This window comes from Dendropsophus ebraccatus, chromosome 7 (assembly GCF_027789765.1).
Source record: "Dendropsophus ebraccatus isolate aDenEbr1 chromosome 7, aDenEbr1.pat, whole genome shotgun sequence".
Classification (NCBI taxonomy): Eukaryota; Metazoa; Chordata; class Amphibia; order Anura; family Hylidae; genus Dendropsophus; species Dendropsophus ebraccatus.
This window is the reverse complement of record NC_091460.1, coordinates 32,653,622-32,716,175: the sequence shown is the minus strand read 5'-3', so window position 1 is coordinate 32,716,175 and position 62,554 is coordinate 32,653,622. Positions and strand designations below refer to the sequence as shown.

At 43.7% G+C, this 62,554-nt stretch overlaps 3 protein-coding genes across 4 annotated transcripts; 1 reads left to right on the top strand and 2 right to left on the bottom strand.

The window, feature by feature from the left end:
- Positions 1–3,748: 3,748 nt before the first annotated feature.
- LOC138796721 (fatty acid-binding protein 1, liver-like) lies at positions 3,749–6,167 on the bottom strand. The gene is made up of 4 exons (XM_069976366.1): positions 6,034–6,167; positions 5,762–5,934; positions 4,037–4,126; positions 3,749–3,862 (listed from the first exon to the last, which is right to left on the bottom strand). Exons 1-4 carry the CDS (start codon positions 6,098–6,100, stop codon positions 3,809–3,811), a joined length of 384 nt encoding a protein of 127 aa, XP_069832467.1. The 5' UTR covers positions 6,101–6,167; the 3' UTR covers positions 3,749–3,808.
- Positions 6,168–11,089: 4,922 nt separating this feature from the next.
- On the bottom strand, positions 11,090–14,418 carry LOC138796720 (fatty acid-binding protein 1, liver-like). Its single transcript, XM_069976365.1, has 4 exons — positions 14,328–14,418; positions 13,218–13,390; positions 12,908–12,997; positions 11,090–11,240 (listed from the first exon to the last, which is right to left on the bottom strand). The coding sequence occupies exons 1-4, from the start codon at positions 14,392–14,394 to the stop codon at positions 11,187–11,189; spliced, it is 384 nt and encodes a 127-aa protein (XP_069832466.1). The 5' UTR covers positions 14,395–14,418; the 3' UTR covers positions 11,090–11,186.
- A 6,331-nt stretch (positions 14,419–20,749) lies between these two features.
- On the top strand, positions 20,750–34,511 carry THNSL2 (threonine synthase like 2). Of its 2 annotated transcripts, none has more exons than XM_069976363.1 (9): positions 20,750–20,985; positions 27,103–27,333; positions 27,552–27,746; positions 28,204–28,356; positions 29,761–29,991; positions 30,178–30,323; positions 32,099–32,224; positions 32,594–32,745; positions 34,065–34,511. In XM_069976363.1, exons 1-9 carry the CDS (start codon positions 20,979–20,981, stop codon positions 34,261–34,263), a joined length of 1,440 nt encoding a protein of 479 aa, XP_069832464.1. In that variant the 5' UTR covers positions 20,750–20,978; the 3' UTR covers positions 34,264–34,511. The 2 variants fall into 2 exon arrangements, with proteins under 2 accessions (XP_069832464.1, XP_069832465.1); XM_069976364.1 differs by lacking the exon at positions 20,750–20,985 and adding an exon at positions 23,632–23,836.
- Positions 34,512–62,554: the final 28,043 nt, after the last annotated feature.

Below are 62,554 nucleotides of genomic sequence, written 5' to 3'. Positions count from 1 at the left end.
ACTTTTATATGTTCTGTCCCCCCTCACTTTTTTTTGTATTGCCTTGGTCCAGCACTTCTCCTACACCCAGGTGTTTATAATCAGTAGGTCTATGAAGAGTTTGTACTAGAGATGAGCGAACCAGGTTCGGGTTCGAGTCGATCCGAACCCGAACGTTCGGTATTTGATTAGCTGGGGCTGCTGAACTTGGATAAAGCTCTAAGGTTGTCTAGAAAACATGGATACAGCCAATGACTATATCCATGTTTTCCACATAGCCTTAGGGCTATATCCAACTTCAGCAGCCGCCACTAATCAAATGCCGAAAGTTCGGGTTCGGATCGACTCGAGCATGCTCCAGGTTCTCTCATCTCTATATATAACATATACTATATACTAACATATATATATATATATATATATATATACAGTGGTACCTTGGTTTAAGAGTAACTTGGTTTAAGAGCGTTTTGGTTTAAGAGCTCACAGTTTTTCAAAATTGTGACTTGGTTTAAGAGCATTGCTTTGGTTTAAGAGCTCCATGTTCTGGGTGGGAGCGCGAGTGGAGGAGGGGCATGGTCTGCATAGCGGGGTCTACAGCCCTGTACTCTGACCCAGGAAGTCTCCCTCACCTTCCAAATCATAGCAGATCCATTTCAGGCTGGGGCTCACATCAGGGGACAGGGCTGTGGAGGTAATCTCTCCATAGCTGTAACCCCTCTCTCCCCAGATAGAGAGTGCTGCATGTATGTGCCCACATCTGCCCTGCTCATTCCTTCCTGCTCCCTGCAGTCTCTGTCAGCCTTTGTGTTTCCCATCCTCTCCATTACTGTACAGTAAATTATAATATCACATATTCTGCTGTTTCTTAATCTTTGTTTCATCTGTTTTACATGTTATTCAGAAAAATAAATCATTATTTTTGGGGTGTGGAACCAATTGTCTGCACTTCTATGATTTCTTATGGGAAAATTTGCTTTGGTTTAAGAGCAGATTTGGATTACAAGCACGGCCCCGGAACGAATTATGCTCGTAATCCAAGGCACCACTGTATATATATTTTTAGGAATTTTTGGTAATGTTTTTATTCTCTATTATGTCTGTGGAAATAAGAGGAGGCTGCTGTATAATCAGGGCCGGCGTCAGCACCCGGCATACTCGGGCAAGTGCCGGGGCCCACAGCCGCCCAAGGGGCCCCCGACACTTGCCCGAGCAGTGAGCCAGACGCCCGCCGCATCACCGACCCCGGGGGGGGGGGGGGGGGTGCGGTGCTGCCGACCCCAAGTCCGGGGGAGGGCTGGAGGGGCTGGGGAAGGACCTGCCATGTTTGCTGCATTGGGGAAGGACCTGTGGTGACGTCATAAGGGGGCGGGGCTAAGAACGGGAGAGGATGCAGGTGGATGAAGGACCTGTGATCATTGTCATGTGACATGAGGGGCTCACTTATACCTTCCCTCTGTATGCTGTGGGTTTTAGTCCTCCTCTTATATCTCCTTTTGTAATGTCCTCGGATCTCCCATAACAGGCTGTCCATGCTGGGAGTTGTAGTACCCCTCTTAAATCTCCTCCTGTGATGTCCTCTGATCTCCCATAATAACAGGCTGGATATGCTGGGAGTTGTAGTACTCCTCTTAAATCTCCTCCTGTAATGTCCTTTGATCTCCCATAATAACAGGATGGACATGCTGGGAGTTGTAGTTCTTTTATATCTCCTCCTCTAATGTCCTCTGATCTCCCATAATAACAGGCGGGACACACTGGGAGTTGTAGTCCTATTATATCTCCTCCTGTAATGTCCTCTGATCTCCCATAATAACAGGCTGAACACGCTGGGAGTTGTAGTTCCCCCTGGTATACCTCATGTAATGCCTCCTGATTGTAACTCCATTCTAGCCGGCTCTATGGTGAACAAGCTAGAATACAGACTCCAGGGGGACGACCTCCTTCTAGCAACTCCATTCTAGTCTCAACCCTGGGGATCCGATCTCACCAACAGGTGCAGAGCGATGACGTCATCACGCCTGCTGGTGGATCCACAAGGGAGAAGAGAACCCGTCCCCCGCCCGGATTAGTGAGTATGGTTTTATTTTTTTATTTTCTTGTGCTGAGGGAGAGCAGGGGGCATTTTATGGGGACAGAGGGCATTAGTACTATATGGAGGGCACAGCATGGGGACATTATTACTATATGGGGGGCACAGCACGGGACCCACAAACCTCCTTACTTTACTGCACATGACACCAAACAGTGAAGTTACTACTGTATGAAAGCCTATGGGTGGGAAAAAGGGAAGGAAGTTGCTGGAAATGTGCGGAGCCTAATGGCCCTATTCCACGAGTCGTTTGTAGGAGCAAACGAGCGCTATTAGCGCTCGTTTGCTCCTCGTTCCCCGCTCGCTGACGCCGCTATTCAACGCGGCGTCAGCGAGCGGGTGAGTGCGGGAGGGGCGGCGGGGAGCTGCTGGGGGGGCTGCCCGGGGGATCGCTGATCGTCCGGGCAGCCCATAGAATATAGCAGCGTCTGCTGCCGATGCTCCTATTCAACGGAGCGACGGCAGCAGATCGCTGCTATATCAGTCGCTTGTTTTTCAACATGTTGAAAAACAAGCGACTGCAACGATCAGCCGACATGAACGATGTCGGCTGATCGTTGCACTCTATTCCACGGGACGAATATCGTTCGTAGCGGCCGTTATCGGCCGAATACGAACGATATTGCTCCTCTAAACGACCCGTGGAATAGGGCCTTTACATGTTTGTCTGACAGGTTCTGAAGAGATGAATTGTATCTTGAAGAAATCATCATGGAGGTCTGGGCCAGATGGAGAGGAAACGGAGAGCGATCGCCTCAGATCAAAGAAGAAGTCACCTGTGAGTTACTGAATTACGTTTTTTTTCGGTATTTTGTCAAACTTTATTTGGTAGGTGTGCCCCGAGGTGTGCTATACAAAGGGGCCCGCTGAGGCTCTCTCGCCCAAGGGCCCACAAAAACCTGGAGCCGGCCCTGTGTATAATGAACTGTACAGCATGTCACACCAGTATATAGATAGCACCTGTATAAGACAATAGCAGTTTTCTGTGGAATTACCTCTTCAAAGGTTACAGAGCGCACCCTGTAATGTTTCACAACTCAAGGTGACAGACTGTCTATTGTCCTCTATGTCCATTATTCTTGCTGTAAAGCATGTCACTAAATGCTGTTAAAAACATATCAGGCAAGATGGCAGCCCCCATTATAATGTACAAAAAAAAAAATAGAAACAGATTAATACTCCCCAACAAAACAAACAACTTTTAGTATTTGACTCTAACCAGTGAAGGAAAATATAGGTGACAAGTTAAACTACATGAAAGGCAAAATGATACATGTCCTGACTCACAGCACCCACACTAGGTTAGATACACTGTAGCGATTGTACTGCCACACTACAGTTTCCTCCAGTAGCAGAACAGGTACTAGGACACTGCACTTGTAGAAGAAGATAACTACTATCATTCTACCCTTAGGCTTCGTTCCCACTGAGAAAAACTAGCGGAATTGTCCGCTGCGGAATGCCGTTAGCCTCCCTCTCATAATGGGAGTCTATGGGAGGCGCGCGCTCCTGCTCTGTCCACACTGAAGAATGAACATGACAATTCCGCTAGTTTTCCTCAGTGGGAACGAAGCCTTACAAATATGTTTTTCTCCTTTACTTCTATATTTATAAAGCATTGTTACCAGCAATGTGCATTTCCTTTATGTTATATTATTAGGTAAAGATGAGACAATGTTTTTTCTTTTCATATTACAAGTTTATTTTACACAGTAAAAGTAATAAGAGCTTTGCCATCTATGCCACCCTCTTGCTCACTCTCTTGTAGACGAGGTCTTTCAGGGTCATAACCTGAGAGGTAAAACAGAAAGATCATTGTTAGACACGTAGCCATGTGATAAGTAGGTAATTGCACTTACTATATAAGTATATCATGTTTCATATCATATATGTGATTTATCGTTTTTTTTATATCATGGTTATTCATCTTTGATCATATTTAACTTCAGAAAAAAATCAGCCTACATTGGTGAGGATGTCTCCTGAAATCTCTGTGACGGAGGTGACGGCTTTCAGTTGCACAACCAGTTTACCATCCACGATATTAACTGTACTCTAGAAGAAAAACAATAGTGTTAGCCAGTAGTGACAGAATATACAGAATTCAGAGCGCCCCCACCTGTTCACAGGTTGTGTGTGGTATTGCAGCCCTGTACTATTTACCTCCATTGAGCTGCTATACCAGATATAATACATGAACAGGTGTGGTGCAGGTTCTACACCAAGGCAGCCATGTTTTTATAACTGGACAAGCCCTTTAAAACATGATTTTTTTTCCCCTGGGGACTAGAATTTCCATCAAACCCGGCTCATACCATCACATTGGGGAATACAAGTGAACACTTTTCCATGTAACCAGACCGGGCATTTGCCTTAGCCACCAGCATCACATAAGAATTAATAAAATAATGACATACATGCAATAGTTAAAGGGGTTGTTCACCCCAATTTTTTCAGAATGTGCCAGAGATTTGTAATTTACTTCTATTAAAAAAAAACCTTAAAGGACAACTCCCGCGGGACCCCAAAAAAAAAAAAAAACACAGACACACACAGACACCATACTCACCATCTCTCCGGTGACGATCGCCACTCGATTCGCCCGCCGTCCGCCTCTCCGTCGCCGCCGTCCGCCATCCAGCGATGTCTCCAACTTCCGGGTCCAGGGGATGGAAAAGGCTGCCAGTGCGCTTGCGCACCGGCAGCCTTTTCATTGGCTGGAGCGCATCACATGGCTTCCAGCAAGCTCAGCCAATCAGGGCTGAGCAAGCTGGAAGCCATGTGATGCGCTCCAGCCAATGAAAAGGCTGCTGGTGCGCATGTGCACCAGCAGCCTTTTCATCCCCATTCACTTTGCATGAAGACGCCGAGGAGGAAGAAGACCCGGACCGCCCCTCGGCTCTGACGTCGTCGTCACCAGATGCCGCCCCGGAGAAGAGGACCGTGACGATCGTAATAGGTAATGTATACATTCCTTAACTTCCGGGGTGGGGGGTCGGGGGTCCGAAAGTGGGGGAAGGGGGCCAGGCCGGGTATTTAACCACATTACAAAGTTATATAACTTTGTAATGTGTGTTAAATGAGCAAAAAAAAATTTTTGTGGGAGTTGTCCTTTAATTCTTCTAGTACTTATCAGCTGCTGTATGTACTGAAGGAAGTGGTGTATTTTTTCCAGTCTGACACAGTGCTCTCTGCTGCCACCTCTGTCCAAGTCAGGAACTGTCCAGAGCAGCAGCAAATCCACATAAAAAACCTCTCCTGCTCTCCAGACATGAAATAATACCACTTCCTGCAGGGCACACAGCAGCTGATAAGTACTTGAATACTTGAGATTTTTTTTATAGAAGTAAATTACAAATCTCTCACACTTTCTGACACATGTCAATTTGAAAGAGAAAAATTTTGGTGAACAACCCATTTAATATTCAGCACAGTCCTTTTCTGAAAAGAAGATATAGCTGAAATAGCAGTCCTTTGTTCTCTGTTACCAGCCATTTCAGGCCGGTTAAAGGGTTCATTTTCAGTAACAATAATTCTAAAAGCTTCCTGCCCCATGATGATTATTTATGTATAATTTCCAGTGCTGAGGACCTCAGTATCATCTTAAAAGGTTCAAATTTAAAGGGATCGACACGTTTTTCCTCTAATCCTAAACAACCAAGCCTCCCTTTAAAACGTTTATATCCTTACCTTAATTTTCTCTTCTGTAAGTGTATGAAGTTCTGTCTCTTCCCCGATGTTGAATTCATTGTGTAGGACCTTGGGGCCTGTGGTCACCGTCACCTTAAAGTGATTTCCATTCTGCTCAATCTTGGTTACACTCTTGATGTCTTTTCCCTTCTGAATAGTTTCGTCAGGAAGACCTGAAACCAAGAACATTGAAAATCAATTTAGAGGTTCCACAAGGTCCTAGAAACCCTTTAAGGTATTGCTGGACTTCATCCAGAGTCATTGCCACTTACCAATGGCTTTCATGAAAGGCTCAAAATTTTCCTGGGTCTGCAGCTCATAGGTTCCAGCGAAAGACATTCTGGGGAGAGGGCTTCAGCTACGAAGAGAGGGAAAGGGAGCGCTGAAATGAATGAGATCCTCCGCAGAGCCGCAGCTTAAATTCATTCATTTATCAGGGAAGGTGATGTAATCGCCGGCTTTATAGCTCCGATCAAACATTAACATTTGTCATGCAGAGCAATGGTCATGCTGACCACAATGTAATAATTCCTGGTGATAAGGAGCACTACAAAGCTAATGCCTACAGATAAAGAAATATTCTGCTCCTAATGGGACATAGGAGCAAAGGCCGGAGTCTTACAAGACGTCTTCTTCAGCAGAGTCTTTGACACAGTTCCCCATAAAGAGCTAATAGAGAAATGACTGAAAATTGGACTCTTAAAGACACAACTAATCGAGCAGCCAGGCTGCATGAACGATCCCTGTACCATTTGTGCGGCCATTAAAATACATGGCTATTGGCTGCCCGTGCCTTGTTTGCACACGATGAACAAGGTTTTAAAGGGCTGCACAAAAGATCCAATGAGCCCGCTTCAATAACATGGGCCAGTTATTGTCCAAATGGACGTTCCTAGCAACACTCCTGGCTAGAGGAGCCCTTGCTCCCTGGATAGTTCAGTGGATTTGTGGTTGACTGAAGGATAGATATCAGAGGGTTGTTGTTAATGGTGTATATTTTCCGAGCAGAGACTGGTTACATGTGGTGTGCCACAAGGGTCTGTTCTGGGTCCTATTCTGTTTAATATGTTTGTAAGTGACATAGGAGAAGGTTTGGTAGGTAAGGATAGTGACATAGGAGAAGGTTTGGTAGGTAAGGATAGTGACATAGGAGGAGGTTTGGTAGGTAAGGATAGTGACATAGGAGAAGGTTTGGTAGGTAAGGATAGTGACACAGGAGAAGGTTTGGTAGGTAAGGATAGTGACATAGGAGAAGGTTTGGTAGGTAAGGATAGTGACATAGGAGAAGGTTTGGTAGGTAAGGATAGTGATATAGGAGAAGGTTTGGTAGGTAAGGATAGTGACATAGGAGAAGGTTTGGTAGGTAAGGTTAGTGACATAGGAAAAGGTTTGGTAGGTAAGGATAGTGACATAGGAGAAGGTTTGGTAGGTAAGGATAGTGACACAGGAGAAGGTTTGGTAGGTAAGGATAGTGACATAGGAGAAGGTTTGGTAGGTAAGGATAGTGACATAGGAGAAGGTTTGGTGGGTAAGGATAGTGACATAGGAGAAGGTTTGGTAGGTAATGTTAGTGACATAGGAGAAGGTTTGGTAGGTAAGGATAGTGACATAGGAGAAGGTTTGGTAGGTAAGGATAGTGACACAGGAGAAGGTTTGGTAGGTAAGGATAGTGACATAGGAGAAGGTTTGGTAGGTAAGGATAGTGACATAGGAGAAGGTTTGGTGGGTAAGGATAGTGACATAGGAGAAGGTTTGGTAGGTAATGTTAGTGACATAGGAGAAGGTTTGGTAGGTAAGGATAGTGATATGGGAGGAGGTTTGGTAGGTAAGGATAGTGATATAGGAGAAGGTTTGGTAGGTAAGGATAGTGATATAGGAGAAGGTTTGGTAGGTAAGGATAGTGACATAGGAGAAGGTTCGGTAGGTAAGGATAGTGATATAGGAGAAGGTTTGATAGGTAAGGATAGTGACATAGGAGAAGGTTTGGTAGGTAAGGATAGTGACATAGGAGAAGGTTTGATAGGTGAGGATAGTGACATAGGAGAAGGTTTGGTAGGTAAGGATAGTGACATAGGAGAAGGTTTGGTAGGTAAGGTTAGTGACATAGGAGAAGGTTTGGTAGGTAAGGTTAGTGACATAGGAGAAGGTTTGGTAGGTAAGGTTAGTGACATAGGAGAAGGTTTGGTAGGTAAGGATAGTGATATAGGAGAAGGTTTGGTAGGTAAGGATAGTGATATAGGAGAAGGTTTGGTAGGTAAGGATAGTGACATAGAGGAAGGTTTGGTAGGTAAGGATAGTGATATAGGAGAAGGTTTAGTAGGTAAGGATAGTGATATAGGAGAAGGTTTAGTAGGTAAGGATAGTGATATAGGAGAAGGTTTAGTAGGTAAGGATAGTGATATAGGAGAAGGTTTGGTAGGTAAGGATAGTGACATAGAGGAAGGTTTGGTAGGTAAGGATAGTGATATAGGAGAAGGTTTAGTAGGTAAGGATAGTGATATAGGAGAAGGTTTAGTAGGTAAGGATAGTGATATAGGAGAAGGTTTGGTAGGTAAGGATAGTGACATAGAAGAAGGTTTGGTAAGGTAAGGTTTGTCTGTTTGCTGATGACACAAAGTGTGCAACAGGGTTGATATTCCTGGAGGTGTCGGTAATATGGAAAATGATTTAGCTTTACTATAGAAGTGGTCCAAACAATGGAAACTGCAGTTCAATGTTCCCAAATGTAAAATAATGCTCTTCGGGAGAAGGAATACTCTATTTGAGTATCATATCAGCAGTTCTGTGTTAGCAAAGACTTCAGAAGAGAAGGATTTGGGGTAGTGATTTCTGACAGCCTTAATATGAGTCACCAGTCGCCAGCCAGGCAGTGGGGAAAGCTAATAGTATGCTGGGCTGTATATATAATGGTATGCTGGGCTGTATATATAATGGTATGCTGGGCTTTATAGCAAGAGGTATAACCAGTAGGAAGAGGTGGATTGTGATCCCGCTGTATAGAGCTCTGGTGACATCACATCTGGAATACTGTGTCCAGTTCTGGAGACCAACAACCAAACCCACAGGCACAAGTACAAGAGGCCTTATTGTGAACTCATCACATTAAAGTATAACTTTTATTTATATTTATTAAAATAAATGGGATTAAAATGGTTAAAACCACAAACACCCAGTGCCAACTGGGTATTCTAGAGACATCAGCTATAATAAGTTATTGATAAAATAGAACAGTTACAAAGTGGGGCTACAAAAATTGGGGACTGTTTTTTTTTTTACTTCCACTTGCCTCTGCTTTTTAAAACAGCATTTAGTGACTCTGTCCCCTTGAGATGAATGTGAAACATTACTTAGCGTGCTCTGTGACCTTTGAAGAGGTCATTCCTACCGCGTTTCCCCGGAAAATAAGGCATCCTCCTTAAATAATCTACCAAGTAGCCCAAAGTAAGGCACCTCCTGAAAATAAGGCAACCCCACAGTGAAAGTAAGGCGCCCCCCTGAAAGTAAGGCCGTCCACCATCCGCTAACCCCCTCCCTCCCTGTGATTGTCCCGTGCTGCTGACCCCTTTTCCTCCCGTGCCGCTGACCCCTCTCCCTCCTACGACACTGGCCCCTTGCCCACCCGTGTCGCTGACTCCTCTCCCTTCTGTGCCGCTGAGCCCTCTCCCTCCTACGACACTGGCCCCTTTCCCACCCGTGTCGCTGACTCCTCTCCCTTCCGTGCCGCTGAGCCCTCTCCCTCCTGTGACACTGGCCCCTCTCCCTCCCGTGCTGCTGGCCCCTCTCCCTCCTGTGCCGCTGAGCCCTCTCCTTCCTGTGCCACTGGCCCATCTTCCACCGGTGTCGCTGATCCCTCTCCCTCCCATGCCGCTCACCAGTCACCCTCCCGTGGCGCTGATCCCTCTCCCTTCTGTGCCGCTCACCAGTCTCCCTCCCGTGCTGCTGACCCCTCTCCCACCCATGCCGCTGACCCCTCTCCCTCCTGTGCCGCTCATCACTCTCCCGTGCCGCTCACCCCTCTCCCTCCCGTGTCGCTGACGCCTCTCTCATCCATGCCGCTGACCCCTCTCCCTCCCGTGACGCTTACCAGTCTCCTCCCTCTCCATGCCACTGATCCCTCTCCCTTCCATGCTGCTGACCCCTCTCCTGCCCATGCCACTTATCCCTCCCCCTCCCGTGCCACTCACCTCTCTCTCTCTTGTGTCGCTCACCCCTCTCCCTCCTGTGCCGCTGACCCCTCTCCTTCCCGTGTCGATCACCCCTCTCCCGCCCTTGCTGCTGACCCCTCTCTTGCCCGTGCCGCTCATCACTCTTCCTCCCGTGCTGCTCATACCTCTCCCTCAACCTGCTTGTGTGGTATCTCCAGAGAAATAAGACATTTCCCGAAAATAAGAGTGCCTCTTTGGGAACGAAAATTATATATGGCACTGTTTTATTTTCGGGGAAGCACGGTGGCTGCTGGAATATGAAAGACTTGAAACATTTGCTCATAAGAAAATGATGACGTTGGGTTATATATCTTCTATTTATTATTTGTAGGGTCATTTTCCGGTACAAGATAGCAGGGGTGAAACATAACATTTTGGTTAGGGTGATGAGTATAAGGTGTTAGGGTGGTAAATATAAGGATCGTTGTTAGGGCGGTAAGTTTAATGGAGGTGTTAGGGTGATGAGTATAAGAATAGGTGTTAGGGTGGTATGTATAAGGGTAGGTGTTATGATGGTAGGTTTAAGGGTAGGTGTTATGATGGTGGGTTTAAGGGTAGGTGTTAAAGTGGTGGGTTTAAGGGTAAGTGTTAGGGTAGTGAGTATTAGGGTAGGTGTTATGATGGTGGGTTCTAAGGGTAGGTGTTATAGTGGTGGGTTTAAGAGTAGGTGTTATGGTGGTGAGTATAAGGATGGGTGTTAGGGTGGTGAATATAAGGGTACATAATAAGTTGATGAGTATAAGGGTGGGTGTTATGGTGATGGGTAGAAGGATAGGTGTTATGGTGGTGAGTATAAGGGTGGCGGTTAGGGTAGGGCAGTGAGTAGCCCATTTAGAGAGATGTGTGTATAGTTTCATAGTCAAGATGAAAGAGGAGAAAAGAGATGACATCTCTCCTCTGTGGCCAAAGCCAGAACTAACATAGTGTTCCTGCCCTCTGTGTATAGTGGGCCGGACCTGCAGACTCCTCCCACATGATTTCCAGCAGCTTCTGGAGGAGGAGCTTAGCACCTGCCTTTCATGCATTTAGTCCACCAGAGGTGGCAGCAGAGAGAATATAATCCATTGCACAGTGTATACACAATATATACATGTTCTGACCACAATAATCAGAATGGGGCAAATATACTTTATTGAACCTACTGCTAGACGGCAATCATTTCCTTTCTTTTCATATTACAAGTTTATTTTACACAGTAAAAGTAATAAGAGCGTTGTCCTCTATGCCACCCTCTTGCTCACTCTCTTGTAGATGATGTCTTTCAAAGTCATAACCTGAGAGGTGAAACACAAAGATCAGAATTGTTAGGAACGTAGCCATGTGATAAGAAGGTGATTGCACTTACTATATTATAAAAGTATATAGGAAGGCCGACATCTATTACCTCATTCCCTCTCAAAAAGTGAGAAGTATGGAGAACTAGTACTAATGTAGCAGAGCACATTTTGCACTATGATAGCTTACAGAATAAGGCCATGTTCACATGGCGTAAGACACCGGCTGTTCTTTGACCCGACCAGGTCACAGAACGGCCGTTGTCAGAGATGATCATCCCGGCCAGTACTGTAGTACTGGTTTGATGATGTTCATTTCTGATGAATTGGGATGCGGGCGCCCACATCCTAATTCACCGCAGCACACAATGGAGAGTGCTTCGGGAGCCGCACGCTCCATTGTGTGAACTGACGTGTCTTCTGTGGCCGCTATTCAGTGAATAGAGGCCGCAGAAAACTGACATGTCTAGAAGTCTACAGGGGGTGCACAGGTCTAGAAGTCTACAGGGGCCACACAGGCCTAGAAGTCTACAGGGGCCACACAGGTCTATAAGTCTATAGGGGCCGCACAGGTCTATAAGTCTATAGGGGCCGCACAGGTCTATAAGTCTATAGGGGCCGCACAGGTCTATAAGTCTATAGGGGCCGCACAGGTCTATAAGTCTACAGAGGCCGCACAGGTCTATAAGTCTACAGGGGGTGCACAGGTCTAGAAGTCTACAGAGGCCGCACAGGTCTAGAAGTCTACAGGGGGTGCACAGGTTTAGAAGTCTATAGCGGACGCACAGGTCTATAAGTCTATAGGGGCCGCACAGGTCTATAAGTCTACAGAGGCCGCACAGGTCTATAAGTCTACAGGGGCCGCACAGGTCTATAAGTCTATAGGGGCCGCACAGGTCTATAAGTCTACAGAGGCCGCACAGGTCTATAAGTCTACAGGGGCCGCACAGGTCTATAAGTCTATAGGGGCCGCACAGGTCTATAAGTCTAAAGGGGCCGCACAGGTACATAAGTCTATAGGGGCCGCACAGGTCTATAAGTCTACAGGGGCCACACAGGTCTATAAGTCTACAGAGGCCGCACAGGTCTATAAGTCTACAGGGGCCGCACAGGTACATAAGACTATAGGGGCCGCACAGATTTATACATCTACAGGGGGCGCACAGGTCTATAAGTCTACAGGGGCTGCGCAGGTCCATTAGTATACAGGGGCTGTGCAGGTCCATTAGTATACAGGGGCTGTGCAGGTCCATTAGTATATAGGGGCTGTGCAGGTCCATTAGTATATAGGGGCTGTGCAGGTCCATTAGTATACAGGGGCTGTGCAGGTCCATTAGTATACAGGGGCCGCACAGGCACATATCTCTGCAGGGGCCGCACAGGTACATAAGTCTGCAGGGGCCGCACAGGCACATATCTCTGCAGGGGCCGCACAGGTACATATGTCTGCAGGGGCCGCACAGGTATGTATGTCTGCAGGGGCCACACAGGTACATATGTCTGCAGGGGCCACACAGGTACGTATGTCTGCAGGGGCCACACAGGTACGTATGTCTGCAGGGGCTGCGCAGGTCCATTAGTATACAGGAGCCGCACAGGTACATATGTTTGCAGGGGCCGCACAGGGGCAATTATTCATCTTTGATCGACCTGCAGAAAATACTTACATTGGTGAGGATGTCTCCAGAGATCTCTGTGACGGAGGTGACGGCGTTCAGTTGCACAACCAGCTTACCATCCACGATATTAACTGTACTCTAGATGGGAAAAAAAGTTTTAGCAAGTAGTAATAAGAGCAGAGTAGGCAACAAGAGCGCCACACTTGTCCACTGGTTGCATGTAGTATTGCAGCTCAGTACTATTTCCTTCCATTGAGCTGCAATACCAAATACGATCCATAAATGGATGCTGTAATTTTAAGCTCAGCACTTAATGAATTTCCCCCCAAGACTTTCTTTAAGACAATGATATCCTTACCCTGACTTTCTCTTCCGTAATAGTTTCAATATCTGTCTCTTCCCCGATGTTGAATTCATTATGTAGGACCTTGGGGCCTGTGGTCACCGTCACCACAAAGTGATTTCCATTTTGCTCAATCTTGGTTACACTTTTGATGTCTTTTCCAACCTCAATTAATTCAGCAGGAAGACCTGAAACCAAGAACATTGAAAATCAATCGAGAGGTCTCACAAGCGGCCGTAGAAAACTGCCATGTCAGTTCTTTGCGGCGCCGTGAGAGATCCCGGCCGGAGCGTATACTATGCGTATACGCTCTGGCCGGGATCCCATAGGCAGATATGAACGTATTTTTTCGTATTAACGAAAGTGCGAAAAAATACGTTTTGTGAACATAGGCTAACAGTCTCCAGAGGCTTACTGGTTTGAGAGGGGACCTGGGACTTGATATTCTAAGCCTGTCAGCGGCAGAGGGGGCATCCCGATACGGGGAATGACTGGCCGAATGGGTCTAAAGCATCAAGTCCCAAAGTGGAGGTATGCAGGGAGGTAAGTGCATGTTATTTTTTTTTATCCCCTGGGCACTTTTGGAAAAAATGTCCCTGCCCGGTCTTCTCCTTTAGGACAGTTCTTTACAGTAAGTACATACATATATATGCATGATAGAAAAAGAACACAATCTTGATACATTACTTCCTTTTTGGTACCAAATGCCAGTGTATATAAGATGGGTCACCCATACATAACAAATCTTGCCGATATACTGATATACTTAGCCAATGTGTATGAAATAGTGGCCCAATTTTCTAAAAAATATCATGGAAATTATTTACAGGAAAAGCCCTTTGCACCCAAAACTAAGACCACTCTGTGCAGACCCCTGGTCTAAGACTAGTGACATCTATGGTAGTGGTGGAGTGACAATACTGGTGGTGGCGCAGTGACATCAGTGGTAGTGGTGCAGTGACATCACAGGTAATGGTGCAGTGACATCAAGAATGTGCACTCCCATATTAAGGACTTTGGGTAGGAAGCCTTGTTCCTTGCCACCTGACCTTTGATGCTACCTTATTGATTAACCTCTCTACCTCTGACTACTCTTCCCCATCATCCAGAGTCATTGCCACTTACCAATGGCTTTCATGAAAGGCTCAAAATTTTCCTGGGTCTGCAGCTCATAGGTTCCAGCGAAAGACATTCTGGGGAGAGGGCTTAAGCTACAAAGCGACTTAAAGGAGAAGAGAAATGAATGGATGAAATCCGCAGCTGCGCTGGACCTTACATTCATTCATTTATATGGGAGTGTGATGTCATCACTGTTCAAACATTAACGCTTGTCATGCAGAGCAATGGTCATGCTGACCACGATGTAATAGCTCCTAGTAGTGATAAGGAGCACTACAAAGCTAATGCCTGCAGATAAAAAATATTTTGTTCCTATAGGGTGATAGGAGCAAAGGCCGGAGTCTTACAAGACGTCTTTGTCAACTTACATCTTAGATTGTGTGTGTAGATACATACAGTGGGGGAAATAAGTATTTGATACGCTTCCGCTTTTGCAACTTTTCCCACCCACAAAGAATGGAGAGGTCTGTAATTTTTTATCATAGATACACCTCACCTGTGAGAGACAGAATCTATAAAAACAAATTCTAAATTACATCGACATTGTATAATTTTTAAATAATGGTTTTGCATTTTATAGCTATGTTCACACTACGTAAGTTTCGTAATACAACGTGTTAGAACGCCCGTGGTTACTACGGAACTTACGTAGTGTTGTCTTCTAAGGAATCCTGGCCGGAGTGTATACACATGGTATACACTCCAGCCGGGATCCGAAGCGTTGCCGCAAGAAACTGACATGTCAGTGCATGCTATGGAGCTCCATTGTGTGCAGTAGAGAATTTGGATGTGTGCGCGCACGGATGCGTCCGCATCCAAATTCAGCGATGGTGAAGATCATCTCTGGCATGTCTGGATGATCTTCTCCAGGGCCGGCGTCAGCACCCGGCTAAGTAGGGCAAATGCCGGGGCCCCCAGCTCCTCTAGGGGCCCACTTCGGTTTGTTACTACATTTTTTTTGTTAGTAAAAAAGAAAAAAAAGTGTAGTAACAAAGGGGACTGGGCCCCTAGAGGCCACATGTGACAGTTAGGGGCCCGCCGATCCATACTGGGGCCCCCGAGCACCTGTCTTCCATCACAAATCTTCCCTACAGCCGAGTAGGAAAGAGGACCTTTGAGTCTGAAGGACCTTTGATGATGTCACGGGTCATGTGATCGGACACATGACCTGATAGAGGGCAGCAGGTAGGCTCTGCAAACTAAGTGTCCTGTATGTGCTGGTTCTTCTACTTGTTTTGTGTATAGAGGTCCTGCTGTAATATATCTATATCTATTACAGCAGGATATATATATATATATATATATATATATATATATATTACAGCAGGACCTCTATACACAAAACAACTAGATATCTGTATCTATCTATCTATCTATCTATTTCTCTATCTATCTATCTATCTATCTATCTATCTATCTATCTATCTATCTCCTATCTATCTATCTATCTATCTATCTATCTATCTATCTATCTATCTATCTATCTATTTCTCTATCTATCTATCTATCTATCTATCTATCTATCTATCTATCTATCTATCTATCTATCTATCTCCTATCTATCTATCTATCTATCTATCTATCTATCTATCTATCTATCTATCTATCTCCTATCTATCTATCTCCTATCTATCTATTATCTATCTATCTATCTATCTATCTATCTATCTATCTCCTATCTATCTATCTTTTTCCCTATCTCCTATCTATCATATGAACATGGTGAGACCTCTAGTTCTCCTATATTCAGGCCCTGCAGTGATATACAGTGTGTGTGTGTGTGTGTGTGTGTGTGTATATATATATATATATATATATATATATATATATACACACACTGTATATCACTGCAGGGCCTGAATATAGGAAAACTAGAGGTCTCACCATGTTCATATTATAAATATATATATATATATATATATATATATATTGCTGGTGCTGCTAGTTCTCTAGTATACAGCTCCTGCTCTGTGTGTATGTATATACACACACACACACACACACACACACACAGAAGGAGCTGTATACTAGAGAACTAGCAGCACCAGCATGATATATATATATATTCCTGTCACTGTGTCTGACTCCTCTAGAGTCCTGACTACTGCAGAGATCGGGAGATACAGGAGGAGAAAGATATGCAGCAGCCGCATGTTTCTTCTGCTGCAAATCTTTCCTCGCCTGTCTCTCCATGATTTGCTCCTCAAAGGGGCTCGCCGAGGCTCTGTCGCCCAAGGGCCCACAAAAAGCTGGAGCCGGCCCTGATCTTCTCTGGCACCAGCCGTCCCGTGACCCGCTGGGTCAAAGAACGGCCTGTGTCTCATGCTCTGAGAACATGGCCTTGTACTGCATGAAATGTGTATTGATCACCTAAGTCCATCAATGGAGGCATGAGAGAAGGTCATGTGGTCAGATGAGACCAAACTAGAACTTTTTGGTATCAACTCCACTCGCCATGTTTGGAGGAAGAAGAAGGATTAGTACAACCCCAAGAAAGCAGTCCCAACCGTGAAGCATGGTGGGGAAAAAAATCGTAGTTCTTTTCTGCAAAGGGGACAAGGTGACTGCACTGTATGGAAGGGAGGATGGATGGGGCCATGTATCGCAAGATTTTGGCCAACAACCTCCTTCCCTCAGTGAGAGGCTTCAAAGTAGGTCTTCCTGCATAACACTGACCCGATACAAAGCCAGGGCAACTAAGGGCCCTTTTACATGGAAAGATTATCTGACAGATTATCTGCCAAAGATTTGAAGCAAAAAACAGGAATGGATTTGAAAAGAGGAGAAATCTCAGGCTTTCCTTTATTACCTGATCTTTGTTTATAGTCCATTCCTGGCTTTGGCTTCAAATCTTTGGCAGATAATCTGTCAGATAATCTTTCCATGTAAAAGGGCCCTAAGGAGCAGCTCCGTAAGAAGCAATTCAAGGTCCTGGAGGGGCCTAGCTTGTCTCCACACCTGAACCTAATAGAAAAGCTTTGGAGGGAGCTCAGCCCACCAACAGCCCTGAAAGATCTGGAGAAGATCTGTATGGAGGATGGGACACGATCCCTGCTGCAAACCTGGTCAGGAACTACAGGAAACATCTGACCTCAAACAAAAGTTTCTGTATCAAATATTAAGTTTTGATTTTCTATTTTATCATAATTGTTTAGAAATCAAACAATGTGCTTTTCATTTCTTAATACACCCAATTATCACACCTGCATCAGCTTGTTGGACATGGTCACTAGGGCCCAAACTAAGCTGGTCATTAAAGAGAATTATATGAAAGGTACCCTGTGTCTCCTAGTCCTAACAGCTATCTAACAGAGTCAGCAGTGTGGAACCTGAATTACAGCTGACAGATTCCCTTTAAGGGTTAAAGTGACTAGGCTCTTCAGTAGGACCCAGACTACTGTCAATGTTTGTCTGTGGAGATAACATAGCTGTGTTCTTGATTTATGCACCTGTTTACAATAGGTGTGACTGAAACAACTGACCTCACCTGTTAAAGTTAGGCCATATAGTGTTGCTATGTCTATACAGTTAGGTCATATAGTGTGGCTATGTATATATATATATATATATATATATATATATATATATATATATATACTGAGCACATTTTTCTTTTTTGACATTTATCCTAATTGCCGCTAAGATGTATTAAAGGGATATTCCTTTGTCCATAAAAACTTGATGTGATGCCAGAGCTGTAGAAACAGAAAAACACTATACTTGCCTTACCCTGGTTCCCTGTAGTTTGTGCTGTAGCTCCCATTCAGTTCTTTATAGTAAAACAATGCTCATCTCTACTACCTGCTCCTGAGGCAAGAGGCCAGGGCAGAACCTATCCACAATTAACGGCCAGGATACTTGCTAGAAACGCTCCTGCGGCCAATAATCGGCTTGTGTAAAAGTTAAAGCGAGGAGTGGGAAAACGCTGCATCCTCATCTGAATGCATGTTTCAGACAGGCGCCAAAAGGTATTGTTATTGGCCACACATCTCCCTGTGGATAGTCACAGCATTATTATACGTACCTTCTGCATAGTTTGTAAACTGACATCCCAATATTCCATCTTCACACTGCTTATGATCTGGATACTGATTGCACAGATATACATATCTGTTTCTATGGCTGTATGAATGATACAAGGATCGTTTGTGCAGCCTGGCAGCTTGATTTGTTGCATTGTGTAAAGGCATAGCAGGTGCCCAAATTGGGCCATGAAAAAGGACCCTTACTATTATGAAATTATAAACCCACATATCTTGAGAATGGAAGGGTATAGCAAGAAACTGTAAAAAGGCCAGGAAAGCATAAGCTATTTAAGATAGTAATATCTCATTTTTTGAGGGTAGGATTCAAGTCCTCTTAAGTCTTTTGTTGATTCATCTTTTATTTTAACTTTCTGTCTGTTCCTTTAGAATTCATGTGTTGTCCATATAATCTCTTGTGTTGGCATATGAATAAAAAGTGATACTCCTCTGCCCTGATCTCTCACTGTGCCCGTCTTGACAGTGCCCAATTCAGCTTGAGCAATGATTCCTGCTTTTATGTGGTCACACGGGAAATGACCCCTAAGCCAACTACGGACTTTGACTGATGTAGTAGGGGGATCAGGGTTTTCATATAAGAATTATGTGTGTCTGGAGAACAACATTTAATGGGGATTGTCATAATCCGAGCTTCCCAAAAATCCCACCCCTTTGAACCTGGATGTAAAGGGTGAAACACCATCAGTTTCACTTTACACCATGTTTGATAAATCTCCCCCAATGTGTGGAGTGACATAATGGACAGTAGCCAGACCCCTCTAGTCTTTATTCCATGTACACTACATTGATTTGGTTGTGGAAACAGTTGTATGGCCATTTCTTCCCTAGAGACTGTTTTTCAACACAACACCAGGCTGCAGGTTGCTTGCGCTACTGTTAGCAGCCTGCGCGGCCTAAACGTGCTACCATAACATGTGGTATCTTGAGATTTGTCTCTTATTGAGCACAACTGGGACGTCATTACTCGGCAACTGGAAAAGGAGCTGCCAGCAGTGCATCTTGATGACTTGTCTGACTGATTCCCCAGACAACCATTAATAACCTCATTGATAGTATACTAAGAGGTGTAAGTGTTTGTATTTCTGCATGTGGCGATCATATTTTATACTGAATAATGCGTGATGTTTTCAATATTTTGTTTCCATTTTTTCTGAACAAACATAAAAAGAGAGAGAGGGCAGGGGTGAGAACATAATAAAGAAGTAATACTTACCCATCCTGGCGCTCCCACTGTGCGCCACCTCTGTTCATGGTCACATGCTGATCTCCTGTTTCTCCCGATTGTGTGATGCCATGGCCCTGCTTAGAAATGCCTGAGACGAGACACCTCTGCAGTAACTGGCTGGCTGAGTGGGTAGTTCTTGTGCTGTCATGATGACACAAAAACCTGGGAGATTCAGGAAACTGGAGGGTTGGAGGTAGCACTGTGCTGTTGGGGCACCAGGATGGGTAAGTGTAACTTCATTATTATTTTATCCAACACCCCCTGTTCGCCCTGTATTATTACATTTGCCCAGAATACCCCTTTAACATGTCTATGAATCCTGTGATTTCCATAATACTATGCATATACTTTTCCTTCTCAGTGTTGCAATTTCAATGTTCAGGAGTATATATATTATGAAATAATCCCGAAATCTTACAAGTTTTTTATTCAGTTCTGTTCTGTAGAGCGGCTTTTCCAGCAGTTCCCTCACTATAATCACACACGAGTACACTGAAAGGTGACACCAGACAATAGCTGAAGCTCAGAGATCAGCCTCCCCCCCCCCGCCTTGTAAAATCACCTCAGCACAAGTGAATAGGGTCTGGGCCAATCTATTGTACCTTTGTATATGGGGAGATATATTACAATGTTTATTATAATTGCTTGTACTATTGATTAATGCCAATGTGACACTATCAGAAGTAGCACTAAAGGGACCTTTACAGTATGAATCATATCTATTGGCCTAGATTTACTTGTATAATTATTGGTTTATATAGTATGATGCCTAATAGGTGTTTGTAAAACATTATAATTAATTATTATTGTTATTGATTAAATAATCAATACACATTTTTAATTGCTTTTTGGTCCTTATCTATCACTTCTATAGATAAAGAATAAAGGTAACTAAGAGTCAGCTATTTATCCTGCCGGCTGTGACTGTGTCCTCGATAGTATTGTAAAATATTATCTAATCAATTATGCTGGCTCAGTTGCCCCTAGCAACCAATCAGATTCTACCTTTCATTTCCTCACAGACTCTTTGGAAAATTAAAGGTGGAATCTGATTGGTTGCTTGGGGCAACTGAGCCAGTTTCACTTTACACCATGTTGGATAAATCTCCCCCAAATTTTGTTCAACTTTCTCAGTGATGAGTGCTCAGAAGGAATTATAGCTGGTGGTCTGCTGGGCAGATTTTTAGATAAGTCTGTGACAGGACAGCTTGACATCTCTAGGCCTGGCCTGACGCTTTGGAAGGCCCTAAATGTGCTATTGGACTTTTGTACAACCATTCCCCTAATTCCCTATATCTACTTTCTGATAGTAATTGGAGCTGACTATGTATAAAGGCCTCTCTTCATAGAATAATTGGTACCTAAAGTGGTCCAGCGCAGGCCTAACTAATGGAAGGTGAGCGATAAAGTGCTCCTTACTCTTCTCTCTCTACCTTATTCCAACAGCGTTCCAGACACAACATCTTCTTTGGTCTGTGATTATAAAATAACAGTCGCTATAGTAAATAATAAGACCTTGTGTGAACACAGCCTAACTGTGCATTAGCGTAAGTGTATGGTCCTTTTTCCAAAAACAGTCTGTGGGTCCCTTATTCTGCAATAGTTGATCATAGAGAGCCCCTTCTGTCCAACAATGCACCAGTAACCGTGAGCTATAACATATACTAGACAGCTGGGTATGGCTTCTGTGTGATATAGGAGTACAGTATACATTGTGTACTTTGGTTTTGCACCTTTATCAGACAGATATATTTATGCAACGGTGTGGTTTGTATGGGGTAACTTTGATCTCTGCTGTGTGGATAGGTAAGGTCTATATTGCTTCTTATCAGCTTTATAGCTTTATTGGAAAGGGGGTATCTGTCTGATCAATGGCTGAATGCTTTCCACCTTGACATTATCTGTTGACAGTCTGGCAAGTCCTCATATCAAGGTGCAAGGGTGACATGATTAGTAATCGAGGACTCCTTCCTTCAAGGTTTTTACTATTAGGCAAATATTTATAGGGTAAAGGCGCATATGAAATCACTATCCTCTCTCCCTGTGTTGTCTGCTTTTATAGTTAGAAATTTTGTAACTTAAAGGGGTTATCCAGCACTACAAAAACATATCCACTTTCTTCCAGAGACAGCACCACGCTTGTCTCCGGTTTTGGTGCAGGTTTTATAACTCTGTTCCATTGAAGTGAATGGAGCTTAATTGCAAACCACACCTGACCTGGAGACAAGAGTGACATTGTGTCTGCCATGTTTTTGTTGCGCTGGATAACCCCTTTAAGGCACCTTTTACAACATGTTTGTAGTGTCTATTTGGGGTATCACACCCTCCAGTCCTGCTGTGAATCAATGACATTTTTGCAATGTTGGTCAATGATAATAATGGCTAATAGATACGAAATGAACACTTTCCCAGTGTACAAAACACAGGCACCCCCATTGGCTGGGAGAATAAGGGTTCTGCATCCCCAAATGCTCCAGGAAGAGAGTCAACATGCATGGTGTATAGATATTTTTACTATGGTTAGAAACACATGGTCAGGCTGCTTTGGAGCTGCACTGCAGTTTGTAACTACATGATGTCCAATAGTAAGTAATGGAAGATTCTGGAAACTGATTGTGTATTTTCGCCCAATGACATACAAGGAGTTATAGAAACAGTCAAACATTGTAAGAAGGAGAACAGATGGTGGCAGCAGAGAGCACTGTGTCAGACTGGAAATAATACACCACTTCCTGCAGGACATACAGCAGCTGCTAAGTATGGGAAAATGTGAGGATTTTAAATAGAAGTAAATTACAAATCTATATAACTTTCTGACACCAGTTAATTTGAATATTGGGGGAGATTTATAAAACATGGTGTAAAGTGAAACTGGCTCAGTTGCCCCTAGCAACCAATCAGATTCCACCTTTCATTCCTCGCAGACTCTTTGGAAAATGAAAGGTGGAATCTGATTGGTTGCTAGGGGCAACTGAGCCAGTTTCACAGATCCAGTTAAGTGTGTGTAAATGTTATTACTTTCTGTCCACCTATTTTTGGACCAGCCAGGCTTTCCTGGAAACCTTGTAACCAGGGCCGGATTAAAGTTGGTGGAGGCCCCGGGCGACAACCCCCCCCCCCCAAATAAATAAACTGTACCGCAATCTATACAGATGGCTGCTTACTGTAGGTGACTTAGCACAGACCCCTCCTCGCTCCTGGCTGTATGGGTCAGCATCCTCCTCTGTTATGCACGTGGACACTAGCGGCTGCAGTGCATGGGAAGATGCCAGGCCCTAGAGACAGGAGGGGGGGGGTTAGGGCCCTATTACATGGCCTGATATCCTGGGTTAGCAGCACCATTCTGCTAGGGTTCGGGCTGGTGGGGGCCCCTAAGTGGTGGAGGCCCCAGAGCACGTGCCCAGGGTGCCTTCCCTTTAATCCGGCCCTGCTTGTAACCCACAGATGCCAGAAGGCAGCTCTCCAGCTGTTGCAAAACTACAATTCCCATCATGCCTGGGCAGCCAAAGCTTTGCAGTCAAATTCAACATCTGCAATATACAAGAGAGCATGAAAAGCTGAAAACTTTGCCCCTCAGCAGAAGAGATGTTAGTATCCTATCAGGTGGCAGCTTCATAAGCCAGGATGTGGGTTGCTGAGATTCTACTAGATGAGGCGAGACATAAAGCAATAAGGTATCACTATGCTATAATGCAGATAAATAATCAACAGATCAGCAGAAGCTGCATGAATGTTACAAAGTGTCAGTTCAGGCTGTTTAGCTCACAGAGCATTGTCTAGACTGGTTATATTTGTATCCATTTCAAGGACTGACTATCTACATAAGGGTAGAGGAACCTTCGGCCCTTCAGCTGTTGCAAAACTACAATTCCCATCATGCCTGGACAGCCAAAGCTAAAGCTTTGGCTGTCCAGGCATGATGGGAATTGTAGTTTTGCAACAGCTGGGGGGGACACACGTTCCCCTTCCCTGCTGTAAATGTTGGCAATCCTCCATGAATCTTTAACAAGTTAGTGAAAAGTCTTCGGAACAGCGAAACTCTGAAAGACGCAGTATTCATGCTAGTGCTGATCCTTTAAAACACACAGTCATGTGACTGCGGGGGCAGAGGGCACATCTGCGCTGCATGGAGAACTTTGCAGGATCTCCCCGTAGAGAGACTTTTACAACTTCATTCGTGTATTTTTAGTACAAACCAAAACCAACTAGGTTTCTCCTTGAAGTGACCCCTGGAGGCTTCTGATCAGGTACAATGTGAAGTGTCCCAGCATGGATCCTTCTTGTAGTGTCTGCAGAGTAACACTGTTTCCCCCTCCATTGTGTGTGCAGCAGTGGGAGCATGGAGCACAGGCTGGGGCCATAAACGTTATATGTGTATGAGCTGTGTAACATGAAGCTCCGAGAGGGCCCGGCCCAGGTTATAGCGGCTGGCCCCAAATAAAAGCAAAAAAAGGATTTATATAATAGGTGAAGAGCTGTGCTACTACTGCTATAAGGGTTTATATAAGAGTTTAATCTACAGTATTAAATGCCAGTGATGTGGGAGAGATTAACGAGTCCTTTATGAGGGAATGGTAGTTATATACTTATACATAGGAGCAGTATTATAGTAGTTATATTCTTGTATATAGGAGGCAGTATTATATAATTGATATTCTTGTATATAGGAGGCAGTATTATAGTAGTTATATTCTTGTATATAGGTGGCAGTGTTATAGTAGTTATATTCTTGTATATAGGTGGCAGTGTTATAGTAGTTATATTCTTGTATATAGGTGGCAGTGTTATAGTAGTTATATTCTTGTATATAGGAACAGTATTATAGTAGTTATATTCTTGTATATAGGGGGCAGTATTATAGTAGTTATATTCTTGTATATAGGAACAGTATTATAGCAGTTATATTCTTGTATATAGGAGCATTGTTATAGTAGTTATATTCTTGTATATAGGGGGCAGTATTATAGTAGTTATATTCCTGTATATAGGGGGAGTATTATAGTAGTTATATTCTTGTATATAGGAGCAGTATTATAGCAGTTATATTCTTGTATATAGGAGCAGTATTATAGTAGTTATATTGTTGTATATAGGGGGCAGTATTATAGTAGTTATATTCTTGTATATAGGAGCAGTATTATAGTAGTTATATTCTTGTATATAGGGGGCAGTATTATAGTAGTTATATTCTTGTATATAGGGGGCAGTATTATAGTAGTTATGGCAATGTAAAGAAACAGAATCTTGCACTCACCAACTTCACAGATGCGGGTGGTTTATTGCAGACACATCGGAACAAGTGCAGCGCTGCACTTGTTCCGATGTGTCTGCAATAAACCACCCGCATCTGTGAAGTTGGTGAGTGCGAGATTCTGTTTCTTTACACTGCCATTTGCTTTCTGCCTTCTCCGCCTCTGCACCGCAACTCAGTGGTCAGGACACCATTGTTTCTTGCTGCAGCCTCCAGCCCTCTGCGTCCTTACATAGTGTACCCATTATCGGTTGGTGCCGGTCGACACTCTCTACACTTCGCATTATAGTAGTTATATTCTTGTATATAGGTGGCAGTGTTATAGTAGTTATATTCTTGTATATAGAAGCAGTATTATAGTAGTTATGCGGTTCAGGGAAGAAACAGAGTGCTGCACCTCACACCTATGGCTGATACTAGTGCCCCTAGGCTAAATAAAAAACACATCAGAATTTTGTGTATGAATTGATCAAGCCATACTGCCCCATGTACCTCGTGCCGGTATCTGATACACATGGGTATGTGCTGCTTGGGGGCGACCTTCTCCGCCGGCGGTGCTGGCCGGGTTCTGGTGTGGTGTTTTTGGGTCTGGTCCTGTGGCATGGGGGTCGCAGGGCCGTCCCATGGCCCCCGTTCCCTGACTGTGCACGCCTGCGGGGTTGGTGGCCACTGACTGGCACGGTGTGGACTTAGTGTAGGGACCCATGTGTATCAGATACCGGCACGAGGTACATGGGGCAGTATGGCTTGATCAATTCATACACAAAATTCTGATGTGTTTTTTATTTAGCCTAGGGGCACTAGTATCAGCCATAGGTGTGAGGTGCAGCACTCTGTTTCTTCCCTGAACCGCATTATAGTAGTTATATTCTTGTATTATAGCTGCTACTAAGAATTTTCTACTTGTCATTAGTTGAATGGCCAATAAAAGTGACAGCTCATTTGCCGATATATATTAATGTGCACACAGTGCCGTCTGGGGTAGCTTTGGCCCACCAGGGAATTTGATTCTAGGGGACCACCCCACATACACTAGATATAACCAGTGCCAAACCTTTCACATTACTATAGCGACTTTGCACACAGCTGTGTATGTGACCTGCTCACTTCTAGCAACCTGTCAGTCACTCTATGAAAACAGCATAGTTTGCCATTTAAAGTTCTTGAAAGGAAAAGTCCCATGAAACTAACAAATCACAGGCGGAGGGTGTGGGAACATATTAAAGAAAATATACTTACCAGTCTTAGTGCAATATCCAACAGCCGCCAGCATCCTGCAACTCCTCCAGCTGCAAAGTCATGTACTCAGATGATGGATGGCCTGTTCAGCCAATCAGTGACTGGGGCAGGCCACCTCTGCAGTCACTGATTGGCTGAACGGGCAATCAACCAGCCAGTCTGTGACATTGCAGCTGGAGGAGCCGGGGCTGTGATGTACACAGAACCCAGCTGAAAATTACTTCCGCCGGCTGTGGGAGAGACCCGAGAGTGGTGCTACAGGAGCACGTGGACTGGTAAGTATACTTTCTTTATTACCTTACCACACCCTCCTGCCTTCCTGTCATTTGTTAGTTTTAAGGGAATCTGTCAGCTGTAATTCATGTTTCAAACCACTGATACTCTTAGATGCTGTTAGGGAGGACAAGGGAATTTGTCACCAATTTTCCTTTACTGATTAGAATCAGATACTAAAACTTGTTCCATTATTCTAATCAGTTTTTATTTTCTGGTGTTCATTTTTTTTTATTTGACTTTTTGTACATTGTGCGTAACAGCAGTGCTGGCAGATTATATGTTGTCCTGATGCTGCTAAACAGGGAGGCCCACCTCCTGTTCAGGGGCCCACCAAGGGGTGGGGCCCACCTGGGGATTGCTCTGCTCCCCTGTGGGCCAGTTCGAGCCTGTGTGCACATGTCGGATGTTAATAGCTTTGAAGACTCTATTTGATCATTATATGTTACTTATAAAATTTCCTTTGGATCAGGTATCACTTGTCAGATTATGGTTTATAGATGACATTTGGGGGCATGTTGGTCTTAGCTAATACCCCATCACAGCACAGGGACTCCATGTTTATGTAGAGGTGCGAATGACTACATAACTCTAAGCACATTTAGGCTGCCTGTGTATCCTCAATCTATGTCAGCTCGGAGTTTGGAACCACGTGCAACTTTGGCTTAATTCATCTTTGGTGTTTACATTTTAGAATTTCAGAAATTTTCTAAAATTTAAAAAGCTGCTGATGAATTTCTTCCCCTACAGGTGAAGGTATGAAGTACTCGAGCACAAGAGGAGGAGCTTCAGATGTGGATTTTGAAGGAGTGCTGTTTGCTGGTTTCGCACCAGATGGAGGCCTCTTTATGCCAGAACACATTCCCAAGTTAACCAAGGAAACACTGACATCATGGAGAACTTTATCCTACAAAGAATTAGTGAAGGAAGTTTGTTCTCTCTTTATTCCCTCTGATGCTATCCCCAGAAAAGAACTCAATGGTACGTTAGAAGCGGGCCTGCACATTACACTCTATAGAAAGCTCAGTAATATCTGTGTATATGTGTGTTGGGAGGGAAATTAAGTATTTGACCATATTTGACTCACTTCTCCCTTTATGACCTTTGCACATGTCACAGAGCATGCCCACAACACTCTCCCATGAAATTCAATATTATTATGGATATATGTGATTTGAATATATCTCTCCCTCCTGAAGGTCTGATAGACAAAGCTTTGACTCGCTTTCGACACAAGGATATTGTTCCAGTTTCCAGGCTGAAGAATGGCCTCAATGTCTTGGAGATGTGGCATGGAGCTACTCACGCCTTTAAGGATCTTGCAATGTCTTGTGTGGGACAGTTCTTAGATTACTTTTTAAAGAAGAACAATAGACATGTCAATATCTTGGTTGGTAAGTTTTGTTGTTAGAAGACGTTTTTCCACCATAGGGACAGAGCTTATCTAGTTTAGCCTATTTTAAGTACATAGAGTGGGGTCCCCTACTCAGGGACTGTTGGAAAGATTTTACAAAGAGCGTCTCTCTCTCTCTCTGGAGGACTTGTCCTGTCCTACATTAAACAGACAACCCACTAATCTGATTGGACAAGCTGTAATGTTTCATTTCTCCTGTGGTGGCGCTGCAGGGAAATTGATCACTTACTGCTAAGTTTACCCACAGGATACTTTGTGATCAGCTGATTGTCAAAAGAACCTTCTATTAGGTAGAAACTGTCCAAAACAGTCAACTCCTAAAGAAGACTTGGTGGAGTAAAAGCTTATATATATATATATATATATATATATATATATATATATATATATATATTTAATTTTCTTTTACATTCTGCTTTACTTGTTCATTCATTCAGGGACCTCAGGAGACACAGGAAGCTCTGCAATCGAGAGTGTCCGTGGCGTTCCCAATATTGACATCATTGTTCTGTTACCACATGGGCGGTGTACGGAAATCCAGGAGCGACAGATGACAACAGTCATTGAGGACAACGTCCACGTGTTTGCCGGTCAGTATTTCACAGTATGTTGTAGTAGTCGTTAAAGCATTGCTGTTAGTTTAAAGAAAGCCTTTAATATGACACAGAGTGTGACAGTAATGCTTTAAACACATCACCTTTCCTGTCACCTCTCCTCTTCTCCATACAATAATAATTCTAGAGCAGGTTTTTTTTAAATCGTAAATTTTCATTACTGGGGTCAGGGGTGTTGGTGACCAGGGGCGTTGTTAAGGTCCTAAAACATCCGGGACATGGGCCCTTTGAGTCGCATCTTGCTCAATATGATATTACCACCATATAATAACTACATTACCATTATACTCTCACTAAAGAAAGCCCATTATACTAAAGGCAATATTACCAATATCACCTCTATACAAAATCCCCAGTGTAGTATGTATGCCCCCCTGAGCTCCCATATAGTAGATTACCCTCTTGTTCCTCCATATAGTAGTCAGGCCCCCATCTGTGCACCAATATAGTAGTTTGGCCTCCCTGTGCAGGAAGGCCTCCCAGAAGTATTCCCCATGTAGGTAATACCCCCTCCACACCCTCCAAAGGTAGTCTCCCTAATGGGTAGCCTCCTCTCTAGGTAGTGCTCCCATGTTGCTAATCCCCCCTGTAGGTAGTCTCTCTGCGCAGTATTTTAGTATTCCCCATATAGGTAATCCCACCTGGTATTTAGTATCCCCCCTCCAGTCAACCGCCCTGGTAGTTATCAACCCCCTCCTTAGCCGGCACCCTATTATGTAGTATGCCCCAATGTAGTTGGACCCCACTGTAGGTAGTCTCCCTGTTAGTTACCTCCTCGTCAGTAGATAGCATCCCCCATGTTAAGTTGGTTAGCACCCGCTTCCACCCCCTGTGTAAAAACCAAAAAAACACATATTCACCTGGCTTCCTCTGCTGAAGTGCTGGGTGAGGAAGTGACCTCTTGTGGCTGGAGGCAGAATGCCACAAGAGAGATTGGCACAGCAGGGAGCCAATGGTGCCGCTTTTAACTGTGAGTGGTCGTCAGGAGTGCTCACAGTCAAAAGGCTCACTGCGCAGGGGCCCATGGCAGTGGAGGGGCCCCTGAATGACTGAGCCGCCCATATTTTAATAGCAACTGTGCACATAAATGGCCTTTATACCTTCATGCTTGGGCCCCGGACATTATGTCTAGCGGCGCCCCCTGATTGGGGTAGTAATAGGGGGCTCAGATGTTGTGGTTGTGGTACCCAGATCCTTAGAGTGCCCAAATATAAGACCCAAGACCTTTATCTCTGATCAATGACGTGTCAGGAGATATCACTGGTGGATAGAGATCACACTTTGTAAAACTGAAGGATTCCAGGTTTGAATAACTGGGGTTCCCCATATGTCCATGATCATATTTTAAAGTTATTCTGTTTTTTTTATATGTATGTATAGTTGATGGCACATCAGATGAGCTGGATGAACCCATCAAAAAGCTCTTCAGGGACTCTGACTTTGTGAAGAGGCATAACCTCATGAGTACAAACTCAGTCAACTGGGCCCGAGTCATGGTGCAGATCGCCCACTTCTTCTATGGTTATTTCAAGTGTCTTCCAGCACAAGACAATGATGTCCTGCCTCCAGTAGAAATAGTGGTACCAACTGGTGGAGCTGGGAACATTACAGGTAAGAAGCCAATTGTTGGGTTACTATGGCAGGGCTGGCACCCTAACATTGTTTTTGGCTTTTCAGTTCTGTGTTTTTTGGCTGTGCTATTCTATGCTTTGCATCAAGCTCTGACTTTCAACCACAGTTGTTTCTGTCAGACACTATAAGCACAAATCTTATAGATGTCTTCTTCTTCTCTTACAGCGGGTTGTATCGCCCAGAAGATGGGTCTGCCAGTCCAGCTGGTGGCTGTAGTGAATAGTAATGACATTGTTCACCGAACAGTACAGCATGGTGACTTCTCCCTGGGGCACACCGAGATGACACTGGCCTCTGCAATGGATATTCAGGTAGTGGTGACACCTAGAGCTATCCTACACACAGGGTAAAGGACTTTGTCAGTATGAGCTTTCTATATTGAATTTCTTAAATGCTCCTTGCTGCAGTGCATTCTGGGAGAATCTTTACTCTCTGTGAGTGCTCCTGGCCCCTACGCCCCCCAAACCCTGCACAGTCTCAGCGCTGAATCCTGCCTCCCATCTGTTTGAATGGGAGGGCTAACGTGCCTCCGCTCTCCGCCCGGGGGGTTCTGCATGTAATTTCGATTACGTAGTGTGAACGGCCCTAAAATCACAACACAATGCCAGGTCAAAGACTTTACTTCCCAAAATGCAAATTACCAGAGCAAGCTCAGTGCAGAGACTAAAGGTCCTATTACACGGGCTGATGGGGGCCCGATCAATAATGTAAACGAGCGCCGATCTGCTAGATCGGCGCTCATTTACTGGGCCTATTACACGGCCCGATAATCGTTTAGCGAGGGCTGCAGGGACATCGTTACCGATGTCCTTACAGCCCTTGTTAAAACAGCATACTTTACCTAACCATGCTGCAGGGCTTCTCCTGCGCTCCTTCTGCCTCCCGGACCCACGTGCAGCAGCAGCTTCGGAGCAGCATGTCTGAGCTGACAGACAACTCAGCCAGTCACTGGCCGCGGCGGTCCTGGCCAGTGATTAGCTGAGCGGTCTGTCAGCTCAGACATGCTGCTCCGAAGCTGCTGCTGCACGTGGGTCCGGGAGGCAGAAGGAGCGCAGGAGAAGCCCTGCAGCAGGGTTAGGTAAAGTATGCTGTTTGTGGAATTGTCAGTTGCCCGCCGTGCACCGCTATTTCCCGTAGCGATGCGTGGTGGGTGCCCAATTTTAGGTTTGCACCTAAATAAACGATCAGCTGATGACACGATCCGATTTGGCTGATTATCGCTCCATGGAATAGGCCCCTTAGATTTATCTGATAGATTATTAAAGCCAAAGCCAGGAATGGATTTTAATAGCGGCGAAATCTCAGTCTTTCCTTTATGACCTGTTCTCTGATAATAGTCTGTTCCTGGCTTTGGCAGATAAATCTGTCTGTGTAAATGCACCATAAAGAAGCAGGGGATGCTGGAAAGTTTTAACTTAAATTTATGTTCACACATGTTTTATATGCTGTGGATTTTTTTTTTTTTTTACACCATTTGCTTCTGTACACCAGCAGCAATGTAAATGAGGTTTTATTAAATTTCATTTACATGCTGTGGGCAATATCTGCAGGGAATCTGCATGTCCTGCAGGAGAGAAACTGGCCAAAATCTTTAATAAAGACAGAGCAGGAATAAACAGGTGCATTTAAATGTGTCCATAGGCTATAAATTTGAGTACTTAAAGGGCTTCTCTGGAAAAATGAAATTATTTAAAAAATTGTGTCAGAAAGTTATAGATTTGTAAATTACTTCTATTTAAAAATCTCAAGTCTTCCAGTACTTATCAGCTGCTGTATGTCCCACAGGAAGTTGTATATTCTTTCCAGTCTGGAGAGCAGCTGAGGATTTGTTTGGGGATTTGCTGCTACTCAGGACAGCTCCTGATATGGACGGAGGTGGTAACAGAGAGCATTGTGTCAGACTGGGAAAAATACACCACTTCCTGCAGGACATACAGCAGCTGATAAGTACTGGAAGACTTAGTATTTTTTAAATAGAAGTAATTTACAAATATCTCTTTACGGTTCAATGCATAGTGGTCAATGCCCTGGTATATTCTGCTGTGTATACATTCTGTTTATATTACAACATGTTACGTGAATGCAGGAGCCCTACAACATGGAGCGGATACTGTGGCTGGCTGCGGATGGTGACAGTGCAAAAATCAAAGAAATGATGAATGAATTTACAGAGAAGAAAAGATTCAAGTTACCCCAGGAGCTGCACCTAGAGGTACAGCATAATCCATTATTATAGGATACAACCTTCATTAGTAATGTGAATCTTCACCTGCTATGACCTTACCTACTGGTACCTGGGATCCGCCCAGTCCTGGTGTAATATAACTAATTATAAACCAATAATAATAATAATAATAATAATAATAATAATAATAATAATAATAATAATAATAATAATAATAATAACATTTATTATTATTATTATTATTATTATTATTATTATTATTATTATCATTATTATTATATTTAATAATAATAAATATAATAATACATATAATAATAATAATAATAATTATAAATATAATAATAATAATTATAAATATAATAAATAAGTATGATAGTTCTACTATGTCTCCTACAGCTTCGGGCAATGATGAAATCCTGCTCGGTCACAGATGACGAAATCCTCCAGACCATGAGACGCTGCTGGGAGGAGAACCGCCATCTTCTGTGCCCTCACTCCGCTGTTGCTATCTTTTACCACTATCAACAATTCAACAGCAACCCAACCTTGTGAGAAGTCATCACCTACTAATATTATTTCTATGAAACCTATTCCCACTTTGGTCAATAGATGGCGCTAGAAGTAAATCCCAGCATTTCTGTAGATATTCAGCTGTAGCAAAACTACCTAGGCATGATGGGAGTTGTCGTTTTGAGTCGCTGGCCCAGGATACATTTAACCAGTTATTTGCATGTATCTCTACCGTATTAACTTACAGTAAGGCTAACTTTAGGGGTTGTCTCATGGAGAGTTTAGATCAGTTGAACAATTCAGTTTTTAAAGGGGATGTCTTCATCCCTTCCTTCATCCTTTAATGAATGCTATGGATAAGAGCAGGCCTGTGTTCTACATCCTTGTGGGCAGCTTTCAGTTTCTAGCTCTCTGACTGTCAGCTTGTTGTGTGTTGTCGTTGACATGGAATCACTTTTTCTCTCCCACCCTCCTTCATTTGACTCTTTTTGGTTTGTTTTTTTTAATCTCTATTATTTATCATTGGTTGCAGGCAAATGTAGTTTCCTGGACACCAATGATATAGGAAGTAGCTAGCTTCTTCTGTCTTCTGCTGTCTTCTTCTTCTTCAATAAAACATATCTTAAAGGGGAACTATCAGGATGTGCTGATGTTCCTGTGCAGTTTTAATGTAGTCCTCTGTCCCATAAGGCCGTTTGGAGCACTTCCCCGCCCCCAGAGCGCTGATCCTCCCCCCAGCCTGCCTCTTCTAATGATTATCAGTGGAGTGGGCCAGCTGGGGGCAGGACAGTGCTCCAAATGGCCTTATGGGACAGAAGACTACATTAAAACTGCACAGAACTGGCGCCGAGGATGAGGTGAAGAGACATTCCTTCCTCCTCAGCGCCCCGTGAGCAATAGGGAGCTATCAGCAGGTTAGATTTGTATATATTGGTATATATGCTCTCCTGCCCTGTGGTGAGTCTGTAGATAAGATGGCTGACATGGAGGAGCATGTGACCATGCCCTGCCCCCTAATGTCCACCATAGGAATATACAGGCTCAGTGGTGGACACTGGGGGGCGGGGCATGGTCACATGCTGCTCCATGTGGCCCATCTTATGGACAGACTCAGCACAGAGCAGGACAGCACAGCCTGGAGGAGGGGAGTCTAATGTATGTGGTAGACACAGAGTGGTGTGACTACACTTATAAGTGAACCTTATGCCTACAGCTCTTAGCTGTCGTACAGCTCAGTCAGAAGTGCATGGGCTCAAAAATTACCAATTTTGCATTTGGCTGAATTGCATGACTTAGGAAATTATCATGAAGTTGCGATTGGGCTTTTCCGTTCACATGTGCCATTTTCTCTCCACAGGCCCCGATGCTGTTTGGCTCCAGCGTCAGCAGCTAAATTCCAGGAGGTCGTTCTCCGAGCCGGTCTCGTACCAGAGATACCAGAAGAGATCGAGGCCTTGATGAAGAAGGAAACCCGCTGCACATTCCTCAAAAAGCAAGATGACTGGGAGAAGATACTGAGGGAGAAACTCCACGCCATTGGGCAGAAGAGAATGTAAAAGCTAAAGATAGTCAGAAATCCGTGTATTACTCTAGATACCTGCAGAATGATAAGATGGACTAGCCCTTTAAGAACATGTTTTCCCAGACATGGACAATCCCTTTAAGCAAATGGACCACATCTCTGTCCTTTATCATACATACTCGGTTGATGTACTTTCACCTTGTAAAGTATCTAATAAACCTTGACTCCTTGCTGCAGGGATGAGGTCACCTCTGTAACATGAGTCTTACTTTGTTTGACAAAGTCTGAAGTCATTGAAGTTTACCTTCTCCAGCTCCAAGAACCGGTTCTTAGCACCGGATCTGGCTGTCATCACTCCCATCATCCCTGCTACAGAACCTTGTAAAGAACAGCCGGGATGGTGCGGACTTCTATCATCTCCATCTCTGTAAATAACAGGGAGGAATTCTCACAAGTATCTTATACCTCTCCCCCCACATGCCTGGCCATAATAAGGCTTCAGGGCTCCAATGGTGCCCCCCAACTACCACATATAATTTAGAGTACTGCATAGTTGTACCTGATATTGCAGCCCGTCCTATTGAAGGGACAAGTGGCAATACCAGGTGTAACCCTTACCCAGTATATGGCAGTGTCCCTGGTAAAAAGAGAAGAGGCTGCAGCACTTTTAAAACTTCAGTGACTCCTTCAATCAGATGACTGGGAGCTGGGAGTCAGACCACCGCCAATCAGATAGGTATAGGCTATCTTAAAGGGGTAATCCAAAGGGAAAAAAAATTCACATAAACTGGTCCAATCACGTTATATAGATTTGTAATTTACTCCAGTCTTCCAGTCCTTATCAGCTGCTGTATGTCCTGCAGGAAGTGATGTATTTGTTCCAGTCTGATACAGTGTTCTCTGCTGCCACCCTCTGTCCGTGACTGCCAATGGGCCCTCATAACAGTGCTAGTCAGAGTTCCTCCACAATAATGACTGCCAAGGGACCCTCATAACAGTGCTAGTCAGAGTGCCTCCACAATAATGACTGCCAATGGACCCTGATAACAGTGCCAGTCAGAGTGCCTCCACAATAATGACTGCCAATGGACCCTCATTACAGTGCCAGCCAGAGTGCCTCCACAATAATGACTGCCAATGGGCCCTCATAACAGTGCCAGATAGAGTGCCTCCACAATAATGACTGCCAATGGACCCTCATAACAGTGCCAGACAGAGTGACTCCACAATAATCACTGCCAATTGACCCTCATAACAGTGCCAGATAGAGTGCCCCCATAACACTACCAACTACAGTAATGAATAACATATATCTTCTCTACCCTTCTGTACCACTCTTATCTCTGCTTTACCACTAGTTATAGCACTGTGCGGACAGGACTCTAGTACAGGGGTCAATGTTGCTATTGGGGGTGCAGATCTAATATAGACAGCACAATGTTCATATTCATGGATATTGCATTATACCTGATTCCCTGTGTGAAGATACATATCAGAAAGTCATGTGTTCTTTGTAAAGAACCACTTAAAGGGGTAGTTCAGCAAAAAAAAAAAAATTATGTGCCAGAGATTTGTACTTTACCTCTATTAAAAAAATCTCAAGTCCCCCAGTACTTATCAGCTGCTGCATGTCCTGCAGAAAGTGGTATTCTTTTCCGTCTGTAGAGCAGAGGTTTTCTATGGGGATTTGCTACTAACAGGGGCGGATTAACTTAACTGTTCCCCAAGCCTGGGCCCCCCTCCCCACTGTAACTATGGTAGCAGTAGCGTGGTGTTCTTAGTACGGGATGGATAATGTCATGATGCTCAGAATTGTTCAAAAATGCGGTAAAAAAGTAGCAAATTTTTGCAAATGATGGCAGAACTGTAGCCAAGAGACAATACACCATGGAAATTCCAAGTCCTCCTGGGGGGCCCATTATTGTGGAGGTACTCTGGCTGGCACTGTTATGAGGGTCCATTGGCAGTCATTATTGTGGAGGCACTCTGACTGGCACTGTTATGAGGGCCCATTGGCAGTCATTATTGTGGAGGTACTCTGGCTGGCACTGTTATGAGGGCCCATTGGCAGTCATTATTGTGGAGGCACTCTATCTGGCACTGTTATGAGGGTCCCTTGGCAGTCATTATTGTGGAGGAACTCTGACTAGCACTGTTATGAGGGCTCATTGGCAGTCATTATTGTGGAGGTACTCTGGCTGGCACTGTTATGAGGGCCCATTGGCAGTCGTTATTGTGGAGGCACTCTGACTGGCACTGTTATTAGGGTCCATTGGCAGTTATTATTGTGGAGGTACTCTGACTGGCACTGTTATCAGGGTCCATTGGCAGTCATTATTGTGGAGGTACTCTGACTGGCACTGTTATCAGGGTCCATTGGCAGTCATTATTGTGGAGGCACTCTGACTAGCACTGTTATGAGGGCTCATTGGCAGTCATTATTGTGGAGGTACTCTGGCACTGTTAGGAGGGCCCATGTGGTTAGCTGTGCTTTGGAGGTGCGGTGGCTGACATATATTATATACTGTACATATGAAATGATATACTGTGGTCAGTTCTGCTATGAGAATCCTGCAGCTGGCACCAGGTAGGGCTGGGCCCGACCGTATCTTATCTTCCTCTAGTACTCCAGTATTACCCACCAAATGTACTTGAGTTGGCTAGACATGCTATACTCCTACCTGCCAGTAGGTGGCACTATAAGCCAAATCTTGTGCCATTATTCTATCCCTCTGAATACATCATACACAGTAGTAATTATCAGTAGCCTCTAACATGGTCTATTCCCTGCCATAGACCATGAAATAACAGCTAGATGTGTCATTTGTTACAGAGAAAGCTAAATTGAGTCACTGTGTGTAGTGTTTATGTAGCAGCAGGACCCCATGGCAATGGTTAATGCCATGCTGCTGCTATGTCCTTATCATTATCATTAGTCCTGGTCAGAACAATAGAGAATCAGGACGGCTAACAATAGCAGGAATCCCTCTGTGGACAGCACAATGCCTGTACTGATGTAGCAGAGCTAAGTGTGTTATTTTAGCAATACTACAGTCTTAGGGTACTATTACACAAAGCGATTTTTCGACGATCAACGATAAACGATGTCAAACGAACGCTATGGCGAACGACCTGAAATTTGCCCAATTACGCGGAACGATGATCGTTACTTATTATCATTCTTGCAGTTGTCTTGGCATCGCTATTGTGTTCGTCGCTACTGCAAACTACGTCTTATTCCATGCGTCCGATCAATGATAAAAATAGGTCCAAATTCTATCAAACAACCAACGATTTCTCGTTGGTCGTTTAATCGTTGTCTGCTATTACCCCAAAAATGATCGCTCAAATCTGAACGATGTAACGATTTTTCGAACGATAATCGTCCCGTGTAATAGGGCCCTTATGTGAGACCTCAGGCAACTGGTTTAGAAATGCTCCCCTTCTCTTCACTTGTCAGTAGAAAGTCTCTATCTTAAAGGGGTTATCCAGTGCTACAAAAACATGGCCACTTTCTTCCAGAGACAACACTCTTGTCTCCAGCTTGGGCGGGGTTTTTCTGCTCTGTTCCATTGAAGTGAATGGAGCTTAATTGCATACTGCACCTGAACTGGAGACGAGAGTCGTGTTGTCTCTGAAAGAAAGTGGCTATGTTTTTGTAGCACTGGAGAACCCCTTTAAGGGTGCCTCCACACATACCGTATCGCTGCGTATTTATCGCACAAAACTCGAACGAAACTCGCACGAAAGTAGCGGCGCTTATTGTGGTGTAAAACTCTCCTGTGAAAATCAAAACTCGCATGTAAAAATCGCACCAAACACGCAGCGAGAATACACATACATTGACTTTATAGCAATCAGTATCACTGTGGATTTATGTGCGAGAAACTCGCAGCTATAAACACGTAGCGATACGGTACGTGTGAAGGCACCCTAAGGGTCTTCCCCCCGAATAATATTAGTTCAAACATTTAAAGGAGTTGTTCAAGGTGGTCAGTTGCCCCTAGCAACCAATCAGATTCCACCTTTCATTCCTCACAGGCTCTTTGGAAAATGAAAGGTGGAATCTGATTGGTTGCTAGGGGCAACTGAGCCAGTTCTACTTTACACCAGTTTAATGAATCTGCCCCATGGACGTTTTCTTCCAGAAACAGCAGCTCTGTGGTCTCCAGTTTAGTTGTGGGATTTGCAGCATGATTCCATTGAAGTGAATGGAGCTGAAATGTAAATCCACACACAACCTGAGGACAGGGGTGACCCTGATTTTGCTGTTTTAACCCCGTTAACCCTGCGCGTCAGTCTTTGTGAATATTTTTTTTCAATAGCTTGATGTCTCCATTGGTGACCCTCATTTCCAATCTACGTATCTGGGCCTTGTAGTGCACCTCTGTGTCCTACCATTCCCATAGATATGCCTATAATAAATAAACACTTGTACACTTGTGAGCTGTGGGAGCTAACACGCCAACAAGAAACCCTGTAAGAGTCACTGTATCCTGCTGTCTCCCTGTATACCACTCCATCACTGCCTATGATTGAGAGCTCCACAGATTGCAGTACAATGGCATTTAGCCTACAATTAATAATCCACGTGTAGGGAGGAAGTTACCTGGGGGATAAGGTTCCCCTCCTGGTATGTAACGCCCAAAGGGAGACGTCTTTAGTTACCGGCCATCCTCAGCCAGGAGATTAATGATGGCTCCGTGGTCTCAGGTTACCACATCTTCACTTTAAGCTGCTCCTTACCCCCAAAGACCTTGTGTCACCTTCTTCTCCAATTTATTATCAGTTATATCCAGATCCGGGAAAGCTATGTGAGCCAGATGGATTCCCATTATAACTTTAAAGGCGTTATCCCAAGATTTAGGCTATGTTCACATACAGTTTTTTAAGGTGTAAATACGGCTGTTTTTTTAATAATCATGGCCGCTATTAAAGAGCATTATCATTATTCACGGCCGTAATGATCAATTATGCCTGTATTCTCGACTCTAAGACTTAAAGTTAAAGGGGATTATCAAATCTTGATATGAATGAAGGTGAATTGTAATACCACACACAACCCAAGGACAGGGGTGGCACTGTTGTCCACAGGATAGGTAAAACCCTGTTTCTCCGAAAGTAAGACAGTGTCTTATATTATTGTTTGCTCCCAAAGAAGTGCTAGGTCTTATTTTTAGGGGATGTCTTATTTTTCAATGAAGAATCCACATGTCACATACAGAGCAGGAACAAAGCGTATGGTATGGCGGCTTCCGGCCACCAGGGGGAGCTCACCACAGCACATTTGTACAGCACAGCAGGGACAGCATATGGTATGGCGGCAGGTGACGGGATAACGGCAGACTGTGCAGCAGTGGGGGACAACAGGGTTGGTGGAAGGTGACAGGTCTCTTGCCTGCACATTTACAAGTGATGGCTGCGGAAGGGAACATCGGTGTTGCAGCAGATAACGGTCTTCATGTCCTGCATGCAGCTGCTCTACTGCGGACGGTGAAGGTAGGGGACGAAGACAGGATAGGGAGAGGGAATAAGCTGCTGCCAGACACCTTTAGCTGTTCTCCCTGAAAATGAAAGGATTGAGCGTCAAAACTCAACAAGTCTCATCCATCCTTTCTCCATCTGTTTGGGAAGTGTCAGGACCCCCATACACTTCAGATAGACCACCAGACATTACTATATAAGAAAACCATGGTCTCCTGCTGACGTCACTTCTCCAGCACAAGCCCTAGAGCTGGTCAGACTGGCCCTCATGTCTGTCATCACCTTGAAACCATACCTTTCCCAATAGCTGTCCTCTTCTCCATGTTCCTCAGGAGTCCCGTGTGATTGATGACCTCATCCGTCTTGTAATTTGCCACACAGCTCTATGACTGACTGCACAAATGTCTTCCCTAAACACTTTGTGTCAAGGAAAGTTCCTGCCGCTCTTTGATTTATCACCATGACGGACCTGGGGAATGGACACAGTGATCCTGTAGATCCTACTCAGTGTTGTAGCTCCCCACCGGCTCGTGTGACAGGAATTTACTTAAAGGGGGTCTTCACAAGAGGGGAAGGACATAGGAAGTTGTCAATCTGTGATTGATCGGCATCAAAATAAACATTTAGGGCTGTTAACTAGAAAACAAATATAATAAGACACCTAATAGTGAAGGGCAGAGGGGTCGGGGTGTAGAGGGGGCCTGGATGATACGGGAACAACCTGACGTATAACCGGACATTTTTGGACCCCAAAATAGTTGACCAGGATAGAAGGATTATTGTGCAGTACCGCACACAAACTGAGGACAAGAGTGGCGCTGTTCCTGGAAAGATAATTATCCTGATAACCCCTTTAAGGTGTATTTTTATATATGATATGTGGTCTTTACACTTCAACAATAGACATCAAGCTTTACTCCACAGCACCACAGAATAATGGTTGCGTGGATGATGTTTCAACAAGACCCTCAAAGTATATATAATATTCTTGCTGTAAATACAGTGCAATATAAATAGCAGCGCCTAGCATGGAGCCAGGGACTAGTTTGTGTCATTGCCCCCTATGGACCTGCCATTATGCGACTGCCAAGTGTCTGGAGATGTCATTCTGTTATTGGGGCTTACAGACCCAGAGGACAACATGGTTTATATATAACAGTAAAAAAAATAAAATTACTAAAAAAATAAAAAATAATAATATATATAAGCCAGGCTAGCATATAAATAGAAAAGTACTTATACTCACCTTCCCCCAGCCCCTGCCACTGTAACCTGGGTAATGCTGTTCTGCAACATTCAATGCTTCCTGCTTTCCACATGCAAGAAATGCCTACCCCTCACTGACGGAGGAAGGGGGGTAAGCCGCTGAGCAGCATGGACAGGCACCATACACATGACAGCGATGGGGGATTGGAGAAGGTGAGTATTTATATATTTTTTGCTCACATAAAAAGGATTATCCAAACGGGGTACTCCAATGAAAATCTTTTTCTTTTAAATCTACTGGTTTCAGAAAGTTATATAGATTTGTAATTTACGTCTGTTTAAAAATCTTAAGTCTTCCCATACTTATCAGCTGCTGTGTGTCCTGCAGGCAGTGGTGTATTCAGTCCAGTCTGACACAGTGCTCTCTGCTGCCACCTCTGTCGGTGTCAGGAACTGTCCAGAGCAGGAGAGGCTTTCTATTGGGATTTGCTGCTGCTCTGGGCAGTTCCTGGCAGAGATGACAGAGATGGCAGCAGAGAGCACTGTGTCAAATTGGAAAGAAAACCAATTCTTGCCAAATATACAGCAGCTGGAAGACTTGAGATTTTTCAAATAGAAGTAAATTACAAATCTATATAACTTTCTGATACCAGTTGATTTGAAAGAAAAAGATTTTCGCTGGAGTAGAAGTGCTATTTGTGTGTGGCTCCCGGCTCCCCTCGCTCCTAATCAGCCAATCAGTGCACGGCAGCACTGATTGGCTGATGGGGACCGACGGGAGCCGGGAAGCCTCACACACAGCCGAGCAGGTAATGTATGCTCCGGGGCGGGGGCTGCGGGCTGCAGGGGGGTTAAAGGGGCCGGGTCACATATCCAAAATCCGCTGCGGATTCGGTATGTGGGAAGCTACCCTTAATTGTTCCCAAGTCTCTCAGTGTAAACACTCATCATTCACAGTATATAGATACGAACGCAATTACTATCATTCACAGGATATAGATACGAACGCAATTACTATCATTCACAGTATATAGATACGAACGCAATTACTATCATTCACAGTATATGGATACGAACGCAATTACTATCATTCACAGTATATGGATACGACCGTAATTACTATCATTCACAGTATATGGATACGAATGTAATTACTATCATTCACAGTATATGGATACGAACGCAATTACTATCATTCACAGTATATGGATACGAACGCAATTACTATCATTCACAGTATATAGATACGAACGTAAGTACTATAATTCACAGTATATGGATACGAATGTAATTACTATAATTCACAGTATATAGATACGAACGCAATTACTATCATTCATTATAATATACATACAAATGCAATTACGATCGCATTAACAACTTTTCATATATCATATCGATTGATCTTCTCATATAAATGCCTATCGTTTAGGCATTTCGTTCGCTAAATGTCGTTCGCTAAATGAGTGATCAAGCGATTTATCCGTATGTGTAATAGGACCCTAACAGGGGTGAATTAACTTTAGCATAGGCCCCGGGCTGTTCACTGAGCTAGGGCCCCCAATCTCACTGTAACTATGGCAACATTAGTGTGGTGTTCATAGTACAGGATAGATAATGTCATGACGCCCTGATTTGTGCAAAATTGCGGTAAAAAAGCAGGGTTTTTTTTGCAAATCATGGCAGAACTGTAGCCAGGAGACATTACACCACTGAAAGTATAAGTCTTTTTTGCCCCTCAGGAGCTCAGGGCCCCCCGGGCTACCGCCCAAAACAGACCTATTATAATCCGCTACTTGACCCTAAGGGTACTATTTCACGGGCCGAGGAGGGCCCGATCAACGATGTAAACGAGCGCCGATCTGCTAGATCGGCGTTCGTTTGCTGGGCCTATTCCACGGCCCGATGATCGTTGAGCCCGAGTCCCGCGCGCTCTGGCTTCAGAATGGCTTGTCAGCTGACAGGCCACTCAGCCAATCACAGGCCGCGGGGGTCCAGCCTGTGATTGGCTGAGCGCTCCGTCGGCTGACAGTCCATTCTGAAGCCAGAGCGCACGGGACCCAGGGAGGAAGACGGAGCGGAGCAGAAGACCTGACGGAGCGGAGCAGAAGACTCAGCCAATCACAGGCCGCGGGGGTCCGGCCTGTGATTGGCTGAGCGCTCCATCGGCTGACAGTCCATTCTGAAGCCAGAGCGCGCGGGACCCGGGGAGGAAGACGGAGCGAAGCAGAAGACCTGACAGGTAATGTATTGCTGCTGCTGCTCAAATCTTCGGTCGCCCGCCGTGCACCGCTATCGGTGCACGCTGTAGCGATATGCGGTGTGGGAACGATGATTTTAGGTCTGGTCCTAAATGAACGATCAGCGGATGACACGATCATCGGCTGATCGTTCTCTCTATTTCACTCTCTATAATCTCTATTTCACTCTCTATAATCGGCCGAATGGGGCAGAATGGGGCCGATTCGGCCGATTATCGCTGACTGAAGATCGGAGACGGGGGTCGGCATGTGACAGGTATGTATAGCGCACCACACTTCCGGGTACACGTGCGGGGGTGGTGGGACACGGGAAGGGGGCCATTCACAGACATAACATACATTACATCAAAGTTGTATAACTTTGTAATGTGTGTTATTCTGTGAATAATTGTTTACCGCCGCACTACCCCTTAAAGGGCCCTATTACACGGGATGATTATCGTGCGAAAAATCGTTAAATCGTTCGAATTTGAACGATAATTGTTCTGTGTAATTGCAGGAAACGATCGAAAAGTCATTCTTATGTCGTTGATCGTTGATTTAGATCTGAACCTAAAATTATCGCTAATTGTTTGCTAATTGTTCGCTGTAATTCCGCGTTCGTTCGCTCAAGTTCCGAGTTTTTTCACTATTCGTTCAGTGTAATTGCACATTGTTCGTAGTTTTTCTGGGATCAGAAGGAATAAACGATCATAGTAACCATCGCAATAACAATCATAGTAACGATCGTAACTAACGATTATCGCTCTGTGTAATATGGTGAACGATTTCAGGTTAACGATAAACAATCTCATTTGCGATCGTTTACCGTTAGTCGTTAATCGTTAAAAAACGCTCAGTGTAATAGGACCCTTACAGAACACACTGATCATATCTAATAAGCCAGAAAACCGTTGTGTGTGAATATACATCTAAATGATCCCATCAATGGCCGACTCCACTGCTTGCTGTCTCCACCTCCAGCTACTGTACCTGTAAAGTGATAGTGATTTGCACCTGAATAGGGCAGTGTGCTCACTGTTTGTGTAGACACCTTGTCATGATGAATCAGCCAGTGGGAGGACATGAGGCCAGATAACATGTATTTACAGTGGGCTCCACAGTGATGGATGACGCAGTCACGTTCAGCTCGGCCATTAATCCATCAATGTATTACAAGTTCTATTGGCTTTGGTTACTAAAAGCTCATCTACATACAGTCTGATCCAGGGTTATCCGTTAAAAAACGAAACAAAATAAATTCTGTAAAAAAAAAAGTTCTGTATTATTATTGTACTGTAGGTCGATAACCATCTATAGCAATGTCCATGCATATATATAACTACCACTGCTGAGGCTGGGGGTTCCTTGTCCTCATCTAGGTGGACTGTACAAGGCTGCAAAGGAAAATCAGCCTGGCTAGGACCCCCACTGCACACCATGACCTAGGCTAATCTCCTACATATATTGCTGGAATACCCCTTTAATATTGAAAACCTCCCATCACTATAAGGTGTCCATCCTTTATACTGAAGTTGGCCATACCCATTACTGGTGGTATTTCGGCCATCATTATAAGGCATATGGGGGCCTCCCAACTCTCCACTCACAGATGATGCTGGTGGAAAGAAGCATTGGGTGTGCAGAATTTTCACTGACTGACCCTTTTGTTCTCGGAGAAACAAGGCAGTGCTAGAGCAGTCTGGTGGCGGCTTACCCCTCCCCTCCTCACAGGGAACACATGAATGTTTGATAATGCCGAAAATTCATTTGAATGGGGAAGCTGGAAGAGAAAATTAATAGAGATGAATGCAGCTCAAACATGCTATAGGCTGTATCCATGTTTCTAGTGCTGCATTCAACCGATATTCAAATGCAGAACAATCGGACTGGAGCAATGCATGCTTGAGTTGCGCTCATCTCTAATAACTGTAAATTAAGGCGTATAGGAACCTTAAAGGAGTACTCAATTTTTTTTTTGTATAAATAAACTGGCAGAAGAAAGTTATAACGATATTTGTAAATTACTTTTATTTAAACATTTCAAACCTTCAGAAGTCTTGTGGAGTCCAGACATCGAGGGCTGATTTGGTGACATCAACTGGTGTCAGAAAGTTATATAGATTTGTAATTGACTTCTCTTTAAATATCTCCAGTCTTCCAGTACTTATCAGCTGCTGTATGTCCTGCAGGAAGTGGTGTATTCTCTCCAGTCTGACACAGCGCTCTCTGCTGCCACCTCTGTCAGTGTCAGGAACTGTCCAGAGCAGGAAAGGTTTTCTGTGGAGATTTGCTGCAGCTTTGGACAGTTCCTTACATGGACAGAGGTGGCAGCAGAGAGCACTGTGTCAGACTGGTAAGTATATACGACTTCCTGCGCAACATACAGCAGCTGCTAAGTACTGGAATACTTGAAAATTATAAATAAAAGTAATTTACTAATCTATATAACTTTTTGAAAAAAATAAATTTTCACTGGAGTACCCCTTTAAGGCTTTGTGTTTTTTTTTCTGGTGAGCAGTGGTATTAGTTGTATTCTGTTCCTAATTATATGTCACATGGCCGCTACATCTTTGAAGACATATTATTGGATGGCTTTGGATGTTGTTTTTTAGTCTCTAGCTTTTCCAGATGATAGCGTCCAGTCCTAGCTTTATATGTATATATACTCCATATAGATTTGGTGTACTATATCCTCTGATCTTCAACCTCAACCAGTTTTGGTGTTTGCAGCATCTGATTGAAGACTTAAAAGGTTCCCAGGCCGTGACAGATAGGTGCTAATACGGCCACCAGTTGTGGCACGGCCATGTTTTAGGAAGTGATAGTGTAGCTGGTCTACAAAACAGTGATGGATCATGACAAAACACTCACAGGAACCTATTGTCTGACTCTAGCCACCATGAGAAAACATAAACACACGGATAGAGGTGCAGCGCTCTCATCAGAGCCGCCGGCCAGGCTGCTCAGGGACTTGTATTACAAGAGAGGCCTCCTCACTCTGCCCCGAGGCCTCCACATCCTGACTCCTACATTCCTCCTCACATAATGGCTGCACTTAGGACATTAACCCCAAAATGGCACTCCATCAGTGTCGCAGCTTCACCAAGAAAGGGGGGAACCTCATCTGGGACATGGGGAAATTTTTCTTGTTTTTGTGTGTGAAGTGGATGAAGCCTTTATCATTTGAGGTAAAACATGGACATTGATGTATCTGGTTAACATTGATGTAACAGAGGGTGAAAAGTTCTGGCAATTACTCGTTGGCTTGGACTACCGTTTCCCGAAAGAGAAAATAATTGTCGTGTTACATTCCATTAATAAAACAAAACCATCAGTAGATTAGGGGGCCCTCCCAGACAACGTGATCTATCTATATACTTTACTGTTATGGTCATGTTTTTTGTAATGTTTTTGCCTTATGTACCTTTTTCATATGGAATTAAAGGGGTAGTTCATTATATAAATTTTTTTCTTTATATTTGTAATTTACTTCGGTTAAAAAAAAAAAAATCTTGTCTTCCAGTACTTATCAGCTGCTGTATGTCCTGCAGGAAGTGGTGTATTCTCTCCAGTCTGACACAGTGCTCTCTGCTGCCACCTCTGTTCATGTCAGGAAGTGTCCGGAGCAGTAGCAAATCCCCATAGAAAATCACTCCTGCCCTCCAGACTGGAAAGAATACACCACTTCCCGCAGGACATACAGCAGCTGATAAGTACTGGAAGACTTGACATTTTTTTTAATAGAAGTAAATGACAAATCTCTGTCACTTTCTGGCATCAGTTGATTTGAATTAATTTATATATTTAATATCTGTAAACATTTGTAAATAGAGCGCCTCCGCTCTCTGTGGCTCTCCGGCCTCAGTGTAAACGTACCCTTATGGTGCACCTGCATGCTGCGCTAGTGGCCACATCTAGTGCTTGTGATCCCGATAATTGCCTGGGAGGCACCTGGTCCTAAAACTTGTAACAGTGACCGGTCAAGGCGTAGCCTGCAATTACTGGAGAACCTCAAGCACTAGCCATGGTTGTTAGTAGAGCAATGAGGTAAGGAAAAGCATGGGATTGATCTTTTGCGTTTGCACAGCCTATTATCTTCTAGCGCTGGTTATAGTGTACAGTCGTGGCCAAAAGTTTTGAGAATTATACAAATATAAATTTTTACAAAGTCTACTACTGCTTCAGTTTTTAAAATGGCAATTTGCATATACTCCAGAATGTTATAAAGAGTGATCAGCTTAAAAGCAATTACTTTCAAAGTCAATATTTGCCTAGAAAGTGAACTTTATCCCCCAAAACACATTTCAACATCATTGCAGCCCTGCCTTAAAAGGACCAGCTAACATCGTTTCAGTGATTGCTCCATTAACACAGGTATGGGTGTTGATGAGGACAGGGCTGGAGATCAATCTGTCATGATTAAGTAAGAATGACACCACTGGACACTTTAAAAGAAGGCTGGTGCTTGGCATCATTGTTTCTCTTCTGTTACCATGGTTATCTCTAAAGAAACACGTGCAGTCATCATTGCACTGCACAAAAATGGCCTAACAGGGAAGAGTATCGCAGCTAGAAAGATTGCGCCTCAGTCAACAATCTATCGCATCATCAAGAACTTCAAGGAGAGAGGTTCCATTGTTGCAAAATAGGCTCCAGGGCGTCCAAGAAAGACCAGCAAGCACCAGAACCGTCTCTTAAAAATATTTCAGCTGCGGGATCGGGCTACCAGCAGTGCAGAGCTTGCTCAGGAATGGCAGCAGGCAGGTGTGAGTGCATCTGCACTGTGCACTCTGAGGCGGAGACTCTTGGAGCAAGGCCTGGTCTCAAGGAGGGCAGCAAAGGAGCCACTTCTCTCCAGAAAAAACATTAGGGACAGACTGATATTCTGCAAAAGGTACAGGGAGTGGACTGCTGAGGACTGGGGTAAAGTCATTTTCTCTGATGAATCCCCTTTCCGATTGTTTGGGACATCTGGAAAACAGCTTATTTGGAGAAGACGAGGTGAGCGCTACCACCAGTCTTGTCTCATGACAACTGTAAAGCATCCTGAAACCATTCATGTGTGGGGTTGCTTCTCAGCCAAGGGAATCGGCTCTCTCACAGTCTTGCCTAAAAACACAGCCATGAATAAAGAATGGTACCAGAATGCCCTCCAAGAGCAACTTCTCCCAACCATCCAAGAGCAGTTTGGCGATCAACAATGCCTTTTCCAGCATGATGGAGCATCTTGCCATAAAGCAAAGGTGATAACTAAATGGCTCAGGGAATAAAACATAGAGATTTTGGGTCCATGGCCTGGAAACTCCCCAGATCTTAATCCCATTGAGAACTTGTGGTCAATCATCAAGAGACGGGTGGACAAACAAAAAGCAACAAATTCTGACAAAATGCAAGCATTGATTGTGCAAGAATGGGCTGTTATCAGTCAGGATTTGTTCCAGAAGTTGATTGAGAGCATGCCAGGGAGAATTGCAGAGGTCCTGAAGAAGAAGGGTCAACACTGCAAATATTGACTTGCACTCATTCTAACTGTCAATATAGGCTTTTGTTACTCATAATATGATTGCAATTATTTTTCTGTATGTGATAAAAACATCTGACAAACACACATAAAAACCAGAGGGCAGCAGATCATGTGAAAATATATTATTTGTGTCATTCTCAAAACTTTTGGCCATGACTGCTGTACCCCAGCACAGAGTGCTGTCCTTATGCACCAGTGTAAAGTTTTCACTCAGGTGATTTCCCCACTAGGTGTAAATACTGTGTTTGTTAGCTTATTCTATGCACAGTTGAAGTCTTCCAAAGGTTAACTGTTGTATGTCATGTGTTGCCTTTTGTCCACTCACAGGTGCAGGTGCTTTCCCTACTCTCCTCAGCCTATCCTCTCCTTTCTTTCTCTCTCTACACACAGCCCACCAATCACAGACAGGGTTAGACAGACCCCTGTGGTTAGGACTTAGTTCTCGGTGAGAGGAGTCCGTTCAGTTGTAGTTAGTTGTAGTTTGGAGTCTAAGAGGGACACAACTAAGTAAACCAGTTCCTTCTGAGGAGCAGTATAACCGCTATGTAGTGCTAAACCGTTACAGGTGGAGAGAAGCCAAAAAGGGAACATCTTGTCAATGCCAGGAACCTCTCTACAAGGTGCAGAGCAGTTACCTCAGAAGTCACAGGAACTGACCCCAGTGGAACAAAGGTACGGAACATCTACGTACTCCACTGCGCAGTGCAGGACAACTGGGAAGTCTCGGGAGTCTGCTTAGCCCAGATAACAAGGGCTGGGTCTCGTATTACCCACCTAGGACACGTAGCTAGCAACTACGGGACATAATGCAGTCAGACTAGAAGTAATCCGTGAATACGAGTATTCTCTATTCTCTTCTACACACCTGCAGAGTATACGTCTACCTTGGACAAGGCCCCTCTGGCAAACCCCTCTCCTCTCTCTGGTCTCTACCTCAGCTACCCGCACCTAAACCTCTTATGAGTATTGTGAGTTTGCTGGAAGACATCCATGGGCAACTATAACTTCTATGGAGAATTCCTAGATATGAGCATGTTCTCTACCAGGATCTCTTCTCTACCGCAGCAATAAGGTTAAGTGACTATCTCACTGCCGCCATGCAAGTGCGGCCATTAAGTTGGTGCTTTTTCAAAATGCACCAATAACATCTTGTCAAGGACTGAGGTGCTCCCAATGTACATACAGTATATCACAAAGAACACATTACGTGTTCCCCACTTTATGCAGTCCTTGTACAATTGTTTAGGGGAGAGGGCACAATTTTACCACTGAATATGGTAAATTGGTCAATATCTGGGTGATGGAAACATCGCTATTGGTGGAACAGATGGTAGAAGATGGTGGAAGGCTCCCTGGGGGCTCCATGTGGTTGTACTTTTAATTCAGCCCTAGTCATGGTTCATGTTTCAAGGATCAAGAGTTTGCTCTTGGGTGTCACCTTTTTGGGGGTAGCACCCCTTGAAGGGAAATGAATGGAGTGGATGCTGCTGCATTATTTAACTCTATGGGCCAAACAAGGAGCGCTGTACAGTCGTGTTTTTCTGTGCTAAATCTAATTAGATTTCCTATAATATGACATAGTTAGAAATTATTATTATTATTGGAAATGATGACTCAGGGAAACATTCTCAGTGAAGGGTTAACAAGGATCTGGTGAAACGCTTCCTGACCCTCTGGAGACCCCCCACTCCTCAGGTTGAGTAACCAATCATGTCTTTGAAGTGAACTGGAAGCCCCAGCTCTGACTCTGGGATTGATGTTGATTAGTCCTAATCAGCTTCTGAGGCTCCTCTTAAATCCCTGTAAGTGAGAACGGACCTCAGGAGGACATCATTACCGGGAAGGGGCATTTAAAGTCACAGTAACTTCATTACTGCTTCTAGGCAAAACCTCAGGGAAAGATTTGTAAAAGATGCAAAGTTTCCTTCCAGACTTCCATCCCAATGTTATACGTCAAGAAAACGATTCCGAGAAAGACATCTCCAAAGGTATCCAAGAAATCTGGGATCACTGTAGTTATTGGTGGGAACAGCAGCTATAAAGGCTCATGTCATGGTTTTTCTTTTGCAGCAGTTTTTTCGGCAAGGGCATATATAGGAGAGGTAACCCTTTTACCCAGGACATATCTGTCCTTGTGTGTATATAGTAATGGAGCAGCTGATGGGGATCTGCTGTGCTGCCCAGTCACTTTATATTTAGGTGGAATCCAAGTACCTTATAGTTTTTATCTTTTATCCTTCTACCAGATGTGGAAGCTGGTACAGGAGCTGTTACAGGGTACCAACACGGTGCTGAATCAGAAAGGTGGGGGGCAGGTTTTGGATATATACAAGAGGAAGAGAAAGCGCTTACCTGCACCCTATGGGCCAGAGCAGAATCAGCCATGGAAGCAGTAAGAGCATGGGATTTAGTATAAGTGAATAGGCGGAAGGATCATGCACCAAAGGGGACTAGTCAATGGAGTAAAATCTACGGTATATGGTACAGTATGAGACTAAACTGGAAAAGCTTTAAAGGACAACTCTGGCCATAATGTATTTTTTTTATATGTTATTACATAAGGAAAGTTAGACAAATGCCTGATATACGCTAATTATGGGAAATGCATATATAGTGCTATTTCCCTCAATTTAGTAGATCAGGCAGGGTTCAATTTCTCTAAAAAAAAGTGACATCATGACCCAGTCTATATACCTGAAGGGTCCAGCAGGGGGCACAGTACATATAGAAATTACATGTAAAAAATTATCTTATTATTTCTTACATGTAATTTCTACATATACTGCGCCCCCTGCTGAACCCTTCAGGTATAGAACGGGTTGTGATGTCACATTTTTGTACAGAAATTGAAGCCTGCCTACTAAATTGAGGGAATAGCACTATATATGTGCTATTCCCATAATTAATGTATATTAGGAATTTGTCTAACTTTGCTTATTTAATAACATGTTAATAATACATTTTGGCTGGAGTTGTCCTTTAAGGAGGTGTAAGATGGACACCCCCCCCCCCCAATAGTCCCTATAAATACACAACCATTCCTTATGTGTCTGTATTGTCCCACCAGTATTCTTTGCATCCCATTTTTTTTCTCTCATTGATGGTATTGTGTGTGAGGCCACAGAGGAATCAGGCTGCAGTGTAATTTTCAAGAACAAGGCCGAGAATGGTCACTGTCCGGTGGTATGATAGTAGGAGATAGAAGGCCTGTTGCAGTCACCATGAGATTAGCCAATGGGGTGAAATACAAGGTGAAGGACATTGGGGAACCAAAGCCTTTAGTTATGGCTGAGTGTGCCTGTACTGAGGTGGACTTTGTGGCCAGCTGCTCTGAGGCCTACTGCAGGTCCTCTTAGCTGAGTGAGTGGACGGGTGACACAAGGAGACAGGTGTAGGAGTATTACTTAATCTCCTGTCCATCTAAGAGAAACGTTATAGAAGTCAACACTGTGTTCAGTGTTTTGTATAACGTACAGTTATTCTGTCGCAATATGTATGAGGGACCCCTTGAAGAAACTGAACCCCACTTACAGAAGGACTTGGATAAGATCTGTTTGTCACCCTGCAGCTTAGGGCTGTGCTTCTGTTTTGCCAAACATTATCTGAGGGCGCACGGTGCTTGATTGGCGACAACATTGGTCAAGATTCCATAGAAGTCGGTGGTGTGGCAACCATGGGGTTCAATACTGGCTTAGTGACTAGTGCAACTGTATAATTGCATTAGGTATAGGCTACGAGAGAGTAACCTATAAGAGTACAGAAGGATGGACTGAAGGTCACTTGGTGGACGTCCCCAGCCCTGCCCATCACACTGTTCACTAGAGTTAACTACAATGTCTGGGGAACCCCTCATACGCACAGGTAGGGGGCTGATGAATTGCTTGGGGGTTGGAGAAGTCAACAAGCCACTTAATCTTGGCCAGGGGTATTTAGATAAGCACTAAGCCAACAGAATGAATTTTGCCCCGGGTGAAGAAAAAACTAGCAATGGTTATGGGGCAACATTCCTCATCAGTCACATTCATGTAGAAGATATTCTCTGTCGGCCGCTTTCATCTGCAGGCTATATGCTTCCACATGCATAGATATATAGAGCCTCCACCACCTTCTTCTAATCATGGTCTACATGCTGGGGGCTATAGGGGTGTCCTTGGGGTGGATGGAATCTTCCAGTAAGACAATGCTGCATGTCACATGGCTACAAATGGCCGACATTGGTTGGAAGAACATGATCAAGATTTCCAAGTACCACCCTGGCCCCCAAATCTCAGACTTGGACCCATTTGAGCATCTGTGGGACCACCTTAGTCATTGTGTTACTCTATAGATCCTACAACTTCTGTGGGAGGCAGTTAGCATGGCTCCAGATACCTGTGACACCTACCAGGACCTTATAGAGTCACCGCCAGCCCATCTCGCTGCAGTCTGCGCTCCATATGGCGGTTACTCTGGATATAGGCTGCTGGTCACAGCAATGTGTATGAGCACTGTAATGCATTATTCTATGGACTTTATGATGGTATTATATGGCATTGTTACTATAGGCCCTATTATACTACCACTGTAGTTCATTGTCCTTTGGCACTCTATGGTAGTGTTATTATTTAGCTACTATACCGCACTATTACTTTTTTACTAAATAGCACTATTATACTACCATTGTATTTCTCTGTTCTGTGACACTGTATGGTGGTTTTATTTAGCTACTATATGGCACTATTACTTTTTACTAAATAGCACTATTATACTACCATTGTATTCCTCTGTTCTGTGGCACTGTATGGTGGTGTTGTATTCTTTAGGTACTATATGTCACTATTACTTTTTACTGTATGACACTATTATGTGGGCACTATATTCCTGTTTTCTATGGCACTGTATGATATTATGTAGCACTATTACTATATGGCACTAATATACTGCTACTGTATTTCTTTGTCCTTTGGCACTGTATAGTGGTGTTATTATTTAGCTACTGTATGGCACTATGACTTTTTACTGAATGACACTGCAACTGTATTACTCTGTTCTATGGCACTGTATGGTGGTTTTATTTAGGTATAATATTGCACTCTTCCTATATCGCACTAATATACTGCCATTATATTTCATTGTCCTTGGCACTGTATGGTGCTGTTGTATTCTTTAGGCACTATATGGCACTATTACTTTTTACTGTATGACACTATTATATGGACACTGTATCCCTGTGTTCTATGGCACTGTATGGTGGTTTTATTTAGGTACTATATAGCTCTGTTACTTTTTACTGTATGACACAATTATATGCACACTGTATCCCTGTGTTCTATAGCACTGTATGGTGGTTTTATTTAGGTACTGTATGGCAGTATTACTGGGGCCGTGATTTCTCCTGCTAATGTAAGGGGGCCCACACACATAGTGGGACCCTAGGTCATGATATACCATGTACATGTTTACACAGAAGGTGTCTGAACACGTATTTCAGCACGCCATTCAGCTTTCCTACGGCACTGATCTAGCCATACATTAACGGTAATGGGGTATTTTCAACACGTCAGCCTTCACTGACCTCTACCATGTATCTTGTCAGTTGTGAAGGTTCTTGAGAAGTTCACAGGGACAGTGTGAGAGTTTTGGGTTGAATGAAGATGACCTAAGTTAAAAAAGCACCATATTTCACTAGTCTTCCTTAACACCTTGTACTGTTAATGACTGAGCCATTGTTCAGACCCCGAGTGACCTGAGATAGTGCCAGGAGCTGACCTGTTACTGCACAATGGAGTGATGAGAGCAGGTAACCTTCCTACTCCCAAGAAGAATAGACGCTTTCTAAGGAAACTTAAGAGAGTTAAAGATTAATATAAAGGGGGTCCACAAGCATGGCGGTATTATATCATAGGCAGAAGTGGGACCCTACCACATGGTACCCACTGTAGGATTTCTATGTTGTGGCTTATCACAAACATCATGACACCAGCTATAGTATACTATATAGATAATTTATAGAAGAAGTTTTATATTTATCTATTGTTATGTCTACTGTTATTCTTTCTTTTGTTATGCAGTATATAACAGTATTGTGTAAGTACTACATGACGGTATTGGAGGAAGTTCATAGGAGGTTCATGTTCATATGGATAATAAGTAAATCATAAATATCTGACACTTAAAAATGCTATTATATGTGCATGTATAATGCTATAATATGAGCAGAGCGCTATATAGCAGTATTATTTATTAAGACAGTACTATTTATTACTATCCTATAGACAGTCTACTGCTACATCTCACTATATGGCAGTGTTATTTATTACTAATATACACTGAATTACAGCAGGATGTGAGCACCTAATACTACTATGTCTACATCTCAGAATTAATTTTCACTGTTAAATAAGCACTGTATTGCAGTATTATGTGAGCACAGTCTATTGCTCCATGTCACCGTTATTTATTACTATTATAGGCACTGAATTACAGCAGTTTGTGGGCACTGTATATTCTTGTATTTGTTACTACATGGGAATATTATTTATTAGTAATATATAGGCACAGAATTACAGTATTATATGGGTATCATATACTACCGCTACTGTATGACATAATTATTTCGGTATTACTCATATATCAGATTGTTCTGTTTGGTGGATAGTTATGACTTTTAATGTTTTTTAAGATTTAATGTATTTAAGCAAGAAACAGTGATATTACTTATGTAATGGACTATAATATGCTAAATCTCCCATAGCTGTTAAAGCCCCTCAAGATAATAGAGATAATAGTATGGAAGAAGGTGGATGAAGGTGGCAGATAGGGCAGTGGTCAGAGTCTTTCATGAGGGAGCAACATTAACATTGTTCTGTAATATAGAAAGTACAGTAATGGTAAAATTGTGGACATTTAAATTAACTCGGGAGAATATTTAATGATCTGAACATGCAGAAGAAATTGATCATTTTCCACGTGTCAGTCATCACCGTATTTCTGATATTCTATTTTAGGCAGAATCTATAAGAAACAGTGACGTGTGTGCTACACCAATAAAACCATGTATGTGTGTGACTGCAGTGCATGCAATACATAACATACTCAATATTACTTTATACGTCTAAAGGAGTCTGAAAAGCAGGGAAATGTACACGCATGCTGTGGAAAACGTATTTATTGCAGTACCACATGTGACCAACAGGGAGCAATATAAAGTCTTTCTTCATTGTCCATGACTTGGCTGACTTCTAAACTTATGGGGGGAGATTTAAGGGGGTTATCCAGCGCTACAAAAACATGGCCACTTTTCCCCCTACTGTTGTCTCCAGTTCAGGTGCGGTTTGCAATTAAGCTCCATTTACTTCAATGGAACTGAGTTTCAAAACCGCACCCAAACTGACAACAGTAGGGGGAAAGTGGCCATGTTTTTGTAGCGCTGGATAACCCCTTTAACAAACATGGTGTAAAGTGAAACTGGCTCAGTTGCCCGGAGCAACCAATCAGATTCCACCTTTCATTTTCCAAAGAGTCTGTGAGGAATGAGAGGTGGAATCTGATTGGTTACTAGGGGCAACTGAGCCAGTTTCACTGTACACCATGTTTGATAAATCTCCCCCATGGTCTCCATTGTTACTATCTAGCTGTTGCACATTATAACTTCTTCTTCGGGCATGCTGGGAGTTGTAGTTTTGGTAACAAATTAACAGAATAGATAGTTCACAGTAAAATTATATATACATTCAGACAAATTTTGTAATAGTTGTCGGCAGTCAATACAGTGTCCCTAGATCTTTATGCAGAACCCATAAATTTACCTGAACGTCCCGTTACATCCTACTACTACCCCTATTCGCTTCCTGCACAGTCTTTACAGTTGTTCTAGCATTTTATCCGTCCACCTGAGGGTCACAATATACAGATATCTCCTGCTTTCAACAATGTCTACTCTATGAATGCAGGTAGAGTATGTGACTGCTTACCATCCCCATGTGTACTATCCTGCCCCCACCCCATCCTCATGGACGCCCATCCCAGCAGCTAGGCCGGGCACCTGGATGAGGGTCCAGCTGGTCCTGCGTGCTGTTCTGCTTGTGATCACAGCAGAATTCCTCAAGGAAATCATGTCTGAAGCAATCCTTCATTGTGTCACATCCAGCAGAGAGATTCTCATGACATCATGCCTGCTCCATGTCTCCGGACCCTCGGATTCCATAGTGCAGGGGGGATTCACAGACGATAAGTCTCCTTTGGTTTTCTGGGTATGATGGGAGTTGTAGTTTAGCAACAACTGGACGGCAACCGGTCGGGAAACACTGATCTATGAAAATGGCCTGAATGGGGAAATAGCAGACAAATGGAATACATATCAAATTCATACACTAATATAAAAAGAAGGCGCCCACTACAGATTACATTTAGAGTGTCTTCTTACGACCCTTCATGGCTTTTGTATACATACATAAGGTTTTTATTTAAGGATAACTTGGATTTACCATACTGGAAGACATTTCTGATAGGCCCTGTATACATACAACATATGGGGGCACCTCTGGCACTGAAAGAGGATATCCCTGGGGACACCTTGTGATTAGATGAGGGCATCTTTGGCGCTGTATGCTGGTATCTCTTAGGGGGGCATTGTCTGCCACTGTATTAGGACATTGCTGACATTATATAGGATTTTCTGGCACTTTATAGGGGCCATGTACAATATTATTAAGGGGCATTTATTGCACTGTAAGAGGGCAGTTCTGATACTGTGAGGGGGCATCTCTAGCACAGTAAGGAAGCTTGTCTGGTCCTGTATACAAGCATCTTAGGCACTAAAATTTGGGCATTTGGGTATTTCTGGCACTGTAGGAGGTAATCTACAGTATATAAGGGAATTTGAGGGCATCTTTGATGCTGTGTGTTGACATCTCTAGCACTGTTAGGGGGCTTGTCTGGCACAATATTAGGACATTGCATATGTTATATAGGATCAGGGCCAGCGTCAGCACAGGGCTTACCTGGGCAAGTGCCGGGGCCCACAGCGCCTCTACTGGCCCGGTGTTCTAATGTTCATCCCACTCACTGTAGTTCAGGGTGAATGGTCTGAACATCGGAAGACACAGGAGACGGAGCGAACCTGCACAGAGAAAGAGATATGGGTGAAGGACCTGATCACATGACCTGAAGCGCCTCAACCTTACAGTGTGGAGAGCAGCCCTAGAGAAAGTCCGAGAAGACTGAGCTGTAAGTGCTATGTGTCAGTGTCTGAGTGTGTCAGTGTTAGTCAGTCAGCCAATGTCAGTGTCAGTAAGTGTCTGTGTCAATAATGTGTGTTTGTGTATGTTAGTGATTGTGCATAGTGTGTGGATGATGGGTGTATAGTGGATGGAGGCTCTGTCACCCGAAGGCCCGCAGATACCTGGAGCCGGCACTGTATAGGATGGTACTGTCTGTATGAGGGCATCTCTGACAATATGGGGGACAATTATTACACTGTATGGGAGAATCTATGGTACTATGAAGGGGGGTCCCTAGCACAGTAAGGGTTCTTGTCTGGCACTGTATAGGGGCATCCTTAACACTAAAAGTTTGGTATCTCTGGCACCATATAAGAGCATGGCTGACACTATATGGCACTATATGAGGACATCTCTGACACTATATGAGGACATCTGTGATGCTGTATGCTGACATCTCTGGCAGTCCGTAGGGGCATCTCTAGCACAGTAAGGGGTCTGTCTGGCACTATATAGGAACATTTCTTTCAGGCATCTTAATGGGCTCTGATGTGCGAGTGGGGGGTAGGCTGGCACCCAGGTTTTGCATCTTGGGAGGTATTTAGTTGCAGCTATGTCATTTGCATTGAGCGTGGCAATGGGTATTATGTATACCCTATAGCTATGTTAACCAATTTCCTAGCATGTCCTTCCAGCCTTCATCTGACATGTCAGGAGTTTTACTGCCCTATAGTACAAGGTAATTTACTGTACAATCTCTTTATAAAAGATTACACTTGCCAGCTGGTGTGATCTTTGCCCTGTGCCCTCTTACCAATACCATAAGATAACAGAAAGTCAATGCCCCCATAGCCGGAGATACCCTTCACCTGTGTATAACCCTACATAGTGCCCAAGCTGACACCTGCAATGTGCTGCGCTGTGCGTCTACAACTCAGGAAACCAAGGCTGACACTCACAGCCAGGGGCTACGACCAACGGCCAAGAGTGGGCATTTAATGAAGCTGGAATGGAAGATCCTGGGCGGATCAGTCAAGCAGTAAATGCAGACACATTATCACCTGAGGACTCGCTCCAATTTCACACCAATTAAGTAGGAATGAGAGAGGAGGGCAGCTACTGACTGCAGAGATGTGGGGTCTGATAGGGCCGGAGACAGGGCCTGATGGACATGCAAACAACAAGAGGGCACCTGTAATGAATGTGGGAGGGGGCCTATTACTATGCTAATACCCTGCAATTAACCCTATCATTAGGCCCACGCATCCCTGATATCAGTATAGCATTCCTGTCTATGGTGGCTCAACACCAATGGCTGAATCATGGTATGAAGAGACGTTTCGTAACTTTCTAATGGACTTTACCCCCTTCATGTATACTCCTGTATTTTGGATGCGAATTATGTGATTTATTAGTAGGGAGGAGCATATCTCCGTGGACTGTCATAGAATATTAGTACTCTTTTTCTGACTTTTTTATTATTGAATATTCAAAAGAACATAATGTAGACTGGAATGCAAAGGGACCAAAAAAAAAAAAAAAGGCCTTAAAGTGTCACTGTCGTTACAAAAAAAAACTTCTGACATGTCATAGAGAGATGTCAAAAGTTTTGGTCCTGGTCTGAAATGTTCAGACCCGTACCAATCCTGAGAATATAGAGATATGAACACTCAGGCCACTCAGATCAAAACTTTTGACATGTCTCTATGATATGTCAGTAAAATAGCAACATTTTTCTGCAATTTTGACAAAGTTGTGACAAAAATGCTAATTTATAGCAATTGCACATGTCTATGGAAAATAGTGGGAAAAATGCATAAAAAACGCAACAAAAACTCTGTGTGTGAACACATCTTAAACAAAAAGGTTACACCTACTCCACCTACACCTAAATTGTGAAGTTGGAAACGCGGAAATTTTTGTCCATTGACTTTCCAATCTTTTCTGCTCAGTTTACTCCAAAAAGGGTCTCATGTTAGGTAATAGATAAAGGCATGGGCATTTTTATAATGCTTTACCATTTACAAGATCTTAGCTTGCTGTCGGTGAATGGAAATGTCCTTGTTTGTTGGAAGTACAGGCTTAGACTTAGCCATATTTGGGATCAGTTCTATAAAGATTCTTAAAGGGGTACTCCAATGAAAATCTTTTTCTTTCAAATCAACTAGTTTCAGATAGTTATATAGACTTATAATTTACTTCTGTTTAAAAACCTCAAGTCTTCCAGTACTTATCAGCTACTGTATGTCCTGCAGGAAGTGGTGTTTTCTGTTTAGTCTGACACAGTGCTCTCTGCTGCCACCTCTGTCCATGTCAGGAACTGTCCAGAGCAGGAGAAAATCCCCATAGAAAACCTCTCCTGCTCTGGACAGTTCCTGACGTGGACAGAGGTGGCAGCAGAGAGCACTGTGTCAGACTGGAGAGAATACACCACTTCCTGCAGAACATACAGCAGCTGATAAGTACTGGAAGACTTAAGATTTTAAAAAAAACCATAAATTACAAATCTATATAACTTTCTAAAGTCAATTAATTTGAAAAAGGATAAAATATTTCCCCTGTACTGTTCTCCTGTGTAGCTCAAAGTTTTTATAGAGAATCCATATGTTGTCTTTACATAGGGCTTTTCTGTGTGTTTGAAGGTATTTATGTCCTACTTGTTTACATGTGAGGGTTTGTTACAATGTATTGGTTTTGATTAAAACTATAAGCCTGGAGTTAAAGAGCTTATCCCATCATTTGAATGGGCAACATATATATAATATGGCCAACACACACACTCTCTCTCTCTCTCTCTCTCTCTCTCTCTCTCTCTCTCTCTCTATATATATATATATATATATTGTGGCATGGTGGGGCTGTAAGAGGCAGTTCTGTGCCTCTGGAGTGGGAATTGGAGTTCAGGTGAAGCTCCTGCTCCAGATACTCCACTCCAGCCTTAGAGCTAATGAGGCTCTGAAACCACCTGGTGGATCTATTAGACTCCAGAGCTTCCCAGGTGATGGCTCCCAGGTGAAGACTCCCAGGGTGGGAGAACACAGGCAGCGCTAGGCCTGTGGGAGCTGCAGACAAGAAGTCTGGGTGAGACCAGTGTACCTGGAAGTATTGAGCAGTAGGCTCAGGAGTGCAGCTAGGGAAGCTGTGGTGTAGTCAGTGGCTAGTCAGCCTAGGTTTTATTTTATTTTTGCAAAGTGTTGCTTGTGTCTTATGTTTTGAACTGATAAATAAAGCTGACTGTGATCAGTATAAAACTGTACAGCGCTGACTGGACTGCAATTTGCGATGTGCCAACTGTCTCAGACCTAGGAGATGGCGATCCTATTGAGTGAGTAACCCCCAGAGTGTCACAATATATTATATATAATATGGCCAATAATGGCCAACTTTTATATAATAACATATATTAATATATAACATATTATCTTGTAGAAATCAGTATTGGAAATACATATCTACCTCGGATTAAGAGTAACTTGGATTAAGAGCGTTTTGCAAGAAGAGCTCACAGTTTTTCAAAATTGTAACTTGGTTTAAGAGCAATGCTTTGGTTTAAGAGCTCCCTGTACTGGGTGGGAGGGGGAGTGGGGGAGGGGCATGGTTTTCATAGCGAGGTCTACAGCAGTGTAATCTGACCCAGGAAGTCTCCCTCACCTTCCAAATCATAGCAGATCCACTTCAGGCTGGGGCTTACATCAGGGGACAGGACTGTGAAGGTAATCTCTTCATAGCTGTAGCCCCTCTCTCCCCGGACAGAGAGTGCTGCATGTATGTGCCCACATCTGTACTGCTCATTCCTTCGTGCTCCCTGCAGTCTGCCCGCCCTTGTGTTTCCCATCCTCTCCATTCCTGCTATAATGTGCCTGCACTTACATTCAGCTATACACACTGCTGCTATAATGTGCCTGCACTCAAACTCAGCTATACACACTGCTGCTATAATATGCCTGCACTTACACTCAGCTATACACACTGCTGCTATAATGTGCCTGCACTTACTCAGCTATATACACTGCTGTATAGAAAAGTTTCTGTCACTGTCCTCCTGCACAGTTCTGTGATTTTCACTTCCTATTCTAGCCTGTTGTATAAACTCTACTGCATTACTGGGATCTGCAGTTCCATCCTGTATCTACAAACTGCTGCTGTTATTTCATTCTTATGCCCTTACTATACATTATACTCCACATGCTGATTGCTATACTGTACAGTAGCTTATAATCTATATCATACAAAATGAAAGTCTGTCTGTCTGTCCGTCTGTCCCATATAGACTTCCAAACGCCTGAACTGTTTGACCCCAAATTTGGCACACAGATACATTGGGTGCCCGGGAAGGTTAGAGTGAAGGTCCCGTCCTTGCCAGATGTACAGGAAAGGAGGGGAATGCGGAAGAGCGCCCCATAGAAATGAATAGGAAAATCTCCACACTGCACACACAGGTGACATAATTAGCTGCAGCTCTGCCCAGCAGTAAACAGCAGTTGGGAGCCTTAGCAACCAATAAGATTACTACTTTCATTTTCACAGGGAGCTGTGGTTGCTAGGGCCAGCTGCCTCACAACATCCACAGAAATAACTGGTAGACCCCCTACTCCATCTATACAGTACATGTATACAGGACCGTATTATTAGCTGCTGCTGCCCTAAGCACTAAACCTGAAGATGCCT

Coding starts and splice junctions, on each gene's coding strand:
- LOC138796721 (XM_069976366.1), bottom strand. CDS start 6,100: ATGTCTTTCGCTGGAACCTATGAGCTGCAGACCCAGGAAAATTTTGAG. Junction 5,935..6,033: donor GCCTTTCATGAAAGCCATTG/GTAAGTGGCAAT, acceptor TCTTGGTTTCAG/GTCTTCCTGACGAAACTATT. Junction 3,863..4,036: donor CAGGAGACATCCTCACCAAT/GTAGGCTGATTT, acceptor TTTACCTCTCAG/GTTATGACCCTGAAAGACCT.
- LOC138796720 (XM_069976365.1), bottom strand. CDS start 14,394: ATGTCTTTCGCTGGAACCTATGAGCTGCAGACCCAGGAAAATTTTGAG. Junction 13,391..14,327: donor GCCTTTCATGAAAGCCATTG/GTAAGTGGCAAT, acceptor TCTTGGTTTCAG/GTCTTCCTGCTGAATTAATT. Junction 12,998..13,217: donor TTACGGAAGAGAAAGTCAGG/GTAAGGATATCA, acceptor TTTCCCATCTAG/AGTACAGTTAATATCGTGGA.
- THNSL2 (XM_069976363.1), top strand. Junction 27,747..28,203: donor ACATGTCAATATCTTGGTTG/GTAAGTTTTGTT, acceptor TCATTCATTCAG/GGACCTCAGGAGACACAGGA. Junction 30,324..32,098: donor CCTCTGCAATGGATATTCAG/GTAGTGGTGACA, acceptor ACGTGAATGCAG/GAGCCCTACAACATGGAGCG.